The sequence below is a fragment of the Lissotriton helveticus genome, chromosome 3_1, assembly GCF_964261635.1.
Source record: "Lissotriton helveticus chromosome 3_1, aLisHel1.1, whole genome shotgun sequence".
NCBI classification, from domain to species: Eukaryota; Metazoa; Chordata; class Amphibia; order Caudata; family Salamandridae; genus Lissotriton; species Lissotriton helveticus.
In genome coordinates this window covers 85,498,917-85,571,005 of record NC_136061.1, presented here as the reverse complement: position 1 = coordinate 85,571,005, position 72,089 = coordinate 85,498,917, and the positions used below count along the sequence as shown (strand labels likewise).

Sequence of the window (72,089 nt, the reverse complement as noted above, 5' to 3'; positions counted from 1 at the left end):
CATCATCTCCTACGCTGATGACACTCAGCTGATCCTCTCACTCACCAAAGACCCAATCACCGCCAAAACCAACCTACATGAAGCGATGAAAGAAGTAGCCGAGTGGATGAAGCACAGCCGTCTGAAACTGAACTCTGACAAAACGGAAGTCCTCATCTTAGGTGCATCCCCTTCCGCCTGGGACGACTCTTGGTGGCCTACGGCCCTAGGCAAAGCTCCCATACCGACGGACCACGCATGGAACCTGGGCATCATCCTGGACTCCTCACTCTCGATGACCAGACAAGTCAACGCCGTCTCATCATCATGCTTCAACATCCTACGCATGCTCAAAAAAACATTTCGCTGGATCCCCACCGAAACAAGAAAAACGGTCACCCACGCACTGGTTACAAGCCGTCTGGACTACGGAAACAGCCTTTACGCCGGTACCACCGCAAAACTGCAGAAAAAACTCCAACGCATCCAAAATGCTTCAGCCAGACTCATACTAGACATCCCCCGCACAGACCACATCTCCGTTCACCTGAAAGACCTTCACTGGCTCCCCGTCAACAAGAGGATAACGTTCCGCCTCCTCACCCACGCACACAAAGCCCTATACGAACTTCGTTCTGATTGTCTCAACACGCGCCTTTCCTTTTACACCCCCATCCGCCAGCTGCGTTCGTCCAACCAAGCCCTCGCCGCTATCCCGCGCATCCACAAAGCCACCATGGGGGGAAGATCCTTCTCCTACTTAGCGGCCAAAACCTGGAATTCCCTTCCCATCCACCTCCGCCTTACTCATAACCACCTAGCCTTCAGAAAACAGCTTAAAACCTGGATATTCGATAAGTAAACCTCCCTCCCTTCCTCAAGCGCCTTGAGACCCCTGGGTATGTAGTGCGCTATATAAATTCTGACTTGACTTGACTTGACTTGAGGCGTGCCGAGGCATTTTGGATTCTTTGCAGTCTGTTGATGAGAAAGGACAGGTGGTTCCCGACTCAAAGTAAACGTCCTGCACTGCCGTGCTGTCATTGGTGATATAAACAGTTGAGGAGTCTTGCTCCTCCCCCCTCTCAGCGGCATCAAGTGGCGCCACTTTGGGGCACTAGAGCAAATGGGACAGGTGGTCCCCAGCTCAAAGTAAATGTCCCACGCTGTGAGGCAGATGTTAGTGCTATAAGCGCTTGAGGAGACTTGCTCCTTCCCTTCTCAGCTGCGGCTAGTGGCGGTGCCTCCGGGCACAAGGGCAGATGGGACAGGTGGCCCCAGTCTCAAAGTAAACATCCTTTTTCTTTTTTTCACCAATCTCTCTTTTGTTTCATTTTAACTTTTGTTTCTTCTACCAATACTCTCTAAATTTCTCAATATAGCTAAATAATTAATTCAGTGACTTCACTATCACTAAAATTGTACAACCTGTAAGGGTGTACCATAGCAACATCTCAGGTGACTACCTGCCAATGCATTAAATGTACACACCTGCAGCAATAACATGTACTCATTTAAGTACAGGTATCTGAGACTATTCAGCATTGTTATCCCTTCTGAATATTCTTTTTTTCTCATGCAGATATTTGACTATTCCGAACTGTTTTCTTGCTGTCTATACATGTATGAAATTAGTCACTGACTTTGATACCATTTTACTGCCTATAAGGGGTTATCTTATGCAATTATCTAATAAACTCACCCTGGAATGGGTGTCTTAGGCAGGGTAATTACCCCTTCTAGTATTTCCAGAGAAATGCCAAACCCATCTTATATGAAGTCATTCCACGCTTTACATGAGCATTTATCCTTTTCACACTAAAAGAAAATCCAATAGAACTTTTCCTGGAAAATACATGAGGACCATTTATTAAAGCCATCTTTTACTCCATTGTAAGTAGAACAGAGCAATACACATGTATTCAATTACATTCCTAAAAGTTAATTAGGAACCTAGGTACAAGTGCAACGAAAGTCTTGATCAGTGTCACCCTGAAAATCCACATCCGACAGATGTGAGGATGTATTCGACACATAACCAAACCCACAGCCAAGGCCGCAATATTATCGTGGAGTTATAGAGTAGGCACACTCAAAGGGAATGGGACAAGAGATAGAAACAGACACTGGGTATTGTCACATGATTTGTGGCACAGCTGTGCTTAATCTGCACACCACACACAGCTGGTATCAGCATAGAGATACCACTTTCGGGGTGATTGGGGGCTTTATAAAATAAATAAATAAATGAATAAATACTATCCCTAAATCCCCAAATATCACTCCATCTCCGCTAGTATTGAGTTGCTCCATTGGCTTCCGATCCAACAACGTGTTGAATTTAAGGCACTGGATATACAAAAACTATTTGTTTGGTACTTCATGCAACGGAATCTGAGATCAGCCAACACAGGGCTAGCTCAAGTTCCCAAAATCCAAAAAGCCAGATGGGGAGGGAAAAGCCTATCACATCAAGCAGCCAAACTCTGGAATAGGCTGCCGACCCCTATTAGACTTCAGCCGAATAGGCTCCAGGTAAGGAAAATAATAAAGACCTGGCTAGTTTCCGCCAAATAATTTCCGTCACCATGCCTGGACTACACCCTCTCTTTTAGCACCAAGATGCCTCGGCATTCATGCGCTTTATAAAAACTTACTAATAAATAAAAGCTTTGATATCTAAAAAGTGTTGGACAGCATTCACATAACTATAGTTTAAACAGTGATGTCATCAATGATGTCATTTGAGATGTTGTGAGGGATGTCATAAATGATGTCATAGACCATGTCATGAGTGATGTGAGGTCATAAGCAGTGCATGGCAGGGGTGAAAGTTATAGTTAGCACTGCCAATTATAACTGATACATTTCTGTGTTTTTTAGTTCAAACGTTAATGTTCACACTGACAAATTCAACTAACTATACCTTTATTTTAACCTTTGCTTTTTTCCGTGAATTTCTTTTGTTGTGTAAAGTAATTATTTTTGAGAGTGTATGTATTATAGAATGACTTTATATGTTGTGTTCTGACATTATTTTAGTAAAAGAATTTTTTTTTTGCACCAAAACTGGATATGTTTCACGGTTTGTAAAATCTTTGTAAAATGTGTGTGAGTACTAAACACATAAATATTCAATAGAAATTATTTGCTTATTTGTGGTAACACTGATATCAAGACATGTCACCAGCAATTTTTTTTTTCAGGTGTCATTACTCTTGCAATGGCGGGTGTGTATAGTAGGGTGTGTAGAGAGACTATCCTTTCTGCTGAGACCGCTCTCTGTAATGATGGGTGTGTGTAGTAGGGTGCAGGGAGGGACGTCCCTCTCCTTTTAGACATCTCTCTCAGATGACGGGTGTGCATTAGTGTGTGTGGAGGGACTGGCCTCTCGGGGGAGACCTCTCTCTGTAATGATAGGTGTGTGTGTAGTAAGGTGTGGGGAGAGACTGCCCTCCCCTTTTAGACCTCTCTCTCAGATGCCAGATGTGCATAATAGGATGTGGGGCTGGACTGGCCTCTCTGCTGAGACCTCTGTTTTTAATGACAGTGTGCATGGTAATATGTGGGGAGGATCTTGCTATCCTTTCAGACCTGTCTCTCAGATGTCATGTGGGCTCAGTAGGGTGTGTAGAGGGACTAGTCTTGCTGCTGAGACCTCTCTCTGTAATGATATGTGTGTGTGGTAGAGTGTGGAGATGGACTGGCCTCTCCTTTCAGATGACAGGTGTGCATAGTAGGTTGTGGGTGTGGGGAAGGACTGCCCTCTACTTTTAGAACCCTCTCTATTGGTGTGCATAGTAGGTTGTGTGGAGGTACTGGCCTCTCTGCTGAGACATCTCTCTGTAATGATAGGTGTGAATAGTAGGGTGTAGGAAGTAGGCCCTTCTTTCAGACCTGATGACGGGTGTCTGTAATAAGGAGGATGAAGGATCCGACCTCCCTCTCAGATGACAGGTTTGCATAGTAGAGTGTTTGGAGGGGCTGGCCTCTCTGCTGTGACCGCTGTAATGATAGGTATGCATAGTAGGATGTGGGAACGAACTGGGCTCTCCTTTCAGACTTCTATTTCAGAATATGGATGTGCCTACTTGGGTTTTTGGATGAGCCTTAACTCTACTCACAACTCTCCTTAAAGCAATGAGCAAAATAATAGAGTCTAATAAACACCATCTCCAGTTAGACTACCTCATACAGTTAAAAGTGTGCATAGTGGAGTGTATTCAAACATGACCTACTCCCTCCTACGTTTTATGGTCTTGCGAGTCTCGCTAGATTGAAACATTGAAAAAAAGATGTAATCTTCTAATCATCATAGTACTTATCTCTTACACACTTCCTCTTAAAAAAAGGACTACAATATGCTTTCCTACTAATAAAGTGTATTGCGAACTTATCTACTCCTTTTTACTATTCACTATCCCACAAGTGTCCGGTGAGATCGTAAAAATGTGTTAAAAACAATATTCATTTATTATCTTCACAGTAGTGATCCCTTAGACACCTCCTCTCTAAATCTAGAATGCCAGCATGCCATTCTGCTGCCCCCATTTTTCATTATAATTCCACACTACCTCCAATTTTAAACAGTAAACAGTAAATGGACATTTAATTTCTAAATTTCCAACAGCCAGCAAACCAGAGCACTTGAAAAAACTTGCGAGAGCTTCTCCCGCAGAGAACGTGAAGGCTCATGGGGAAAACGGGCCTCTCGACCAATCACAGCTCTCCATTTTTGATTTTGTGGTCTCGCTGGACTCTCTCGAGACCACCTGCCAAAATATACACATATTTTTGACCCTTAATACCTCAAATACTCCCAAATCACAAAAAGCACAATCTGCGGGCCAAGATCTAGCTTAGTTACGAATTCGGCGTAAATCTGTTCAGCATTTTTTGCTAAAACCTCTTAAAGAATCCTTTGGAAAATGCATGGTGATATTACATTTTGGGATACCCCGTTTTTTCAGCACCCAGTAGTCAGATCACATCAGAAAGCAACTACGGTGGATTAAGTTTTTTGTGGCAAAGTTTTGTGAAGATTCATCAAACAAGGCCAAAGTTATTAGCAAACCTAAATATTATCCACATATGGTAAAAAAAAGCATACCCAAAATAGCGACTGTCAGTAGATAATATATTACCTACGGGCCGTCGCTAGTAGGTAGTTATAGTTAGGACCAAAGCTTACATACGAAACAGGTTTTTTGTTTTGCCAATAACTTTGGCACCGCTTGACGTATCTTCAAGAAATTGCCACAAAACTTCCCCTTTTTGCTTCAGCTGCTTTGTTGACAGTTTCAGCATGATCCATCGAATGGGGGCTGAGAAAAACAGGGGTTCATAACCCATTTTCCCCATTTTATGTCTAAGGGGATTTTTCATTTTTTGAACATGACTACAGCCCAAACCGCTGAATGGATTTATTCAATCAATCAATCAAAACATTTATAGAGCGCGCTACTCACCCGTGAGGGTCTCAAGGCGCTGGGAGAAAGGGGCGGGGGGGCGCTACTGCTTGAAAAGCCAGGTCGTGAGGTGCTTCCTGAAGGAGAGATGGTCCTGGGTAAGTCGAAGGTGGGCGGGGAGGGTGTTCCATGTCTTGGCCGCCAGGTAGGTGAAGGATCTTCCTCCGGTGGTGGTTCTGCGGATCCGTGGGATGGTGGCGAGGGCGAGGCTGGCGGAGCGGAGCTGGCGGGTCGGCGTGTAGAACGTGAGGCGGTTGTTGAGGTATTCGGGGCCCAAGTCGTGGAGAGCCTTGTGTGCGTGGGTGAGGAGTCGGAACGTGATCCTTTTGCTGATGGGGAGCCAGTGCAGGTCCCTCAGGTGGGCAGAGATGTGGCTGTGTCTGGGGAAGTCCAGGACGAGTCGTGCTGATGCATTCTGGATGCGCTGGAGTCTTTTCTGTAGTTTGGCAGTGGTCCCAGCGTAGAGGACGTTCCCGTAGTCCAGACGGCTGGTGACGAGGGCCTGGGTGACCGTCTTCCTAGGTTCAGTGGGGATCCAGCGGAAGATCTTATGGAGCATGCGGAGGGTGTTGAAGCAGGAGGAAGTAATGGCGTTGACTTGCCTGGTCATCGTGAGGGAGGAGTCAAGGATGATGCCCAGGTTGCGTGCGTGGTCCGTGGGCTTGGGGGTTGTGCCCAGTGCAGGGGGCCACCAGGAGTCGTCCCAGGCGGAGATGAATGGGCCGAGGATGAGGACTTCCGTCTTGTCTGAGTTCAGTTTCAGACGGCTGAGCCTCATCCAGTCCGCGACGTCTTTCATTCCGTCCTGGAAGCTGGCTTTGGCGGTGACGGGGTCGTTGGTGAGGGAGAGGATCAGCAGGGTATCGTCGGCGTAGGAGATGATGTTGAGGTTGTGCCTGCGTGCGATGGCTGCGAGGGGGCTCATGTAGACATTGAAGAGGGTGGGGCTGAGCTAGGAGCCATGAGGCACGCCGCAGATGATCTTGGTGGCTTCTGCGAGGAAGGGCGGGAGACGGACTCTTTGGGTTCTGTCGGAGAGGAAGGAGGTGATCCATTCCAGGGCCTTTCCGTGGATCCCGGCGTGGTGGAGGCGGGTTGTCAGGGTGCGGTGGCAGACCGTGTCGAAAGCAGCCGAGAGGTCGAGGAGGATGAGGGCGGCAGTTTCTCCGTTGTCAAGCAGGGTCCTGATGTAATCGGTGGCTGCGATGAGGGCGGTCTCGGTGCTGTGGTTCGCTCGGAATCCAGACTGTGAGGGGTTGAGGGAGCCGTTCGTCTCGAGGAAGGCTGTCAGCTGATTGTTGACGGTTTTCTCGATGACTTTTGCGGGGAAGGGGAGGAGCGAGATGGGGCGGAAGTTCTTGAGGTCTGTGGGGTCTGCGGTGGGTTTCTTCAGGAGGGCGCTGATCTCTGCATGCTTCCAGCTCTCCGGGAAGGTGGCGGATATGAAGGGGTTGTTAATGATGTCCCGGAGTTCGGGAGCGATGATGGAGTCGGCTTTGTTGAAGATGTGGTGTGGGCAGGGATCGGCTGGGGAGCCCGAGTGGATGGTGTTCGTCGTGTGGGTGGTGCTGGGCAGCGTAGGTTCGGTGGTAGGGGCTGCGATCTGAGCGCCGAAGCTGTCGTGTATGTCGGCGATCTTGCGATGGAAAAAAGTGGCAAGAGAGTTGCAGAGGTCTTGCGATGGCGTGATGTCATTGTTGCTGGAGTCAGGGTTGGAGAGCTCTTTCACGACGTTGAAGAGGTCCTTGCTGTTGTGGGTGTTGTTGTCCAGTCGTTCTCTGAAGGATGATCTTTTGGCAGTGCAGATCAGCTGGTGGTGTGTGCGGATGGCGTTCTTGGGGGCTGTCATGTTTTACGTTGACTGGTTGTGGCGCCAGGCTTTCTCGAGGGCACGGCAGGATTTCTTGGAGTCTTTGAGATCGTTGGTGAACCATGCTACTTTCTTGCTGTCGGGGTTGCTTGGAGGGTTCTTCAGTGGAGCAAGGGCATCGGCGCAGTCTGTGATCCACTGTGTGAGGTTGCGGGCTGCTTTGTTGGGGTCCGTAGTGTGGGTGGGAGTGTTTTGGCTCAAGGAGGTGGTGAGTTGGTCGGTGGTGATCTTGCTCCAGTATCTTCGGGGGGTCTGTTGCGGACGGTGGTGGGTCATTGTCTTCCTGAAGTTGAAGTGTACGCAGCTGTGGTCGGTCCAGTGAAGCTCGGTGGTGTGGCTGAAGGAGACGTGGATGCTGGCGGAGAAAACGGGGTCGAGCGTGTGGCCGGCGTAGTGGGTGAGGGTGTTGACCAGTTGCTTGAGTCCGAGGTTGGCGAGGTTGTCTAGTAGGGAGGTGGTGTTGCTGTCCTTGTTGTTCTCCACGTGGAAGTTGAGGTCTCCTAGGAGGATGTAGTCGGAGGAAGCGAGGGCGAGCGGGCTGATGAAGTCTGCGATGGCTTCACTGAAGTGTGAGCATGGTCCCGGGGGTCTGTAGATGAGGGTGCCTCTGAGGGTGGTCTTGGGGTTGGTGTGTATCTGGAAGTGAAGGTGCTCTGCGGCGGTGAGGGTGTCGTTGGTGTTGGTCGTGATGCAGATGGTGTTTCTGTGAGCAATGGCGATGCCTCCTCCGGTTTGGTTGACGCGGTCCCTCCGGATGATTTTGTAGCCGTCCGGGATGGCTATGGCAATGTCGGGGGCTGAGGTGGCATTCATCCAGGTTTCCATGAGGAAGGCGACGTCTGGCGCTGTTTTGTCCAGGAGGTCACAGAGTTCAACTGCGTGTTTGTGGACGGAGCGGGTGTTGAGCAGGATGCACTTGAGGTTGTTGTTGTTGGCGGCTGTTCTGGCTGGCGCGGTGCAGGACCGAGTGCAGGTGAAATTGCAGGCGTGGCAGGTGAAGGCTCCTCAGGGTGGCTTGGTAGCAGGCTGGCTGTCGGCCGGTGTGGAGTGCGTGGAGGGTGGCGGCGTTGTATCTCCGTCGGGCATGCTGGCTCCAGCGAGGTCCAGGGGGTCTGGCGCTGGGCACGGTCCAGGCGTGGACTGGCGTAGACGGGCTTGCCTTTGGCGCGCCTTCGGCGCACAATCGGCGCACCCGCTGCGTGTACGCGCGTACCCGCCATATATGGCAAAGTGGGAGGGAGGAGCAGCTGGGAGGCGGGAGCGGGGCGGCGAATGGGGAGCGGGATCAGGAGGGAAGAAGAAGGGGGCGGGCCGCAGGGGAGCAGCGGCGGGGAGCGGGAGGGGACAAGAGCAGGGAAAAGCGGGAAAAACAGCCTGGGGAGAGCGGCGAGGAGGGAAGGCTAGAGAGCAGAGGCACGGGGAGAAGTAGCAGGCAGAAAAACCAAGAGCAGAGGCCCAGGCAGAGAGGGGCACTGAGCAGGGGGAGACACAGGGTCCTACGGCAGCAGTAGTGGCGGCTTAAATCTCAGCAGCAGCAGCGGAGAAATCAGGGCACACGGGGGCCGTGCGGTGAGTGGGGTGACCGGGTCAAGGCAGCAAATTTGGCAGAAAGCTAGATGTTGGTCCAGAAAGTGTGATTTTTGTGATTTGGCGTAAATCCATTCAGTAGTTTCATAGATATTTATCTGGGAGCTGAACGGCCTACTGAAAACCAAGTGAAATTTGGTTGGCAACCAACACTTCAACCAGGTAGTGTTAGCTGCCATTTTGGGATTCAGTTGAACCGCGTCCCACAAAAAAAGAGAAAGAAACCCCCTAGGTCTCTTGAAGGGGTCCCGTTGGGACCCCCAGGGCCAAAAATAGCATTAAAAATATATATATTTGCGGGATATGAAGTTCCAGTCTAAATATTTTTTAAAAATGAAGATCGGGCTCCCGCACTTTAGTTTATTATCGGCCCGATGGTGGCAAGGCTCTCCAACAGGGCGGGGTGTTTTTGTTGTAGGGATTGTCCAGCTCAAATTCGAGGTCAAGGAGGATGTAGTCTGTGGGGCAAGGGTTTGGGGTGCGATAAGTGTGCCGTAGAGGGTGGTGTTCGGGTTCGTCTGGACATGGAAGTGGAGGTGCTCCATGTTAGTCGCGTTGGTCGTCCGTGTGGGTGGTGAGGCGGAGGGTGCTTTTGTGTACGATGGCGATGCCTCCCCCAGGCGTGTTGATGCGGTCCTTGTGGATGATCTTGTAGCCATTCGGGATGGCGGTGGCGGTGGCGATGCCCGAGGCAGATGTGGAGTTCATCCAGGTTTGGCGTGTTTGTGGAGGGAGCCTGTTTAGCAGGATGAAGTTAAGGCGGTCTGGTCCGGTGTTTGTCGATCATGTGGTGGGCGAGACTGATGTGCAGTGGCAGGCGGAGCTGCAGCTGCAGTTCCGGCAGGAAAATTGGCCATGGGGGTTCATTAGCAATGCCTGGCAGCAGGTGGTGTGGCATCCAGTGTTGAGTGCATGGAGGGCGCTGGCGTTGTATTGGTGGATGGTCCAAGAACCTGGGTCCAGGGTGATGGGCACGGACGGGCGCAGAAACGCTTGCTTTTGATGCTCCAGCAGTGAACAAGCGGCGTGCCCGCTGCCCGCATCCGCCATAAGTAGTGTGAGGGGATGGGGCTGGACAGCTGGGAGGCTGGCAAGCAGGAAGTGTGAACCGGCGCAGGCAGGGGGAAGGGCAGCTGGGGACGAGCAGTGGCAGGGACACGGGAAAAGATGCCAAAAGGGGAGAGGAGAAAGTGAAAACAGTGAGAAAAAAGCAAGCAAGAGAAAGGAAGGAAGGAAACAGAAAGGCAGAAGGCAGAGAGTCAGAGGGTAGAGAAGCGGCAGAGCAGTGAAGCTCCCACTGGACCACCAGACATGAGGCGCAGGCAGGTGCCTGCAGGTGGAGGAGGGCTTAGAATCACTGACTAGAGGGTCAGCAGCGCAGCGACGGAAGCAGCTGCTACCAGGCAGAGCTGTGCAAGGAAGAGAGCAGTCCACTGACAAGATCAGTGGATTGCACATTCACCACACAGCGGTCACCATGAGTAGTGTGAGGGGGAGGGCTGGACAGCTGGGGGGCAGGAAGCAAGAATCGGCAATGGCCGGGGGTTAGCAAAACATATTTGCTAATACACTTCCAGCTAATATACTTCCAATACAGTGTGCAACTGTTCTTAACCCGCACAGTTAATTGCTTCTGGAGCATACAGTGCAATTGAGTTTATAATTCTAGGATGACTCTTATGAAACAAACACTGCTGCTTCTGCTTCCCTCGTGTAAACATCATAAATCTACCTGCCTGGTGTTATGTTTATCCACAATTATTTGCATGAGGTAGATCAACTGGAAGGTCAGTGGTGGTGTAGAGTCAGCTATTATATACAGTTCATTGGAAGCCCATGCACCACCTGCATCATCTGCCATTATTCTGTGACTCATCATTCTTACAAGCATTGAGCTGTGAGTTGTGGTGCTTTGCTTCATGTGGTTCCAGGGTGTTATTTCCTTCCAGATGTTTTTGCAAGTGATCCATATTTTCCATTTCCAGTAGTCTTGAAGGATGCTAAATAGTTACAGGACTATGTCAACTTTCTTTGTTATTGTGTTCCAAGCCTTTTGCTGACATTTTAGCAAGCCACTGAGAATGAAGCAGCTAGACCAGTGCTGGCAAACCCCCCACTGAGGATCTGTCTCACAGAATCTGTGGGGTCTTGTTTACTTGTGACCTCTCACATCACTTTCAAAGCCATATGCACTAAAGCTTCTTTGCCCACATGTTGGTCATCCACAAACCTGTGACTCCATCTCTTTTCAGTGTTAAAATATACAAAAAAGTGATGGAAAACAAGCAACGCAAGACCTATTTCACCCTGATTTTGGCTCATAAGTCAGGTGTAGCTTGGTTCCAGTGGCACAGTAATCATGGCACCCACATCTGGATATACTGGTCACACTTAGGAAGTTGTGCTGAAGTATACCAAAGTGAAGGCTAGAATGCTTGAAGTAATCCCAGTGACCGATAATCATTCACAGCCACATCCCAGTCCATTGTTATTTTGCACACGATGACATCTGAGTTTGGACCCAGCCATTTGCAAATCAGTCTTGATCCTGATATAATAGAACCAGCAAAGCCCGACCTGCAAGTTCAGGTCTTTACTGACCTGTGAACACCAGCAATCCAAGACCGCTTTCACCCTGATTGGGTGTAGCTTGGTTCCAGTGGCACAGTGGGCACTGGACCTACATCTGGGGGAAATCTGGGGCACTGAACCAATGAAGAGAAAATGACAAGATAGCACAGCACTGCAACCTTCTGTACAAGTGGCCAGAGATGTCATCTCCCTGGTGATCTTGTACTAGCTGGTAATGCGCCCGAGAACCAACAGAGACAATTCAATAATATAAGTGACTTTGACTATTAATTTCCCTCTCTTGAGATTATGCGACCCACTCTGAAGGTCCAAAATGAAAGAATTGGCCATTAAAAGACAGATTCTTTCTACTGCTGGCATTGGAACTTTACTTACGGTTACTTTTCTTTCTTTTGTGCATTTCGTAATAAATTACCCTCTACCCACCCTGACCGCAGTTCAAGCTTAGTTTGATCCAACTGTTTTTCTTTCTTTCTGGAAAGTGATCGCCGAATTCCCACAGTTTGCCTTGGTGCCTTGACTGGCTTCGTGATTTTATCGCCTACAAAAATCAATGATCAATCAAGTTCAGTTTTATGAGCTAGCAATTTTATAGCCCCTCCAGAAGGCCATGATAAAAACAGGCTTTACATTTGGCATCTGGCAAGTTTTTTCAGCCAAATGATTGGAATCAGAAAGAGCTGAGCTGGCAAAGCTGACCAGTCCCTTAGTAATGGGTGGAGGACACTGAGGCTGCAGTCTTAGCAAAGGCAATGACAAGTCAGTAGTCAACAGTATTATATCCACCAAAGATATATGGCCATGAGAGAGGGCTTTAAGCACCTTAGCCATAGTCAAGGATCCAGGTTCCATACTGCCTGGGTGACAAGTGGTTGCATGTATGTATGTAATATTATAATGCAAAACTAGCCATAATGCAGCTGAGTGCTGTATAGGGTCAAAAGCAAAAAACTGTCAAAAGTGATTAAAGAGGTAGCTGGGTTCTGAGAAGTGGCATGTTACTGCACTGTAATGTAGTGTTCCTAAAAGGGTACAGCTTTAACTAGTTCCTAAACTGGAGCAGTGTAAAGACAGTCCTGATGGACACAAGATCATTGGTGCATCAATAAAGAAGGCCTGTTGCCTGATTTTTGGAACTTGCTTGTTTCCAATTTGATGGTGTCCTGGCTGCAAGTGTGCCAAGAATCACTGCTGGTGTGGAGAAGGTCAGCCAGATTGGAGGAGGTGCAATTCTTGATGGCTTTGTAAATTATATAAATGTCTATAAAGTTGGACCCAGCCAGCAACAGGATCCAATAGAGTTTCATCAGAATGAGGTTTATTAATTATATTTCTACATGCAACTGGATGAGATGTGTTGGCAATGTGCAATGCCCTTAAGGAAGGCCATTGTGGATTCTGGGAGGCCATAAAGTAGGGCAATGGCATTTTCTGCATATGAGAGTAAGAGGGCGTGAACAACAGTTCTGAAGTTGCATTGTGGGAGAAATGGTTTTGATTTATTTACTAGACAATACTAGCACCAATGTGTTGTAAAGGACCATCTTTTGCATGGTGTTCCTCCAGATTTTTGCCTGCACTACCATATTTTTGCTGAATCCGTTTTTGTTGACATTAGGACTCTGCACATTTATTCCTCATAACTAGTAGTAAAGTATGTGGCCTCTCCTTTACACTCCTGGTAAAATGGGTACACCCTTGATTGATACATTTAATTTGCTCATAGGTCCCTAATATATGCTACTACATGTACCCAAAGCCTTTCAATTAAATGCTACTAGTGGGCTGTAGCACCTATTATGCCATCTACTAAAACAGTTATGTAAAACATACCGACAGGCCTGCCCTGCAGACTGTGTGTGCAGTTTTAAACCTACCATTTCGAACTTGCCAAATAAACTTTTTGCCAGGCCTGACCTTCCTTTCAAATACAAATGAGTAACCTATGGTGTAGGTCCCAAAGGCTCTTAGGGCAGCGTGCATGGTATTTACAAAGTAGAACATGTGCACTTAAGTCTTACAGGTTCTGGCAATAAAAAAATACCCAAAGTCATTTTTCTCTGCAACAAGGCAACCTCTCCCGTATTCTAACGTTCGGTTACCTAATAAGTAATAACTTCAGTTTGGGAGCAGGTAGAGAAATACTTCACCCACTTGTTTCAATTATAATTTAAAATCCTTTTTAATAATAAAGTCGGATTTTAGAATATTATTCTGAAAATGTCACTGTTCATCAATTGTTATTTTTGCATTTGTCACCGAGAGTGGGACTGGTATGCCCAGACGTGGATCCCGTGCTCTCCATGCCACTGGAGTCTAGCTGGCCTGGCTGATGATGAGTGAAACCATGAAACTGGTCCTAGGGATCTTGATTCCAGTTCGGGCTGGACATTTCCCATTGGGCGCAGGGTCAAGATTGATTTGCATATGGCTAGGTGCAAACTAGAATGGCATTGGGAGCAAACAAACAATGGATTTAGGCCCAGATCGCTGTACTGGGGTGAATGTATGACATTGCTCTGCATTCTGTACATCAATTGTTCTTTTTACTGTTAGAAAGCTGGAATTTTTCTGCCTAAACCAAATATGCCTTTTTGACAGTGCCCAGGGTCATTTGATTGTTGATGGTTCTTGTAGGTCTGATGTGTATTCCGTCCAGACTGGGGACAAAGGGGCTTGCCTTAACCCCTCCCACGCTCATGACGAGCTGAGCCACGGTTCTCAGCTCGTCATGACCATTAGAACGTTCAGGCGCGGCGCTAATTCCCCTGCTGTGCTGGGCGTTTTAAGAAACGGGCATGGTCATGACGAGCGCAGCTCGTCATGAGCACATTAGAAACGTGGCTCATGACGAGCTGAGCTCGTCATGAGCACCGGGGCGCTGTGCGCGCCCCCCCTCCAAACAGCACAGCGAGGGAATCAGCCCCGCAGCCAAGGGGTTAAACCCAGGATCCCAGAAGTGACTCCAAGGGTCAGTTGGTTGACCTCCTATTTAAACTACTGGGACACAACAGGCTTCCAGGGGACTTTCCTGAAACAGCCCAGCTGACCAGCACCAACTGGAACTGTCTGAACCTGCACGACTCTGGTGCTGGCCTCTGCTGGAGTGAGTCCTTGCCCCTAAGAGGTGCCTTCCCAGGACCTGGACTCTTGGCCAGTGTCAGAGTGAACTCCTCCAACATAAAAACTGCCAGAACTGGACTCCAGGTGAAACACCAGAAGTTCTGGGCTCGTCACAACTATGAGCGGACTCTTCGCGTCAAGCAACAACTGCATGAGTCACCCGCCAAAGCAAAACTCCAACGGTGACCTACTCTAAGCGTGAGCAATGACAGTCCCCATCCCCACAAACTTGAAGCATGGACCACTCGTGCCTCCCACCGATCCAGTGCTCTAACAGTGACTTGCTCTTCACACCAACAATGATCTCCTCATGGTTCACACAAATGTGCAGTTCTGGCTAAGGCTCCTTGCGGGAAATTAGACTGAGTGAGAAGGTAAACTTTCCACCGGGACAAACTAGGTTCCTGTATCCGACTCGCACTCCATTGTGGTCAGGCAGAAATTTTGACTTTGACTCTGTCCAATGTGTGATTAGCACGTTGTGCTTTCAAGCACTATTTTACCTGCAACTTTTAAAATTCATAACTCTGGTTCTACTTATTAGATTTCTGCCATTTGGTGTAATTTGATTTATTAAAATGTATTCTATTTTTCCAAATTCGTTTAGGAATTTTCTTGTGGTGTATTTGCACTTTTTAACTTTTTGAGTGCTGCATAATTACTTTACAAATTGCCTTTAAGTTAACCCTGACTGCTTTTGCGAGAAGCTACCAAAAGGTAAGCATACTATAATTTAGTGACTTTTGTGGTTCACCCCCGACAAGAATTGCGCTTATAGTGGGGCTCACAAACCCCTCCAACTAATAACCCCATTTCTTCCACAAGTTTATCTTTGTTTTGTCGGCAATGTGCGCCTTGAGAATGAGGTTGGTGCCAAGGGTAAATCCAAGGTCACTCCTCTGTCTGACGTTGTGAGGGATCTGTATCATCAGAGACTGGTTTCTGAACCTGTGAGATCTCTCTAAACTGAGCTCACCTGAAACTGTGACACGTGGTTGACCTTTCCTCTTGACCTCCAGCCCTCAGGATAAACCAATCTTGCAGACTCCGTCTGGCCTCAGACACCAGTACTGATGATAATGCCAAAAAATCTATTTCACTATAGATGATGAAAAGCTTCTCTGTGAGTCATGGAATAAAAGCCGTCACATCAGCAGTAAGTGCACCTAATTCAGAATTAACGATCACTCAACTGCAGTAAATACATTATGTAAAGGCAATCATTTTGGCCCTAGATGTCAGAAAGCCATTTTGTTTAAAATCACACATTTTAACCACAAGTACAAGCTTTTCATGTTTGCTAATGAATACGTTTTACCTCACACAGATCTTCCTCTAAATACCAGCTTGCTAATTAGAGCAAATAAACACAATTTAGGCCAAATAAAAAACTAGTTTTCTGGGAAAATTTAGTTTTCTCTTCAAACACCGGCTTTTGCTTTTAGTAAATACATGCGTTTCATCCCCAATGTCAGTTTTGACTTTTTCTTCAAGTGCTCGCATGTACTACTGCCCCACATCGGCAGATTCCACCTTACATGGGCATGTGTCACCATTATATGCCAAGGATGTTCAATGCAAACTAGGGGTAGCCATTAGGTGCCAGGGGTGTTCAATACAAGCTAGGGGTAGCTATTAGAAGCCAGGTATGTTGAATGCAAGCTTGGGGTAGCTCTTAGATCCAGGGATGTTCAATGCAAGTTAGGGGTAGCTATTAGATGCCACAGATATTCAATGCAAGCTTGGGGTAGCTCTTAGATCCAGGGATGTTCAATGCAAGTTAGGGGTAGCTATTAGATGCCAAGGATGTTCAATGCAAACTAGGGGTAGCCATTAGGTGCCAGGGGTGTTCAATACAAGCTTGGGGTAGCTCTTAGATAACAGGGATGTTCAATGCAAGTTAGGGGTAGCTATTAGATGCCACGGATATTCAATGCAAGCTAGGGGTAGCCATTAGATACGAGGGATGTCTACCACAGACTGGTATTGTGATGGGAATATCAAGAATGTCCTGGGATGACCAGCATTAAGCCAAGAAGTGTGCAATTTGCAGGGATGAACACAGAATGCCAAACATCACCCACCACTTACCGACAAGGTGGCAGATACCACTAGTGTCTTGCTAGTGCTTTTCCTAAACATGGTGTTACAGCACACAGATGATGGACGAACTGCCAGGACAGGTCCTCCCTGGACCAGAAACAAGCATCCTGGGACCGGTTTCAGGGTATGGCACCCTTCTACAGCCAGGCTAGCTTGAATCCAGTGGCACCGTGAGCAAGGGACCCATGTCTGGGCATACCCATCCTACTTAGCGTGAAAAGTGTTACAGCAAACAGATGATGGATGGAATGCTGACAATGCAAACATTCTCCCCCAGTCAAAAGATCTGGGTTACATTCATCGTTCTTTTGTCCACTTCGCCACCCCAGTTTGGACCCAGCCATATGCAAATCAGTCTTGAGCTTGTGCCCCATGGGAACAGTCCAGACCGAACTGCCAAGCGAGGTCCTCCCTGGACCGGAAACAAGCATCCTGGGACCGGTTTCAGGTTATGTCACCCTTCTTCAGCCAGGCTAGCATGAATCCACTGGCACAGTGAGCAAGGGGCCCACGTCTGAGCTCACTGTGCCACTGGATTCAAGCTATCCTGGCTAAAGAGGGATGAAACCCTGAAACCGGTCCTAGGATGCTTGTTTCCGGTCCAGGGAGGACCTGGCTTGGCAGTTCGGGCTGGACTGTTCCTATGCGGCACAGGGTCAAGAGTGATTTGCACATGGCCAGGTCTAAACTGGTGTGGCATGGTGAGCAAAACAATGATGGATTTAACCCAGATCTCTTGACTGGGTTTGAATGTTTTGATTTGTTCTGCATTACGTCTATCAATTATGTGTCTTTTTCTTTCTCTCCTGAACATGGAGCATTGTCGCACACCCTATGTTCCTGGCACAAGGCGGGGCAGTCTGTTTGCCCCAGCCAAGTCACATTATGTAGTTCTAGACCTCTCCTCCACTCAGGAGGCTGAGCGTTGTTTACCTCCGGAGCACACAAGAGGCTTGAAGACCAGCCCTCAAGGAGGCAGGGATGGGGGTGGGGTTGGTGGGTGAGAGAGAGCAAGGGCAGAGATAAAACCAGCAAATCCGAAGTACTTATCCTGTGCTCCGCCCCCTCTGCTTTGGACGACTGGTGGCCAGCAGCACTTGGAACACCCCCACAACCACCGATCACGGACACAACCTCGGCATCATCCTTGACTCCTTGCGCTCTATGAACTGTGAAATTAATGGGGTATCGTCCTCCTGCTTCCACACGCTCTGCTTGCTCAGAAAGATCTTCAAATGGATCCCCGCTGAGTCCAGGAGAATGGTTTCCTGATCAACAAAAAATCACCATCAATCTCCTCATGCATGCCTACAAAGCCCTCCACAACATAGGACCCCTGTACCTCAACCACCGCCTTTCCTTCTACACATCTACACACCGACCAGACAGCTCCGCTCCGCCCATCTGTCCCTGGCCACTATCCCATGGATCCGCAAGACCTCGGCTGGAGGAAGATCTTTCTCCTACTTCACTGCGAAGACCTGACACTCCCTACCTCTGCACCTTAGGTAATCAATGTCTGTGCCTCAATTCAGGAAGGACCTCAAGACCTAGCTATTTGATTGAACTGCAGAAACCCTTCTTCCCCAGCGCCTTGAGACCCTTTTGGGTGATCAGTTGTGCTTTATAAGAACCCGGATTGATTGAATTGCAGTTAGGCTGCGGCAGCAGATGTTGCCACATTGCTCATTGCCCATCCTTACCTTCATCTCATTTGAGGCACCCTGAATGACAGGTCTGGTGTTCTGCTGTACTCTTGCTAGAGCTCAAGGTGAGAATTCTGTCACAATGCCACTCTGTTCATGCTCCTCCTCCCCTAACCTGCTAACCTACCCAAACACCATGTGCAGCAACTTCCGGTGGTCTGCGGACGGAGTTCTCAGCAATGTAATATGATCAAAACAGTAGTTGGGAAGTCTTCTGAGAACTGATGGTGGTCCTTTGTGTAGTGTTCTCCAATAGTATGTTGAAGACTGGCCAGAATACATCTCAATCAAGTGATCTTTGTTAAGCTTTAAAATAAAAACCCTCTATGCACAGTGCACATGTGTGATATAAGTGTAGGTAGTTATAGTTAGGACCGAGTTTCCATAGGAAAAGCATTTTTTTGTTTTGACAATAACTTTGGCACCCCTTGACGAATCTTCACAAAATATTCAAGATCAATATGACCCTCACTTCCGCTGCTATCTTGTACATTTTGGGCTAATCAGTCAAGCAGGGACCGAGAACAAGGGGGTGCTTAAAAGCAAGTTTTCCCCATTTAAGTCCCATGGGACCTTTAGACACGGCTACAACCCGAACTGCTGAACGAAAATACACCAAGTTTGGCAGGAAAGTAGATGTTGGTCCAGGGATGTGCCCTTGTTATTTGGTGTAAATCCGTTCAGTCATTTTGGAGAAATCCAAATAAACCTCCAGTTGTATATATAGGGACGCGGTGGATACGCGAACCTTCCCCGATCTCATGCTGAGATCGGATTGGCTTCCAATATTTCAAACTAAGAAGAAGAAAGATTTAAAGAGGGCAGGGTAGAAACACCCTGACCCCCTAGGCCCTTGGGGGCTCCCAGGGCCAACAAATCGGCGCAAAGTTATATAATAATATCTGGGGGGACTGCAGCCGCCCCAGGAACTGCCACCTCCCCGGGGCACTTGTTTTTGTTTTATGAAAATGCTGGGGAGGCCCTCCCCGCTGCCCCGGGGACCGTCACCTCCCCGGGGCTCAAATATAATAATTAAGGTGGTCCGTTGCGGAGCCCCCACCCCAGGGACCCTCACTTCCCCGGGGCTTAATTCACAAAGGAGGGGGCACACGGCCCCCCTCCAGAAGCCCTACATGGCCCTGGGGACTGCCACCCCCCAGGGCTGGCTCCAGCAATGTCCTGGGGTGCCCACCCCTGGGACATTGCAATTTGTTATTGCTTGGCAGGAGCACGGCTCCCGCAAGCCATAGCAATCTCTCTGCTTTCAGCAAGTGAGAGCAAACTTACTCTCGCTTGCCCAAAGCAGAGCAGTGTCTGTTAACCGAGCAGGGAAGCAGACACATTGCTTTGACACCCAGGATGTTGCATGTTGGCCGCTCCCTGGGTGTCAAAGCAATGCCAGCTCCCACAGGAGGCGGGGACCAGGCAGGGACTGCTGGGGCCCTGAGGCTCCCACACCCGATTCCCAACGTCAAAAATGTGGGTGCCCTGGGTGGGACCAGGGTACCCACACTACAGGCTGAATCCCAGAGGAAGGCTTACACCAGGCCGAAACCAGGCCAAGAGGGGGGTGCCACATGGCCCCATCCCATGTTTGCTTATAAATAAAATTGTTTTAAATGGGGCGGGCCCGGGGATGGGGTCCCCGTGGCTAAAATGGCCAGAGAGGGGGTGCCACTCCCCACTGTAAATAAATATTTACAAAGAAAAGGTTGAGCCCCGTGGGATAGGGCCCCCGGGCAAAAAATGGCCTAGGGAAGGGGGGGGCACACAGCTCCCATTCCTAATACAAAAAAAGGAAAATAATATAAAAATGAAAGGCTGGGCCCCGGGGAATGGGGTCTCCGGGTATGAAATCAGCCTGGGAGGGGGCAACGCGGCCCCCTCCCTATCTCTTAAGATAACACATTTTAAAAAAGGACAAAAAAAAAGTCGCGGGTGCCCTGCCCCCTTTCTCCACCACTCTGCAAACGCACCTTCTGGCATCCTGATGGTTGGGGAATGAAGTCCCCTTTGCTGCTTAGGGTCCTAAGGGGACAACAAGGCCTCTTTTTACCTCCAGTATGCCCCACAGTGGGATGCGGACAGGTGATCAGAGGCCATGCCCCCTTTCTCCACCACTATGCAAATGTGCCTTTCGGCGCACTGCTGGTGGGAGGATGAGATCCCTTTGCCTCCTGAGGGCCTCTGGCCTAAAGTGGACTTCTTCCCTAACCAGCAGTGTGCCAGAAGGTGCGTTTCCAGAGTCATGGAGAAAGAGGGCGTGGTCTCTGATGACCTCTTGCAGTCCAGCTGTGTGGGTTTTACTGATGGTAAAAGGAGGGCTAGTTGGCTCCCAAGGACCCTCAAGAGCAAAGGGGGCCTCACCCACCAACTAGTAGTGTGCCAGGAGGCATGTTTGCAGAGTGGTGGAGAAAGGGGGCGTGGCCACTGAAAACCTCACAGCAAACCCACTGTGTGGGACTTGCTGGAGGTAACAGGAGGGGTAGTTGGGCCCTAAGGACCCTCAATATCCGAGGGGACTTCATCCACCTACTAGTTGTGCATCAGGAGGCGCATTTGCAGAGTGGTGGGAAAAGGGGGCGTGGCCTCCTAGTAGGTCTCAGCAATCCTGCTGTGTGGGGCTTATTGGAGGTAACAGGATTGGTAGTTATCTCCTGTTATCTCCAATAACTCCCACACAGTGGGATTGCTAAAACGTGTTTGGAGGCCATGATCCCTTTCTCCACCATTCTGCAAATGCAGTGCATCGTGCACTACTGGTTGGGACATGAAGTCCACTTTACTCCTGAAGGTCCCTGTGGGCCAAGAAACCCTCTTGTAAGTCCTACACAGCAGGATTCCTGAAAGCTGATCGGAGGCCCAGCCCCCTTTCTCCACCACACTGCAAACACGACAACTAGTTAAAAAACCATAGAAATTCACTGAAATACCCAAAGGTTACAGGGACGTTATAATTAGGAATTAGTAAAAGCCTAAGACACTCACTGAAAAAAACAAAGGTTACAGGGACATTATGGTTAGGGAATTTAATTTAAAAACCTTAGTAATTCACTGAAAAAACAAAGGTTACATGGATGTTATAGTTAGGGTTAGATTTCACTAATGCAAAACCAGATTAATTCTGCAGTTATAGTTACCTGAGCTAACTATGACTCACACCCCCGCAATGCACTACTTATTTGCTCACATATTACATCACTCATGACATCACTCTTAACACAATCCACAGAGCCACAGACACACCTACTTACACCCCCATACAACCTCTCCTACGACCATTCACACCCGTACAACCACTGACATACCCATTCACCGACCTCTAGCAGTACTCAAACACCTACTCACTCCTCCATAGAGCCACTCACATAACCATTCATACAGCCACTCACAGAACCCTTCCCCCACCCATACAGCCACTCATACAACCAGTTATTCACCAACACAGCCTGTCACATCACCACATACTCACCCATAAAGCTACTCACACACCCACTTATTTGCCTACAGTCACACACCCACTCACTCACACAATCAGCCTGTTAACACAGCTCCTCACTCACCCATAATAGCCTTCATATAGTCACTCACACAACCACTTACATACCTGTTCACACATCCATACAAGCACTCACACATACCTGTACTTACCCATACAGCCATTCACAAAGGCACTCACCGTCCAATACAGTCACTCATACACAAAGCCACTTAACAAAACACCTACTAAAACAGCCCCTCACTCACCCAAACAGCCACTTATACACCCAGTCACTCACTCATATAGCCATTCAGGCACCCACTCACTCACCCATATAGCCACTACACACCCACTTACCTAGTAATAGAGCCACTTATACCGTCACTCACCCACCCATACAGCCACGGACTCACCCACTCACTCACCAATACAGCCACTCACACAGGTTCTCTCACCCACACAGCTATTCACACAAATACTTATACACCCATACAGCCACTCACACACCCATAGACAAAAGGATACATACAATCACACAGCCACTCACATGATATATAGTAAAGGTAGTATCACTCATTAGTAGTACACCTAGTATACTGCGTTAACTTATGTAGTACCTTAGTATATATGCGTAACAATCATAAACTCTTACAAAATACTTACATCCACTGGATGGTGTCATTAGTGATGTCATCAGTGATGTCATTTGAGATGCCATCAGTGATATCATCAGTGATGTCACTGACCATATCATGAGTAATGTGAGGTCATAAGCAGTGCATTGCGGGGGAGTAAGTTATAGTTAACTCAGGTAACTATAACTGCAGAATTTCTCGTTTTGTGCAAGTGAAATCTGATCCTAACTATAACTCCCTATAATCCTGTAACTTTTGTTTTTTTCAGTATATATATATATATAGTGCCCTCTTGCTACCGACTACTATGCAATAAAAGAACCTGTGAAGCGCATCTGTTGGTCCGTCTCCTCTGTTCCCTCGCCGACCTGACCTCTGGGCTGACTCGGAAGTGGTGTGTGGAGTTTTCGCGTATATATACATATATATATATATATATATCTATACATACACACATTACCTACTGGCTGTAGCCAGTATGTAGTTAGTTATAGTTAGTTAGGACCTATTTTTCCATAGGAAATCCGCAACATTCTATTTCCAATAACTTTGGCCCCGATTGACAAATGTTCGCGAAGGTTTTAAAACTCATGTAGCGCTCCGGTCCGCTCCTATCCTGAATGTCTCGGGGTGATTCGTCAAGCAGGGGCCGAGAAAAGAGGGGGTCCCAAAACGTGTTTTCCCATGCAATTTTCCATAGGAACCTTTAGTCTCAGCTACAGCCCGAACTGCTGAACGGAATTACACCAAATTTGGCAAAGAGGTAGCCCTTGGTTCATAGCCGTGCCTTTTGGTTAAATGGTGTAAATCTGTTCAGTAGTTCCTGAGAAAATCAAAAGTAAAATCACATATATATCTATGGGCGCGGTAGATCCGCGCACCCTAAGCGCACCCTGCCGAGCATGAGCTGTATGCTAATTGTCTGTCACTACTCCAAACCAGGAAGTGTTGGCAGCCATCTTGTGCCTTGGTAGAACCGAGGCACAAGAAAACAGAAGGAAAAACGCGCAAAACGCAAAAAGGGGGTAGGGTAGAAACACCCTGACCCCCTGGGACGAATATGCATCATGACTGTAAAACACTCTTTGGAGTTTCCTGACCACTCTTCTAACATTTCTGGGTCCAAAAAGACAATGTGAGATTCATTACCACTTTTTCTAACAGTGCTTTCAAGATTAGAAAGTTGTTTATTTAAAATTGGCACGTCCTACAGCGTGATTATATTCTGCAGAAATATTTGAATGATACACCGCAAATCTCATTTCGGAGAAGTAGATCACTCAAAGATGAATCGTGTAAAAATGCCATATCAACTTCAGACAGTAGCAGATCTAATTGCAATGTAGGCTTTAGAACCTGCAAACATTGCAAAGCTTGTGCCAACAGTACTGATTGTAAGATATTGAGAATATCCAATACCAAACGAGAATTTGTTATTAGGGGGAATTTTACATGCGAAACAGACTACTGTATTTATTGCCTAATCTGCCCTTGTGGTAAATTTTATACAGGTCCATCGAGCTAAAAAAAGAGTTCTGGAACATTTACGTACCATCAGACATAATGATGTACAGTATCCAGTCGCCCGCCACTTTTTTAAGATGCATTAGCAAAATGAAAAACTGTTATCTTATGTGGTGATATATGCAATCGCACAGCAGGAGAGGGGAGGTGACAGAGAACGCCAGTTGAGGCGTATGGAGTCAAGGTTTACCATTGACTTCGACACCCTGATACCTGTAGGTTTGAACTCTAGTGAGGAGATGGCTGTACATTTGTAATTGAATATATTTGTTCTATTCTGGAAGTTTCAGAGATATAAGGATTGGATTATAGAGAAGATTTTTTCTTAGGACCATTGTGTTTATGATGGTAATTTCAATTTTGATATGAGAAGCAAGAAGTAAACAAGAAGTTTCTTTTTCTCTTTTTAATGTTCACACAATTAGGAAAGGAGAGCGCCAGGACAGCAATTAGGAGCATCACTGAGAAGGCTTTCAGTGAATTAGAACTACATGATGTAATATGCTGGTTTACGGTGCTGTGTTTTCCTTTTTTTATACTGCATGTATGATACTAATACATAGAATAGTCGGAAGAATAGTCCACTTTAGCATGACTCCCTTAGCAGTGTTTAACTACCATATATTAAATACAAATGTGTATTTTTAGCCGAAATAAAGAGCAAATTTAGTAGTTGGCATCATGAAGAAGTGCCGGACACGGTAAACTGCATCTGCCCACTAGGGCGTAATTGAACTGGCTGTACAATGCATTGAATCTAATGTAATATAATTTATGAGTACAATATGGATTTAATACCTGAATTGTATTTTCAGATAAATGTATGCAACTAAAACATTTTATCCACATATTAAAAATGTGCTGACTATGAAATCTGCTCATGCAAGCTACTTCAAAATGGCGTCAGTGTTAGACTTTGAACATACTGGTCTAATATAGTCCTTCCTTTGTGTTATTAACAACATTGTATGTAAAGAGGGTGCAATAGAGTTTTCGCCATACCACGAACAAGCTACAAGGGAAACGCGTTGGTGAGGCGTCACCTTGCCTTAATAAATCTTGAAGAAGCACTCCTAGGAGTCCTTGATTTCTTTCTCTAAAAACTGAGACTTTGTTTTTTGATATATATATATGATATATATGGCCAACATGATGAGAGACCTAAAAACCTTCGAGAGAAGATGCAGACTCACAGAATACTTTTACAATAATTCTAATGTTGGTCTGCCAAGCTACCTTCCAGATCCATTTAAGAAGTTCCGCCATCCCAAATCATGGACTCCTCAATGTGGTAGAAATCCTGTTCTTGATACATACATTTTATCCATCAACAAACACATCAAGGAATCAACACCTAAAAGGATTTTTGATAACATTAGCAAAGAAGAAAGAAAAGCTCTTCATCTCCTTCAACAGAGAATGGAAGTCATTATAAAACCGGCAGACAGAGGTGGTGCAGTGGTTGCCATGAAAGTAAGTGATTATATTGAGGAAGGAATGAGACAACTAATGGATACCAACACTTACAAACCTTTAGAAACTGATCCCACTGAAGATTTGAACAAAGAAATTAAAAACATGCTTGTAAGGTACAGGTGCTTAAACCTCATTGATGAAAGAACAGCAGTTATACTTGTTCATCCCCTACCAAGACCTGGGAGATTTTATATGCTTCTCAAAATTCACAAAATGAACAATCCTGGCCGGCCCATCATCTCTGGCAATGACACCGCCACTGAGAGACTATCTTTATTTGTTGACCTGCACCTCCAGCCCATTGTACAGGAACTTCCATCATTTGTTAAAGATACCAGTCACTTCCTTCAGATTATTGAAAAATTAAACCAAACCTACACATTTGATGATGATACTTTTCTGGCTACATTTGATGTTACTGTGTGAACAAAAACCCTAGGCAGTCAACACAAATGGCAAACAAGTAATATACAATGACGCAAAAACTTAAAGTAAGAAAAAATTGATTTAAAAATGATCATATTTTTAATGGAAACGGTTAAAAATCATACATGTAGATGGCATAACCATCACCGCACGATGTAAACAAAGGGCTTAAAAAACATGCATATCATACATTATTATTCAAAATACACAAATACAAATTCATATCACTAATTTTTATAAAAATGCACACTGTGGCGAGTGAAACTCAAAGGAGTGAGACTCAACGCGCGTTTCGGCGTAAAAACGCCTTCTTCAGGAGTCACAAGGAGTAGTGATGTCTGAAACACACATATAGAAAAAGGAAAGACAGTCTGTTATACTTCATGTTACACTATTTATACATTTCATAAAAAAGACACTAAAACGTGTATTCATAAACAAGAATAAACCAAGGCCTAAGTAATCACTGTCAAAATATCAAATCCAATATCTTGTTGCCAAAACCAATTTAATAAAAACATAAACATGGAGATTGTGCCATGCACAAAAACTAAGGGAGGGGATGATGAATTCAAGGTTACATGAATTAATTGAAAAAATAAACAGACATGTTTAAACACAAATTAGTAAAATAGGCCAATGCTGATACACAATATAATAAAAAAATATAATTTGTGGCGTTGAAATAATTAAACTCGATATTCACAAATATAATATTGATGACTGTAGTAAGTTGACATTCATAATGGTTGTGAGAACTCTTTCCTTTTTACATAAATGCTTATTAGAGCTACACATATATAATGCCGGTCAAATTACTCACTATTATTAGAGGTTTGACCGAAACTGTATGCAGGATGCAAACGATCAGTTCTTGGGCATTTCGAAAAATACCTAAATCGCCACAACAGTTGTTTTCCTAGGATATATAAAATAGTAAAGAACAGAAACTCAGATCCTGTAGTGTGCAAATTCTGGGATATATGAGCAGAGAACTAATGTTATAGAAAGGTAGACATTCCATTGATAAACACAGACATCCGGAACGTAAAACCGGACAGCATAACAAAGGGGGGGCTACATTTGATGTTACATCATTATACACCAATATACCACATGAGGATGGGCTTATGGTGTTATCTGAAGCTCTTAGTAAAAGAACTGTGAAAAAACCATCAACAAATGTGTTTACCAACTTTGCTAGAGTTATCCTTAAATCCAACAATTTTACATTCAATGGTAAACACTATCTGCAGATACAAGGTACTTCCATGGGTACTCGGATGGCTCCATCCTATGCAAATATCTTCATGGGCAAACTAGAGAACAGTATACTTGCTACTTCTAACATCAAACCACTGGTATGGGTACGATACATTGATGACATATTTATAATATGGAATGCAGGAAGTAGAACATTGGAACAATTTACAGCTAATATCAACAATATCCATCCTACCATCAAATTTACCAGCAGCAATACCAAACAGAAGCATCATCTCCCTTTTCTGGATGTGCTAGTCACCATTCATGAACACAAAATTACAACTGATCTGTACCACAAGCCTACAGATGCTCATTTGTATCTAAACTGGACTTCATGTCACCCTCATCACACTAAACTGAACATCATCTACAGCCAAGCACTCAGAATAAGACGCATCTGCAGCAATGAGGAAACCTGTAAAGACCATTTACAGGAGCTTGATACATTATTTAGAACGCGAGGCTATCCTCTGCATATCATACAGCAACAAATTGACAAGTCTTTGCAGTTACCCAGAGAAGTACTTATTTGGAATACCAACGCCAGAAACAAAAGTGACAGAACTCCATTTGCAGTTGACTATCATCCATCAGCTCCCAACTGCATATATATATAATGCAAAAAACATTTCCCTTACTTGTGAAAAATTGCAAAAGGTTTTTCCAAAACCGCCAGTCATTGCTTACCGCAGAGCTCCAAATTTACGATCTCTTATTGTGAGAGCTGAACTCAAGCAAGCTATAACAAATGCAGGGGTTCATTGCTGTGACTCTAAAAGGTGCATCACGTGTGAATACCTTTTACAAACATCATCAGTTACTAGTTATGTTACCAGAAGGACCTATGCAATAAGGCAGCATCTTACATGTCGCTCAACATGCATTATTTATGTGATTCAGTGCCAACGGCAAAGCTGTAAAAAACAATATGTAGGCCAAACAGTGAATGACCTCCGCACACGATCCAGGAACCACAAATCAGCAATAATTAATAAGAAAATTGACCAGCCTGTAGCCAATCATTTTAAACTTGTGGATCATTCACTATCAGATTTGAAGATTTTCCCCCGTGGAACATGTCTCAAAGGAAGAACTACTGGACTACAGGGAAAACTTCTGGATGTACTGTTTAAAACCATTGCATCCAGATGGACTGAATATTACTGACAATACAACCTGATTACTGCATATCTCAAGAACTTTCAGGACTGCATTGATTCCACATTCTAAATGGAATCTTTACTCATGATGCTTTTTGAAAATTCAGCTGTGTCATCTGTGCAGCCACTGAGCTTACCATCTTGAAACTACCTGAGGAAGGCGGAAGCTGAAACGTTGTAGTGGAAATATATTTTTGTTCTTTGGTGAATCTATCTGTTTGAGTCACTTCTTTCTTGGATATATATATATATATATATATGTATATATCTTTATATAGAGAGTGTCCCTACCGTGCTGCTGTAACAGTGTTGATGCAGCGCCAAGTAATGCCTATTGTTGCAATGTTCTTTCAAGTGTATTAGCGTGCCGTCCTATTTGCACGTTATTTTGCACATGGTGTGAAAAAATAAAAAGGAACTTTTGAAAACTTACCTGCTGCTGTGCTGTGACTTCTGCCAGAAGGGAACCAAAGGGCTAGAAGATTCGAAGGAATATATATATATGTATATATCTTTATATAGAGAATGTCCCTACCGTGCTGCTGTAACAGTGTTTTTTTAAAAAAATCTGTTTATTGAATTCAAAGAACAAGAAAACAGAGAAACAAAACAAAAACAAGGCATTACGATACAAATGTGTCACCACGTTGCCCGGGGGGGGGGGGGGTACAGACATAAATCAAACATCAGAGCATACAGTGAGATTGGGGGGGGGGGAAGGAGACCAGAAGTAAACAAAATATCTAAATTCCTGCGGAGGAAACATCAGGTTGGGAGGAAGACAGGTCGGTATTAAATTCCGGAAAAGGGGGAGTACATATATCGCCACGGTATGTGTTCCATTGAGTCCAGATTTTCCCCCATTTGCGGGGCTTGCCACGGGAAACATAAACAGTCTTTTCTCTAAACATGCACCAGTCCATGTTTTGTTGCCACACCAGAATTGTCGGTGGCCTCTGAGCGCCCCACAGCTGAGCAATATCCCTCTTGGCAATCATGTTACCCAAGGTCACCCATCGAAGCTGCGCCTGATTATAGTCATTCGGCTCCCAGACATTCAGCAAACATCTCCGCGCTTCAGGCATTAACTGCACACCCGTGACCTCACTCATAACATCATGCACGCAAGTCCAGTAGCGTAGCACAGCAGGACATTCCCAAATAATATGGAGAAACGTGCCCACCATACCACAGCCACGCCTGCACAATCCATCCGCCGAGAACCCCATGCGTACCAGACGTGGACCAGTCACATACACCCTATGTAGAATTTTGAGCTGGACAAACCGGAGGCGCGCCGGGATAGCCACCTCCTTCGGAGAAGAGATCGCAGCCTGCCAGTCTTCGTCATCGAGTTCTAGACCATCACTCTAGTCCATAACTCTCGAAGGTTATCCAGCAGGTCAATCCTGGTATTAATTAATTTTTTATATATGAGCGAGATCGTGCTATCAGGGACATGCCCATCCAGTATCCGATCTTCAAGCGGGGACGCCTCCGGAATGTCCGAACCCAGGGGAAAAACAGACAGGACCGCATGCCGGATTTGCGCATACCGAAAGGATTCCCTATCATTCAGGTCGTACTCAACCTTCAGTTCCTCAAACGTCTTGACTCTACCCTTGATCCACACATCATCGACCCTGCTGATTCCAATCATGTCCCACCTATCAAAACCCTTCGACTGCCAGAGGGAGCCAAGCTTATCCGAAGCATAAAGCGTAGTAGCACGGGTAGGCTTGTCGGCCCATCCCGTGGCCGCTGTAGCACGATACCACACCTGTACCGCTGTTTTGGTGGGTCCTGTAAGAGATCCGCCGGCAGACTTCGCGTATAGAGCCCTGTTGTAATCTCCACCAGGTAGCAGCCATTTATCCATCGCAAAGGCCGGGTTCGGCGAAGGAGCGTAAGTGCCGTGGTTTATGGCCCCCAGCTGAGAGGCCCAATAGTAGCGACGGATGTCCGGGAGCGCGATGCCCCCATCGTACCAAGGGAGCGTCAGCTTCGAAAGGGCGATACGAGAACGGCCCTCCCATATCAATCGTCGCTGTAGACTGTCAATCTCCCGAAAGTAACCGGCTGGTACAATGTCAAGCGTGTTTTGAAGCGCATAAAGAAATCGGAGGAGCGACATCATCTTAAACAACGCCGATCGTCCCAGAGGAGAGAGAGGGAGCCTACCCCACGCTACAACATCAGCACGGAGACGCTGGAGAGGGGGCAGCAAATTGCACTCATATCGAAGCACAGGGTCCAAGGTGATAAAGATTCCCAGGTACTTGAATCCTTCCAGCGCCACCGAGATAGGACAGCCACGTGGCAGGAGAGGAGCCTCGCCGGAGAGGACATTAATGCAAGACTTCGACCAGTTGATGACAAGACCGGAGTTTTTACGGAAAGAAGTCAAAACGTCGAAAAGGACGATCAACGACTTCCGAGGCGACGTAAGGTACAAGAGTATATCGTCTGCGTACAGAGATACGCGATCCTCAAACTCCGGAGTCCATCTAATGCCCCTCAAAGATGGCTCCCATCTCAACCAAGCCGCCAGCGGCTCCAAAGCGAGGGCAAACAAGAGTGGGGACAAAGGGCAGCACTGACGCGTTCCCCTACCGAGAGCAAAGGAGGTCGAAACACGCCCATTCACCACTACTTGGGCTAAAGGGTCAGTGTAGAGCAATTTCACCCAGCTAATAAAAGCGGGTCCGAAACTGAATTTAGAGAGAACCGCCCAAAGATAAGGCCACTCAAGCGTATCAAACGCCATGGTGGCGTCCAAAGACGCCAAGATGGCCGGTTCACGCAAAGTTTCCGCTCGTGCAAGGACTCCATGCAGGCGCCGAAGGTTAAGTGCCGTATTGCAATGTGGTATAAATCCGGACTCGTCCGGGTGAACCAGATCGCTTATAACAGATACCAAACGATTGGCGAGCACTTTGGCCAGGATCTTCGGTTCAGCATTTATCAGAGAAATAGGCCTGAAGGAGTCGCAACGGTCACGTGGCTTACCTTCCTTATGGATAACCACTATGGAGGCCAATCTCTGATCAGGAGGAAGAGAGCCCGTCTCCAGTGATTCTAAAAACATCGACCGTAGATACGGCGCCAGCCCCTCCGGACGGAGCTTGTAAAGCTCAATGGGGAGCCCATCAGGGCCCGAGGCCTTCCCCGAGCGAATCGAGCGGATGGCGACCGCGATTTCGGCGGATTTGGCGGAGCCTCCAGCAGATCCCTCTCAGGGTCGGACAAGCATGGCAGCGAGATATCGCGTAGAAGCAAGTGGGAGTCCTGCTCAGGTCTATCGGACACAGGGGAGTACACTACCCGAAAATAATCCGCGAAACACGCAACAATTTCAGCAGGGTCAGTGATACTCACATCATTCACATCAACAATAACAGGGACCACCCGACTCGCACATTCCCTCCTATCCAACCAAGCAAGCAATTTACCAGCCTTATCTCCCACATCATACAAACGTCCCTGCTGTTCCCGACCCATCTCTTTCGCAGCGTCAGTCACCAGCGCTCTATAGTCAAGTTGTTTCAGACCCAAAAGGTGCAGCCTCTCCGGGGAGACCTCAGATTCCAACTCCCCCTCAAGAACGGAGATTTCATTTTCAAGACGGACAACCTCCTCCCGCTTACATCTCTTAACGTTGCCTATCGATGAGAGGGCCTGGCCCCGAATTACAGTTTTGTATGCTTCCCGCAATGAGACAGAAGAGGACACAGAACCCACATTTTCAGCAAAGTAGTGATCAATCGCTTTAATTAGTTCCGTTCTGACCTTGGGATCACGGAGGTACCATGGGTTGATCGGGGCCACCCTACCCTCCGATCCCAGGTGTGGGTCCACAACCATCCACAGTGGGGAATGATCCGAAATACCCCTAGCAAGATGTTTCACCTCCCTTATGAGGGATGCCTGGGAGGAGGGCATCAACACGTAGTCCAGTCTCGAAAGACTGCCATGGGCCCCAGAGTGAAAAGTATATTGCATTTGCCCAGGGTGATGCAGGCGCCAGCAATCGGCTAATCCCAACGCCTCCAGGAAGTCCCCCAACCAGAATGGAGACTTCGCGAGGTCACGGGGAGGGTAACGATCAAACATCCCAGACACTACAGAGTTGAAATCCCCACCCACTACAAGCAGACCCTCGGGGACTCCCAAGATCACTCTTCCCAGGTCGGCATAGGTAGTAGTCTGGAGGCCTGGCGGTATATAGACCGAGAGCAGAGTGATCACTCTCCCCTCCCAGCGCCCCACAATGGCGGCGTATTGTCCCTTATCATCCAGTATAATGTCGTCAACGACTAGAGGGAGGGAGTTCCGAACCAGAATGCCCACCCCCCTGGAGCCAGAAGTGAAACCTGAGTGCGCAATAAGACGATAGCCACGCCTATTCATTGCAAGGCACGTATTACCAAGCAAGTGCGTCTCCTGAAGCAAAACCACATCAGGGGACAGACGTCGCAGCAGCTGCAAAACTACCCCCCGCTTAATTCTGTCTCCCAACCCATTAACGTTCCAACACAGTATTCGTAGTCCCCTACCCCCCATCCCAGAGGCCACCCCAAGTCCCCCCCCATATCAGACGCGACACTGTAAAACAGAAGATCATCGATACTATGCCTTGATTAAAACAAAGAAACGCAAACCGTAACCCCTCAACCCCCCAAAACATCATACCCCCCACCCCGCACCCCTGCGTATGACTCAAAAGCCACCCCAACTTGCAGTGTGCCTGTCGCCCTGACATACAACTATTCTACGAAAAGAACCCCAGAGGAGGAAGACTCACCCAACCCCCACCCACACCCCATTCAGACAACACAGTAGCGAGCAATAGTAGCATAGCATCAAACCACTGCCGAAAGTCAATACGTAGGTCCGGGAGCCGATTTCGCTCCCTATTCCTGCCCCATCGGGCCGCCCTCTGCTCCACCGGAGTGTTCAGAATGATCAGATTGCTCCCGTCCCGGGGGCAGTGTGTCCAACCAGTCACTAGCTACTCCAGGATGCTCAAAGAAAAATGTTCTGTCATTGTGGACCACACGTAGTCGGGCCGGGAAAAGCATGGCATATTTCATGTCTCTGTCCCTCAGTCTCTTTTTCACCCCCTGGAATCCAAGTCGCTGCTTCTGAACCTGCTGGGTGAAGTCCGGGTAGAAGCTGACTGTGGTGTTCTCATACGCTGTAGGGCCCGACATACGTGAAGCTTGCAGGATCGCATCCCTGTCCCGAAAGTTAAAGATCCGAGCAATGATGGGACGCGGAGGAGCTCCCAGCTTAGGCGGGCCACCCGGGATCCTGTGTGCACGTTCTACTGCAAAAAACTTGCTGAGGCCCTTGGGCGCTAAATGATTCAGGACCAGGTCCTCCACCAGCAGGTCCACCGATGATGGTTCCATCGTCTCCGGAACACCGACCAGACGGACGTTGTTCCGCCGAGCACGGCCCTCCAAATCGTCTAGGCGTCGAGAGAGGTAGTCACGGGCAGACCGCAGGTTACCGACCTCTGCCTGTAAATCGGAGACGTCGGTAACAAGAGTAGACGTCTTCAGGTTGAGGGATTTGACCTTCTCATTAGTCTTCGCAAGATCTGCCCTGATCAGGGTAACATCTATTGCGACCGCGTCCAACTTGTGGGTCAGGGCTTCATACTGTTGTCCCAGTGTGGCCTTCATCCCGGCAATGGCGTTCATGACGTCCTTCAACGACAGATCTTCACCCATCGGGGATTCGTCTCCAAAATTGGCCGGGGGTTTACTCAGGACGCCCGGAGAGCCCTTAGCGAGGGTATATCTGTCCATAACGTTAGACTGCACGGGACCTCCTCGAGTTGCCGGTCTGGTCTTGCGTTTTTCTCCCTCGGGCTTGGTGGCCAGTTTGGGTCGTGCGCCCCGGAGGGTATTCTGAGACCTAGTAAGAATGGCTACACTCGATGCGCCCGCAGCAACTTGGAGAATAGGTTGAGGGTCAGCCACCAGGCAAGGAGCAATGAAAGTCCGGATCGCCAAGCAATGATGCGTGGTTAGAAAGAAAGCAATAAACCAGGGCGACCAAGGCAAAGTCAAAGAGGTCGAAGCACGAGAATCAAAACTGAAAGTAGAAGACCGGGCAAGGGAGACTCGCATGAGCCGTTGTTATTCAATTACTACCCGGCTGGCAGAGAAATCAAGCCCGGGGCAGTACCATGGAGCAGGCCGAAAATGTTCAAAAGTCCATATCTTCGGCTCCCGGAGTCCAAATCGAAATCCGAAAACGGATAAATGATCAGCAGGGTCGCGCCAATAAGAACCCGTCATCTAAATCAGGATAGGGTACAGGATAATCGGTGGAGGTGGCGAAGGTCCGGGAGCTCTAAGCTCAGGCGACCATCTTGGGTGCGCGCTAAGCTCCTAATAATAATAATAATAATAAGAGATTTATAAAGCGCCTGGCTGCACAGCTGTGTATCCCCGCGCTAATTGCCTACAAGACTCACCGAGGAAAAATACGGGATGGTCAGAAGAGAACGTTATTGGGGAAAGAGATATGTTTTAAGTTTAGCTCTAAAAAGAGTTTCTGAGGGTTCCATTCTTAGATGGATAGGCAGATCATTCCAATGTTTTACTCCAAGATAGCGAAAAGAGCGACCACCTATTTTCGCTTTATGGACACGGGGGATTTTAAATTGTGACATTCCTGAGGACCTAAGGTCTCTGATTGGGCGATGAATAGTCAATAGATCTCTTAAATAAGTAGGACCTTTGTTATGGGCTATCTTATGGGCATAGCAAAGGCCCTTAAATTTAATTCTTTCCTTAATAGGGAGCCAGTGTAATTTGGACAGAGCTGCCTTGGCGGATGTTCTTTTGGGTAAGCCCAGTACCATGCGTGCAGCCGAATTTTGTAAGCATTGAAGCTGGTGAAGATGTTTTTGGTTCAGTCCTAGTAGGAGAACGTTCCCATAATCCAAATGGGGTGTAATTAGCGCATGTACGATGGTTTTTCTGGCTTCAATGGGAATGAGATCAATGATTTTTTTTAAAATTTTTAACGTGCCAATGCATTTGCCTATTGTTTTGTGGACTTGAGATTTTCCTGACAGATCAGAGTCGATCATAATTCCGAGGTTTTTCACTTTTTCGACAGGGTGAGGGCAGTCGCCCAGAGTGGTAGGCCACCACATCTGGGACCATAGAGAAACTTTATTTCCTACTACCATCACCTCTGTTTTATCTCCATTCAGCCGAAGGCAGTTGTCATCCATCCACATGGCGACCGCCGCCATACAATTCGAAAAATTGGAAGCGAATTTCTCGGTGTCAGGAGTGAGCTTAAACATGAGCTGGGTGTCATCGGCGTAACTGACAATGCCCACCCCGAAATTCTCTACGACCCGAGCCAAGGGCTCCATATAGATATTGAACAGGGTAGGGCTCAAACTGGAGCCCTGTGGAACCCCATGGCTCGCGTTGCGAGAAGATGATTTAAAGGGTGGGCAGTGTATCTGAAAAGATCTTTTCGTAAGAAAAGATTTGATCCACGCCAGAGCATGGTCTTTTACTCCGATGTCTGAGAGTCGGGACAGCAGCGTGGCATGTAGCACAGTATCAAAAGCTGCGCTTAAGTCTAACATGACCAACGCTGCTGTCTCCCCCTCGTCCACCATCCTGCGGATATATTCTGTGGAATACAAGACAGCTGATTCCGTGGAATAGTTGGCTCTAAATCCGGATTGAGTAGGGTGGAGTATGTTTTCTGATTCTAAAAAAGCCATCAGTTGTTTGTTTACTACTTTTTCAATTATCTTGGCACATTGTGGCAAGAGAGAAATTGGCCTAAGATTTTGGAATTGAGTAACCAGAATATTGGGTTTTTTTTTTAGAGGAATAACTTGAGCCTGTTTCCAAGCTTCCGGGACAAAGCATTCTTTGAAAGAAAGGGTTAACATCTGACTTATTTGATCCATAAGTAGGTGGTCCATGATGTCCCTACTTTTTTCTAGAGGACACACATCGTTGGGAGAGCCAGAGTGGATACTGTTGATTATGCCAGACAAATAAAGTTTGTCAGGAGTATTAAATTTGGTAAGGAAGGCTTTTTGAGGGCGGGGCGATGACTTTCCCAAAGTAGAGGGAGTGGGGAAGGTTGCGTGAATTTTCTCAACTTTATTGACAAAGAAATCCGCTATTTGCTCGCATAACTCGTTAGAGTAAGTGTCCTGAGTATCTAATCTAGAGGTGTCAGCCAATTCCTTATAGATCCGGAATAGTTCTTTTGTTGGATTAGTGGCTTCTTCAATTCTGCTCTGATAAAAAAGACTTTTTTCCTCTCTTATTAGTTTCTGATAGGATTTTAATTCCAATTTGTAGGTTTCCTTAAGTTCCAAAGAATAATTTTTTCGCCATTTCCTTTCAATCGTTTTGCAGCGGGCTTTAGCTGTTTTTAATTTTTCTGAAAACCAAGGTTCAGATTTTGATTTCCTGACTGGGGGCTTAGAAGTCCAAGGTGCAATTTTATTTAGTGCCCTATTCAGCCAAAGTTCATAGTTGTTCCAGGTGTCTAAAAGAGATTGTCCTGGTGGGAGCGGGTTAGTTTTTAATTCAGTGATAAAGCGTTCAGGGGTATAAATTTTTCCAGTTACGACGCTTCTTGTGCAGAGGTCTGTTCACATTATTCGTAGTTTTTTTTATAGGTATATTGAAAGTAATCATGTAGTGATCCGACCAAATTATTGGGACGGGGGGGTGCATTTCGATACCTTCCCAAGTAGCAAAAACAGGGTCAAGAAGGTGACCATGTTGATGAGTGGGCAGGGTAGAGAGCAATGTAATTCCCAATGCGTGGAGAGCTGTTTTAAGTAATTGGGCTTCTCTGGCATTCATATCTTCAAAATGAAGATTTAAATCACCCAGAATCATAAGATTGTTATATTGTATATATATGTATATCCTTGCTGTAACAGTGTTGATGCAGCGCCAAGTAATGCCTAGTGTTGCAATGTTCTTTCAAGTGTATTAGCGTGCCACCGAAACCATATCAGATGCATTTCGGCTGTCCTGCTGCCTTACTAACTGATGGTGAGGGGCCATCTTCCATTGCTATTTACAAAGGGAACTTCTTGACCTAAAAAGGCTATTGGTCGATCCGGGCAAAGAAAATAATAACTTCATGCTTGTAACATGTTAAAATTACTGGCAAATATTAAATGTATGTTTCAATCAAAGTTTACAGTTAATCAAAACAATTCCCTCAATCTAAAAATTTGAAATTCAAAATGTGTTGAAGCAAGTGTGAGCGCAAACATACAATTAATCATGCTGCTTTTTTAAGAATACATGTAATACATTCTGTCAATGTGGGCAAACAATAGGGGAACGTTGAAAAATATAAATAAATGTCATTGCTACATCAACAAGCATTTGCAATGCAATAGGTCTCGCATTTGCGAGAGTTTAAGATACTGGCATTATAAATGACAATGCCTTTTATTTATGTTTTAAAAACCAATACATAAATAAAAGGCACTGGCATTTAAAATGCCAATAGCTCAAACTCTCACAACTGCGAGACCTATTGCATTGCAAATGCTTGTTACTCAAGCACTCGTTCGCATACGTGTCCTGAGTAGGGCGTGGGTAGTGCTTGTGTCAACAGGGGTTTTCATTGTTTCCACCTGGAAAGGCCAGTTCTGCATACATTGCAAGTGGTTCACGTTCACAGCGACTTGCAACACTAAACCCTAATGTCAGAAAGTTGATTGACTGCCATTTGCACTTCTTTGCATTGCAAAGTACCCCTTCACGTGGCCTGAGTGCCAGTGCTAGCCCATAGGACATTTTCGCCTGGCTTTGAAAAGATAATCCAATAAGTTAGAAACCCAGGTCTTGGATCACAACGCATTCTAAACAAAGCAGCCATAGTGCCACCCAGAGCCGGCTGGTATCCTTTGAAAGTGGTGAGTCGAGTGAACGGGTAGTGTACAACAGCAGTCTAGGTGCAGCAATGTCCGTGAACTCAGGCCTGTCACATTAAAGTTGTCCTTACCTGCTACTTAGGCACTCATGCTCACCTGGGCCATTCTCCCCATGGAGTGTTGTACCCATCAAAGGCCAATGACAGTGTAAAGCGTTCTGTTCACTGGCACTGCTCGGTTGATTGTCCTCGTCCTGGCTTTTCTGATTCCCAGGTCTAACAAGAAACGAAACTTACACACATATAAGAAAAAAAAAGCAGGAGGCAGATAAAACAAATCCCCGCCGGGCCGCCGCGCTGCCTGCGACGACCCGAAAGCGGTTGGGAAGCCGGCCAATCACAGCGCAGCCCCAACCGGAAGTCCCGCCCCATCGCGGCGAGAGGGAGAGAGAGCTGCCCGAGGAGCCACGAAGGCTCCGCATTGAGTCCCGGTCCCGAGATGGGGGACCGGGTGAAGAGCGGGCGGGCGCATGGGGAAAGCGGGGCTCTCATGTGGTGAGAGACCCCCGCAAAGCGCTACCGCCGCCCGAGATGCAGATCCGCCGCCGAGCACCGCCAGAACAGGTGAGTGTGTTGAGTGAGAGGAGGGGTGAGTGGGGGTGGGGTGTACGCGTGTGTGTGTCTCTGTTTGAGTGTGTTTGTGCGTGCGTCTGTCTGTCTGTGTGCGCGTGTGTATGTTTAAGGGGGGGTGCGTGTGTGTATATGCAGTGTGTGTATGGCTTTCTTTGTGCGCATGCGTGAGTGACGAAGTGCGCGCTCACGAGGTCGAATCTCGGCCTGCAAATGCGCGTGGCACTTTGCTGTCCTCATTCCCCGAAAAGTAACTACATTAGTTGTCTCGCATAGACAGCAAAAGCTCTGCTTTTGCTTACGTCTAGCGAGACCTAAAAATGAGGATCAACATTGCATGCAATACATCAATTCTTGTAAGTGAAGAAACATTTTATCACGCCCTTGGTGGCCCCTACACCATTGGAATTGTAGTCCATGAGTCTCTGTAGGTCATCAGTGTCACACCCTTAGTGGGCGCTATCATGAATAATACTACAAGGTGTAGGAACCTACACTTATAATGAATAATCAGTATGCTAAAAGGAGAAGACACATAGTGGCAATTAATACTTTGTTGCACCCCAGTGAGTTTTGCCTCTTGGCCCTCAGTACCTTATGGTTCCCACTCCCCATCGTTCCAACGGTTCTAATAAATCATATTCAAAGTACCCACATTCATGGGGGTCAGGCCCATCGAGATTAAATGGTATGTCCCTACAAATAACCTTTGATGCATGCTACATTCCCAACTCAATGCCACCTGCGATGACGTAACAGTATCATCTATAAAACATTTCTCATTCTAGTTTAACAGATCATAGTTTCTATACTGCTTCAGACTGCGAGTACTGGGATAGGGCTTCCCCAATCTCACAAATATTACCAGTATAGTGTGAATACCTATTAGTTCACCTATGGATGCCTCCTGATCCATCTGAGATGTACCTACCCACACCTGTAAATGTAGAAATTCCTTAGAATAGTAGATTGACAGTCTTTTGATCTGTGCCTTGTGTTCGCTTAGAGAGGTATATATTTACAAGTGAGTGTGGAGGTCCGCCTCCATATTAGGGCCACTTGGAGTTTTTGAGTTCAATTCAATTATGTACCGGGATTCCAGGTGAAATAGTCCCCCACCTTCTGTTAACTGGAATGGTTACAAAATATTGTAATGCATTTATGTCACTGTTGTGGTGTTCCTCAAAGTACCGGCCAGCGGGTTTGTCTTGTCCTCGTGTTTTATTGCCCATAGGTGTTGTAAAATCCTTTTGTGGATAAGAAGTGTGGTGTTTCCCACATACTTAAAATGGCAAGTGCATGATAAAATGGAAACTGCATGGTCTGTTTTGCAGTGATAACTGCCATGTATACACTTGCTAGATTTTGGGAAGGGTGGCTTATGTGTTCTGGTGTTGACACTGTGTTGTCATGTTTTGCACTTCCCGCAATGCCTAAAACCTGTGTTACAGCCAACAATGTAGTTTGCGTGGAGGAGACAATCTCTGGACTACTCTTGACTTGGTCCTGACTCATAGACTTGTTTTTCCTGATATCACCCCATGTCTTCAAGTGGCCATCTTCCCCAATACAAGATCATTCTTGATCAGATGCCAGTGCTCTTGTAAAATGGATCTAATGGTACTTCCTGTCCTATTTGTTTTAGGTCATGATCAATTTAAAATGTAAATCTGTTTTAGATTTCTTATGTGATCTTTTCTCAATCTCTGTGTTGTGGAATAGCAAGTGATTTCTGGATTGGGATCTAGATTTCCACTTAGCCTGTTCAACATTTGCTCCCAAATACCATCTACCTTGTGACCTACATGACAAATCTTCCAACGTTTTCTCCTCCTTAATCTCTTCCATGCAATTTCATTTGGAGAAGTGTGGCTCAATGGTTGGAGCGGCAGACCCTGATGCAGAGGTCTAGCCCGGGACCAGGGTTCAATTCCCCGCCTCGGCGGGTCTTGGGCTAAAAAAAAGAAATTCCAAGGACCTGATCATTCTCACCTCGGTGCCTATTCCAATCATGGAGTCCCACTCTGCAACTCTGGGCAATAGCTTGCTTAATCTCCACAACGGCCCCCACAACGCTAAGGATGCCTGGCCTCCACCTTGGTTGTGCCCAGGAGTGGACACCTCACAGGGAAAGCCAGGATGGGTTCCACAGCGGTATTCGTACAAGCGCCTTGAGACCCTTGCGGGTGAGTAGTGCGCTATACAAGTATCAATTTACATTTACAATTTACATTTACATTTGGCTTGTAGACTTTCCCCATAGGGGATGCTATTGTCTAAATTGCGCGGATGGAAGCTGAAAGCATGTAGCAGTGTGTTGCTGAATGTCGGTTTACGGAATAGTTTTGTTTCCAACCTGTTATTCTTAAGATAGACTGTCAGGTCCAAGAAGTTTACTACCGAATTGCTAATAGTTTGTGTAACCGGTAAATTGAGATGATTGGTCTCAGTTTTCTTCAGGAATTCTCTGGCACTGCTCTGAGTGCCCTTCCACACCAGGAATAGATCATTAATGTACCTTCTCCAATGTATCAGATGTTCTGACCACTCCTGATGGTCCTCAGTATGGATCACTTGCTTCTCCCAGCAGCCCATATGCAAATTAGCATAGCTGGGGGCAAAGTAGGTGCCCATCGTAGTTCCAGAGATCTGATGGAAAAGCTCTTTGTTAAAGAAGTTACCTTCTAAACATCTTTGGACCATTGTGATTAACATTTTAGTGTGTTTCCATAGTATGATAGGTCTTGCATCTAATAAGTGTTTAACTGCCATAAGACCGTCAGTATGCTGCATACTAGTGTATAGCATGGTCACATCTATGGTGATTAGATTATACTCAGATTCCCATGGTAAATCATATATTTTCTGAAAGAATCACTTGTGTCCTGGGTAAACAAAGTCAAGCTCTTGACAAAATCATATAGCAAAAGGTCCACATAATTTGAAGTGTTCTGAAAAGCACTTCCCAGTGCTAAGATGATTGGTCAACTTGGGGGGTTCTCCATGTCTTTGTGGACCTTGGGAATTAAATACAGCACCAGTGTTTTAGAGTGGTCTGCTGTGAGAAATTGGTATTCGTCATGGCTGATAAGTCCTTGGTCATGCCAATCTAAAAATTCCTGATAATAATCCCTTTGTGTTTGTTTCATAGATGTCAATGGGACACGCATATAACAGTGTTTGTTGTTCAAATGCTTGAAGGCTTCAGGCATATATTTGTCCCTTGGCCATAGTAACAGGTTTCTGCCCTTATCAGAATTTCTGATGATGTAGTCAGTTCTCGCTGTCAGTTTCTTTATAAGGGAGCTGTAGTTCCTCTGGTTATCGCTCTTATCTAGCCTCTCATTCATGTTGGTGTACAGGCCTTTCTGTTCCTGAAATACCAAGTCGCTGAATATATCTAGAGTGTCTTTGGGGGTCATTGGTATAAACCTGTGGGTGCTTCACCTTAAATCTCCATATCAGGGTAGATGTTGTCATTCAAGCCTAAGTTTTCATTATCCAATTCTTATAGTGTCAGATCAAATCCATGTCTGCCACCTGCAGTGAATTTTTCATGCTGCCTACCGGTTGGATAGTCTTAGTTTTCTTTTTTGGTTAGAGTAGAAAGAATTTCTTAAGTCTCATGGCCCTAACAAATGTAAAAAGATTTTTATACTTTTTTGAGTATATTGCATATTTTGCAGGGGGCAGAATGACAGTCCTAGTTTGAGGATGTCTACTTCCTTGGGTGACAACTGAATGTACGTTAAGTTGATTATTGTGTTGCTGTCTTCATTGAACGCACAAGGTATCAGTCCTTGCCCCATTTCCCCGACTTCCCTTTTTTTATTGACTTGTTTTCTCTGGCGCTGTTGCGCCTTTTCCTCCTCTGCCTCTTCCTATTTGCGTTCTTTGACTTGGTTGTTCTCTGTGCCTCAGGCAGACGCTGCGGTCTATCCGTAAAATATCAAGCTCTTCAATGACAGAGGAAATATTTGAGCCACCTGCTGCACTTTCTTCAAGATCAGTTTCAACTTCTGAACTGGGGACACTATCCTGTTTCTGGACAACTTCTTCTCCTGTTGGATTCTTTTAAGCGAGGCACTGCCTCCTGAGGTTATTGAACTTGTTATCAAAGGTAAAGATCTGGCCATAGTTGTAGTCAATTGTGTTGCGCTTGAAATTTTGCGCTTTCCTGACCTTAATGGAATCCTCCAATTTGCTGAGTCTTTCTTTGACTTGAATGCGGAAATGTTTCTCAGTTTCCTGGCCAACCTCTTTACTGATATCTGTATATACACACAGAATTTCTCCTCGGATCTTCTTTCTATCGATCTCAGCATACCTTACTAATATGACCAACATCCGTCATGTTGATTCACTGCTGTTACCAGCCCACTCCCTTAGCATATTGAGGTTAGTGTTCTCATAGCTTGGTGCTACTAAAATGCAAAGTACTCTGGGAATATGCCCTACCTCCAAGCTAGGCGTAACGCAGGTTTTAAGTTTTGCAGGAAGTGCAAAGCATGCCAACACAGTGTCAACACCAAAGAATATAAGTCACCCTTGTCAAAACAATCAAGCATCTACATGGCAGTTATCACTGCAAAACAGACCATGCAGTTTACATTCTATTATGCTCCTGCCACACTTCCAGTACACAAAATAATTTTACAACATCTATGGGCAATAAAACACGGGAATAAGACATACCCTGTTGTCCGGCATTTTGAGGAACATCACAACAGCAACATAAATGCATTACAATATTTTGTATTAGATGTCATTCCACTCAACAGGAGGGGGGCGACCAGGTCACTACACTAACCACCTGGAATCCCAGCACATAATGGAATTTAACTGAAAAACTCCAAGTGTCCTTAATATGGATGAGGATCGTGACACTCATTTGTAAATATAAACCTCACTAAGCGAACACGAGGCATCAGAGACTCATGCTCCACAAGTCCAATGGTATAGTGGCCCAACAGGAGCACGATGAAATGTTTGATCACTTTCAAGTACTGATGTATTACATGCACTGTTGATCCTCGTTTTTGATGTTGCAGTGAAATTTCTTTCAGTTTTTTAACTTTCCCATATTGTCTGCCCACTTGGGCTGAATTTATTCCATGCATTCTTAAAAATGCAGCATGATTAATGGTATGCTTGCGTTCATACATGCTCCAGCAAATTTCAAATTTACATTTTTAAATTTTGATAATTGCTTTAATTAATTGTAAGCTTTGATTGAAAAATCGGTTTCATATTTACAAGTGATTTAACAAGCTACCAGCATGAAGTTCATTTTTTTTCCTTCCCAGATCCTCGATCAGTGTATTGCTGACTAGGTTGATAGTCTTTGTACGCTGACTATTGTGAGGTCACTAACTAGCCTTTATAAATAGCATTGGAAAACAATGCCTCACTATGAGTGGGCAAAACTGCAGTGTTGCAAGGATTCTGCTCCTACACAGAACTGAGCACAGAGACCCAGGACATCAGTGAATTGTGGTGTACCAAAAACTCACCTCAGTACCTAGAAAAACCCCAACTAGCTAGCATCGGTGTCTCATTAGCTCTTCGTCCTATAGCAAAGCAACCAATGATTAGACAACCTAGAACATGCAACTTAGGACCATCTCTGGAATGGTGGGAAGTGAGAACACTCTTTTGTTATACTCTCATACCAGTCCACAACAGGAGTAAAGAAGAGACACGATAAGGTTAAAATTTTTATTTTAACAACGTGATTTCATATGCAGTATCTTAGCCAACATAAGCAGACATATGATTAAAAATAATATGGTCAGCATGGTTACAACTCCATAAAATACAAAAGGAGAAAGCATATTAAATGATGGTGAAAACAGGTCCTATAGCGTCTAGTTTTAACACTCTCCCTATATAGGAACTGTATATTATAAACTAAAGAAGGTCTCTTGGACTTGTCTAGGGGGGCCCCATTACCTTTCCACTCAGTAAGTGGGATTCAGTGATTTGTACAGGATCACAAGATGTTGAGCCGGTGCTAGACTCAAACCCTGTTCCCCAATTCCAAGGTCGGCATTATGCCTTCGACATGCATTAGTTGTGTTAACCCAACATTCCCTGCATACTCTAAAAAGATGGTAATTTAGTAATATTTACATTGACAAAGATAATAGGCAAAACCTATTAGCTTTACCAATGCTTGTAATAATATGGTGACATCACACAGTGGACACATGTAGACTTGTATGTCAAGCCTCCCCGCTCTCCTGGACATGTGGACCAAGGGTCCCACAACATAACATTCAGCCACTGTGAAGACCCGCGGCTCTACTCGCATCATTAGTCCTGGCAATGTTAACGGGAAGGATCCGCGAGCTGTCCGCGGGAGTGTGGCTGTAGCTGTAGGATCCGTTGGCACGCTGCAGGGAGCTCTGGCGGCGTCTGGAAAGGGCAAACAGACTCTCCCCGAGATTTTCCGGCATCAGTGCCTCAGGACGCTGGCGGTGAAAAGTCGAACTCTGCAGATTCAGTGAAATTGGCAAAACATTCTGCAGTAAGGGCGGGAGAGGGAGTGCTCGCTCACTCATCATGCATCTCCGTTTCCAGTCGTGAGGAGGTCAGTAACACAGCTATCATTTCCTGTGATCAAAGAACTGACTCTGCTCTACCAGCAATTGCCTAAAGTATTTTCCTGAGCCTCCCAAATAATGCAGTTCTGACGGGGGGGATGAGGAGTCTTTGGGTACGGCAAGGAATAAGGAAAGCTGTTCTGGTGCTCACACTCCAGAACAATGTATGCTGGGACTGGTAGTCCAATCAAATACTCAAGTTTCTAACCACTTGGTATTGGGAAGTGCTTCTCTGGATTCTGCCTCTGGAATTATTGGTGATTCAAAGGAATCTGAGGGGACTGAAGCAACTGAAAGAAATGACAAGTTCTATTCTATGTCAGACCACTCTGTGTCATCCGTGGAGGAGGGTGAAGAGGAGGGTGAAGAAACAGAATGGTCTGATTATGATAGTGAATCTGGGGACTGGCACTTGAGCGAGGCGTCGAAAGACGAGAATGCATTGGGGGGTGCCAGCACAGTTCACAAAGCTACGAAGCTTAAAGCTCATGCACTGGCAATGCTGAGTAGTGGCCCGGGCTCGGGCTCTTCTCCATCAGTGCTGCAGGATTATCCTTTGTCAGCACAGCTTGGCTCAGCTAATACAGGTGACTTTATTACGCCCGTAGGGGGCAAGAAGGGTGCCTCGTTCTCACCAAAGCCCCCGAAGGATATGACCCTATCCATTATCTATCAGACTATTATGGCTCACCGTGAGGAGACAAGACAGGAGAGTGGTCAAACGCAGGGGGCCTGTCGCAAGATGCAAAATTCAATTCGCAGAGTGGCAAAAACTTGCTCTGACTTCGCTGCTAGGATTGTCGAGGCTGAGGAGCGTATCTTTACTCTGGAAGACGCGATGGCTGTTCAGAAGGGGCTTGCGGATGTGATTAAAGACCAATATTCTTTGGAAACTGACCGACCTAGATAATAGGGCTAGAAGGAACAATCTCAGGAGTTTAGGAATTGATGAAGGCAAGGAAGGTCAAGATGTTCGCCAGTTTGTTGTGGACTTATTTACTGAAGCCTTCCCGGAGGTCACGCAATGGGACTGGCAGTTGAAAGGTCAGCGGGCGCACCACTTTCCGTTTAAGAAGAAGAAGCAGTCCTCTGGAGATAAGCCACGAGCAATCCTTGTTTGTTTGAACAATTTTTTGGCCCGGGAGAAAATTTACGATCTTGCTAGACCAGATAGGAGAAGGTCGGGGAAGGGCTGCGAATTTTTTGTCAGACCAGATTTTTGTCCAGTCACTGTTGAGCGGAGGTGGCAGCTCCGCCAGCTTATTTCCCCATTTCAAGCTAAGTGGGCGCAGGTTTTTTTGCTCTTCCCCTCAAAGCTGAAAGTAATTTTTTAGGGCCAAACCAAGTATTTTCTCTCCGAGATTCAGGCGAAGGAGTTTTTGGACTCTATCTAATTAACACTTCGTTTTTTTTGTGTATTAAGGTCAGGGCTAACCATTGACAATAATACAGTATACTGAGGGCTGGTCTGGTCTCTCTCTGCCGATTATGTATTTGGTACTTTCTCTGTTATGTGATCAGCTCATGCCCTCAGATGATGTTTTAGATCCGGGGGTAGGGTCCAGGGGAGGGGGGGTACCAACCTAAAACATCGCAAGGACTTCGGTCCTGTTGCCACACGAGGGGGGTGAAGGGGATGGGGAGAGGGTGGTGGGGGGGCTTGGGGTGGGTCTAGGGGGTGGTGGTGGGGGTGAGGGTTTGTTGGGTGTGTTGGGTGAGTCTTTTTCTGTTTTTTCCAGTCGTTGAAGCACTATTTGCTTTGGTGGCAACAGATTTCGTTTCGCCATTTTCTGGATGATATCAGTGGAAAGCAGACTTCAACTTTTTAATGAATGGGGCAGAACAGATTACGACTTAGCTCTTGGAATATCTGTGGGCTGAATGATGGGAAAAAGCGTGGGCTGCTCTCTAAGATTATTCAAACAATGCAGGTAGATATACTGTGCCTGCAAGAGACCCACATACCCTGGGGGAGGCGTGAATCTTTAAAATTGCCTGGTTATGATCTTATTACCTGCTCCCGCCAGACTTCCATGATTCGGGGGGTGGCTATTCTGTTGAAGAAAGGAGTAGGTTGCTGTAAGAAAGTCGAAGAGGATAAGGTAGGTAGGTGGGTGATCGCTGAAATTGTTATAAACAGTAGGTTCTTATCGGTTTGTTCAATTTATGGGCCTAACGTAGATGATCCGGAAGTCTTTAGACACTTAAATATTGAATTAGCAACATGGCCACACCCAATGCTTTTTTGTGGGGACTTCAATATTAATTTGGCAAGCCAATTCAATTTAGCAACAGATTGTTACTATTCTGGCAGGAAATCTCGGGTTTTTAGGGCCCATCAGATTCTAATATCAGAGCACGGACTGACTGATGCCTGGCACTGTCATAATCAGGATAAAGATGGGTATACGTATTACTCGGCCCCTCACAATAAAATGGTTCGCTCAGATTATGTTTTTGTTACCGATCAGTATGTAGGGGCAGTTACCATAGCTATTTTGCCAATGACTCTGTCAGATCATAACGCATTAGTGTTGGAATGTCCTTGGGAGCGTACTATTAAACATCCTAGATCCTGGACATTCGAGAGAAAGCTCCTTTTAGATCAGTTATATCGGGATCATATGGAACGTTGGATTACTGGGTTCATGAATATTAATAGGGGAACTGCTTCAGACTGTATCATCTGGGACACATTCAAATCTGCATTACGGGGGGAGACAAAAAGTTGTTCAGCCTATCGCTGGAAGTGGATGCAGGCGCAGATCAAAAGACGTTTTGCGTAACTACGGGTGGCAGAACTGGAGTTAGTAACCAATATTCATCTCAGTCGGGACACTGATAAGAGTCAGAAGGTGGTCGCTGTATTGAAATCTAAAATTCTGAAGTCTTTTGGCCAGGATCTAGCTGCTAAATACGTGCAGTATCGCACAATGATGTATGAATATGGTGAAAATTCCGGTAGGATCCTTGCTAAAAGGCTTCAACAGAAAAGTGTTGCAAATCGTATACTTTGCATCCTGGACCAGCAGGGCTGTATTCAGGATACTCAAGAGGGTGTAATGGATGTCTTTAAGAATTTCTATGCCTTGCTGTATTCTGAGGAATCTGCTGTTTCTCAAAGCGAGAACTTTTCGGATGACTTTCTTCTGACCTTAGATACTCTGGTGGTCACGTCAGAGCAGAATATATTACTTTCCGCCCCAATTACTTGGGAGGAGGCTGAAGTGGCAATCAAAACTCTGGCTAATTGGAAGGCTGCTGGCCCCAATTCTATTCCTTTAGAATTTTATAAGCGGTTCTCTTCTTTGGTTAGTCAGGATATGTTGTCAGTATTTAGGGCTGTACAGGGTGGTGTTATTCCTGATTCTTGGCGTCAAACTACGGTGGTATTGTTCAAAAAGAAAGGCAAACCAGAGTTAAACCCTTCTTCTTATCGGCCAATATCACTTATCAATACTGACAGTAAAATATATTCTAGGATTCTATCCATTAGACTTGCTCAGGTTATTGTCCCTCTGGTTTCACTCCATCAGCATGGGTTTGTCCCAGGTAGGGACACAGCGGACCATGGACCATGTACGACGAGGCATTGCACTTTTGGACTGGGCTCACACCACGGGGTCCTCCCTAGGTGTGATCCTCTTGGACACCGAAAAGGCGTTCTACAGGGTCTCCTGGGGGTTCTTGTGGTCTGTCCTCCGTTGGAAGGGGTTCAGCCCTGAGTTTATCCAGGCCCTCCAGTCGCTTTATATTTCTCCATTCGCCACAATCCGCATTTCAGGGCAGGAGTCAGGGTGCTTTAACATCAGCAGGGGAACCAGACAAGGATGCCCCTGCTCTTTGCCCTGTACATTGAGCCGTTTCTAAGCATAATAGAGGCAAGCGAAGATATTCATCCCGTCAGGGTTCAGGGGGTAGAGTACAAGGCACTGGCTTATGCCGATGACATTGTGGTTATAACTAAAAATGTTGGAACTGCCTTTCCTGCTTTAGAGGCGCTGGCTGCGCAATTCGGTGCTCTTTCCGGATATAAGCTAAACATTACAAAAACCCAGGTCATTCAGTCGAAAAGTATGACCCTTTCTGATGTCTCTGTTGTAACAGAAGGAACGTATCTTGGGGTACAAATCTTTTCTGCAGTCACTGACATTCCGGACTTAAATTTTCTCCCGGCTATCGACTCTGTTAACACTAAGCTGGAGAGGCTTGATCACTTGCACCTGTCATTGTTCGGTCGCTGCAACGTCTTGAAAATGCTAATCCTTCCAAAGTTTTTATACTCTTTTAGGACAATCCCTCTGGTGATTCCCCTTAAAACGTTGGCCAGGGCTGAGAGGATCTGTCTTAGGTTTCTCTGGAGCTATCGACGGGTACAAAGGGCGGCGAAGTGGACCTGTCTTCCCAGGGCACGGGAGGGTGGGCGGTCCCTAATCTGGTATATTACTATTGGTCTGCTATGCTACAACACTTTGGCTCGCCTTTGTTTGGGGCTAGAGCTGATGTTCCATTATGTACTTGGCCACCTATATATGAGATAGCCTTGGGCGATGCTGCCACGGGTGCTTGAGCCAAGCTGTTTTAAAAAGATAAGGTTTAAGGTTAGCTGGGCCATGTTCTCAGTCTGGCAGAAAATTCGCCATAAACTTAGTATCTCGAAGATCAATTATTATACTCCCTTTAACGCTACAAGTGTGCTTCCATCTATCTTTCAGGATAGTGTTACTTTTAAATGGCAGTCTATGGGTTTAAAAGCTATTGGCGACCTGGGTTCCAATGGGCAGCTGGCCTCTTTTTCCTCTCTAATGGAAAGGTTTCATTTGCACTCCAATGATTTTTTTAAATATCTTCAGGTCAGGAGCTTCTTAGACAGACACTATTATAACATCTCCACTCTTTATGATAAGATCGCTCTAATTGAACTTGTTAAAACGAGGGCTAGAATAGGAGCTATTTACCAATGTCTTTTATCAGATCCTACCGACAACTTGGATGCTCAGAATAGTAAGTGGTCAGGGAAACTTGGTATCTCTGGAGTGGATTTGAGACCTGCTTTGGAGCTTGCTAGCTATGTCTTAGTATCAGGCAGCTTCGCCACGCAAAGCTACATGGCTATGTTTGATCTTTACCATACCCCAGCTAAGATCGCTAAATGGGGGGGAGAAAGGGAGACTCCTGCTCTAGGTGTAGACTACAAGCTGCAGGCACAATTCATATGTTTTATGTGTGTCCAAACTTGAGTGGTTTTCTTGGAGATATTGAGGTCTTTATTACGCAGGCTGGGCTGTCTCCTCCTCTCTCACTGCAGCGCGTGGGCACGCCAAGATGGCGTAACCATGCGCTTTATAAAATCCTTTATTATTATTATTATTATTAACGAGGTGCTTAATATTCCGGTGGAGATCTCTCCGGGGCTAGTTATATTGGGGTGCGAATATCCTGGCGCTTCGAGAGATCAAGATATACTAGAGCATTCTGTTTATAGCTATGGCAATGATACGGCTCTGTATAACGTCACAGTGGCTAAGTATGGAGGCTCCTACTTTTAACTGGAGACCTAGGATGCTAGCTTGGTACAATTTGGAGTCCTCTGTATATCTGTTAAGGGGGAGAAGACGGCGTCAGCTGGCCTCCAAGATCTGGGCCCCTTTAGAGCACTGGGCTAAGTCTTGAAATAACTCAGTTCTTTTTTTTCAATTAAGTTTTTTATGTTTTAAAATCGGTATTGATTTAATTTTGGGTATCTTTTCTACGGTTTTCAATTTCCTTTTTTTTTCTTTTTCTGTCCTGTTTAAGACAAATGTTATTGTTGCCTGATGTAGATCTGTGTGTTATGAACATTGTATCCACAACTTGGTATATTCTTGTGTTATGCATTTTTTTGAAAAACAATAAATAAAGTATTAAAAAAAGAAAAAGCTAAATGCCCAGAGCACAGAACTGAACAAGATGAGACAGTGAAGAGCATGGAATAAATTAACTAGACCAAGGGCTGTTTCTACCATTAGGCAAAACTAGGGCGGCCAAAGTAAAGGGGAAACCATTTTTTAATTTGAAATCATACAGCAACATACGGGTGTACACCTACTTAATAAGTGTTTACTTTGGCTAATGTAAACATTGCCTCTACGTACCTACTTCAAAAGTAAGAAAGTAAAGCTGCTACTGAGTATTGGGTAGCGACGCTCCTTCGACAATTCGACGTGACGTTATATTTGGCGCCGTGGGCATCATACTACGCTTGCTGAATCACCACCTTCCACCGGATCATCACACGGGAAGAGCGGATCCTCTAGGACGAAGAATCGATGGGCCGAGAGCCGCCGCAAGAGACAGCAACAGAAGACAGTCCCGGGATTGAGCCGCACATGAACGCCCGTGCCTGAGGTCACAAGGTTGTTGTGCGAGAGCTAGGTTTTGTACTTCTCTTTCAACATATCTAAAAGGTAAGTTCTATTTAATATATAAAATATATAATACCTTAATTATTTAATATTAAATATACAGTATGTTCAAAAAAACTGGACACATCACACCGTTTGTTTCATAAATCACAACAGATGCGCATTCTCGTTAAAAAATGAAATTAATTTTTTAAAAATTGCTTTTTTTTCAACCACGGATGTCATGCGAACTCAAATGTCGAATATGAAAAAAGCAAGATTATGTTATGTATCGCTCACTTGGCAGGGTTGTCATATGTCAAACACTTTCAGTGTTGCAATGTATCACGTAGTGTGTTTTATAATCATCAAAAATGAGAATCAATATTTCATAAAACTAAAAAACACATTCATATAAATTATCAATGACATTTTAAAGAAAATACAAAACTTCGTAGCAGCGGAGCACTACAAATTTCCGTACTCCGGGTAAAAATCCGTTGCTCCACTGCTCCGTGCTCCAGCTCCAAGCACCGCTTCAACGCTCTGATATTTAGTAGCTTAGACCGCAAATATGTTGGATAGCAGTGTATATTTCCCGCAATTATTCGTACTACTTCAGAAAATGGAGTAGGAATTTGGATGAAATAAATCTTTGTTTAGCGAGAAAAAAACTACTGTCTTTTCTCAAACAAATTAGCTGCTGTTTTCTTAAAACTTGACGTATACGCAAAAATACCATCTTACTATTCGATATAATATATCAAGTGAGTTGAAATCATTCAATTGATCTTTAAAAAGATTTACGAAAATCGTTTCCATTAATGTTACTGGCTTCTTGAATTTTTCGGTAATAATGTTGTTACAATTTTCTAATGCAAATATACAAAATTAATTATAATATACAAGATTCAGAATTATTATTGCCTTATATTTTTACAGGGCGAATTAGAAAGGATCAAAAATGGCAGGGAAAAACTCTCAGGTGCTCAGCACAGAAATGGATAAGAGGATAGAGAAACAGAACTATCCAAATTGAACGGGTCTATTGAAAAATGTCTCCATCCTCCAAAGAGGTCTCTTGAAATTGTTTGGGCATCAACTGCGACAACCTCAGAAAAAGATGACGATATAGACCAACCAGACAAGGACATAGAAGTAAACAGCTGAGAGCAAGAAGAACACGTTGTAGTGGATAGTGAACGAAGTAAACGCCCCAAAATAACTGAAGAGAGCGTACAAATAGATTATTCAGATCCTGCTTCCTGTGAAGACTTACCAATAAGTGGAGACAAATTAAGAATTCTTTTGGTTGAAAATGGGCAAAAACAAGTGAGCAAAAAATGTCCATTAGATGAGAAAAAAGGAAGTTTTCAGCTGTACATTATAAAAGGAAACTTCCAAATGGAGAAGAAGTTTACCATGAATACCTTCAGCATTCTGTATCAACCGATAAAGTTTTCTGTTTTTGCTGCAACGTATTTGGCGGAAATTCAAGTTCAAATTCAAGTCTTACTCAGAATGAATGCAACGATTGGCATAATATATCAGCGATTCTGTCTTCACACGAAAAGAGTGTTTAACATATTACCAACTTACATAACTGGAAGGGCCTGTATGCAAGTCTAAAGCAAGATGCAACTATAGATAGTGTTAATACAAAAAATCTTAAAGAAGAAGAAAAGTACTGGCATAAGATCTTAGAGTGCGTAATATCTCTTGTAAGAGTTCTAGGTGCACAAAATGTGGCCTTCCGTGGCAGCAGTGATAAAGTTCATGCTCATGACAATGGCAATTTATTTAAATTTGTGGAATTTCTCGCCATGTTTGATCCTATTATGAATGAACATCTCAGGAGAATACAAAATAAGGGTAAAAGACATGCTCACTATTTAGGCAACATTATTTCAAACAAACTGATCCAAGTGCTATCAAACAGTATCAAAGAGAAATCATTTAATTGGTTAAAAAGGCAAAGTATTTTTCAATCATTCTTGATTGCACCCCAGATATCAGACGCATGGAACAAATGACCATAATCATAAGATTTGTAGACATTGTGCAATCTTCAGGAACAGAACACTTTTTGGGATTTGTACACTAACCGCAACCACAGGTGAATCTATGAGTCATGTTCTGAGAAATCAGCTCAAAAGCTTGTTATTGTCAATTGAAGACCTACAAGGTCAGGGTTATGATAACAGGAGCAATATGAATAGCAAAGAAATAGGTCTGCAGAAGAAAATTCTGGATATTAACCCGTGTGCCTTCTATGTCCCCTGCAGTTCCCACACCCTAAACCTTGTGGTAAATGGCGCTACTTCGTGTTGCACTGAAGCAGCAGCCTTTTTTGATGTTATACAACGATTTATTGTATTCTTTGCTGCGTCTCCAAGTCGATGGGCTATACTGAAACTTCATATACCTTCTTTGACTATAAAATCTATGAGTGATACTTGGTGGTGAAGCAGGATCGATGCCTTAACTCCCATCAGGTACCAGTAACCGCTTGTGTATGATGCGTTGTTTTATATTACTGAAGATTCAACTCTCAAAGGCTCTTATGGTACTATGACTAAGGTTGAAGCTGAAGGTCTTCTAAACAGCATATCTTCATTTAAGTTTGTTGTGGCAGTTGTAACATGGCACTGTAAATTATTTCAAAAAAATTTGACCAGTAACCTGCTGCAAAAGAAGCACTTTACACTTGAGAAAGCAGTAAATGAGCTTAAAAATACAGAGGAGTATTTAAAAACATGAGGAGTGACATGGAATTTGAGAGAGTTTTAGTTGATGCTCGAGAGCTAGATGAAGAAATCAATATTGAGCCAATTTTTCAGCCAGAGATAAGAAGGAGGAAAAGGAAATAGTTTGCTTATGAATCAGAAGATGAACCCATCGCTGACCCCAATGAGAAGTTCAGAGTAAATTACTATTTTGCAATATTGGACACAGCAATTAGTTCTGTAAAAGAACAATTCACACAGTTAAATGAAATTGCAAGATTATTTGGTTTTCTATACAATATAACTGACCTCAAGTTGAAAACTTCCAAAGAGCTCATGGATTTGTGTATCAAATTGGAAACAGCTCTAACCTGGCGTAGAACTGGAGAAACCTCATCTTTTCTAAAGGATATTGACGCGGCAGCTCTCTGCTCTGAACTTTCAGGAATAAGTAATTGAATACAAAAAAATTTTAAACCCGAATTTGTGATGAACTATCTGTGCCAAAACAGGTTAGAAAATGGTTTTCCTAATTTGTTCGTAGCTCTTCGTATCCTTTTAAGTTTATCAATATCAGTGGCAAGTGCGGAGAGGAGTTTCTCAATACTCAGATTAATAAAAACCTATCTGCGCAGTTCAATGAGCCAAGAGAGACTCATGGGACTAGTCACAATTTCAGTAGAAAAAGGCATGGCTTACCAGCTTGACATTAGAGATCTTCTTAAAGACTTTGCTAAAATAAAGGCAAGGAAGGTACCATTGGATAAAGAGAAAGAACCCAAAACACCATTGAAGTTAGAAGAGAAAAATTTAAAAACAAAATAAAGTATCATGAACAGTGCTTATTTAATGTTTAATGTGTTTTATTGTTTAATGTTGAATGCAAGTCCTTTCATAATCAATGCATTAATTCTTCTAACCTGGATGATAAGGGGAGAGAGGGATGATACCAAAGGAAAGGGGCAGCATTTTTCAATTCTCGCCTAGGGTGGCAAAACACCAATAAACAGCCCTGACTAGACCGACGACAGGAATACTGTTCGATTTAGATACAACTTTTGGCTATATTAGAACAATAGAAGACAACTATGAAGCCATGGTGAATAATATTGGCAGAACACTAGATAGAGAAATTCCCTTGATCAACTGGAAAGACCGCGAAGACCATCAGCCTCATGGTGTAAGATTGCATTAAAAACTTCTAAACAAGTTTGCATAAATTGGAAAGACAATGGCGTAGATCCTACTCAGAGGAGGAAGAAAATTGGCACCAACATTTATAAGAAGGATGTCGGTATAGCAAAAGCCAACTATTATGTGAATGCAATTCTTGAAGCCCCCAACTGTGCTAGAAAGGTCTTTGAGATTATGCATAAACTGACTGCTGGAAGTGGGGGTCCTTATCCCTCACTGCCACCACCAAATGCTAGAGGCAGGAGTACCTGTCCCGCACCGCTGTCGCCAAGTGCGAGATCCAGACCCCTCATTTTAACGTTAGGCTAAGTAAGGACACCGTCTGAGATAGCCCTGCTCACCCCCTTAGTAACTTGGCACGAACAGCCAGGCTTATCTCCAAGGCACGAGTGTACAGTATGTGCAACCACACTCACAGCAACCCAATGATGTTACCACAAATAGACTCCACACAGGTTTTTGTAAAACGAGTATAATCTTTATATAAGAAGATATACGATATGACCACAAGATACAAAACCAACATATAATGATGGGTAGTATTTCTTCCGGTGGATTGGTAGTTTCTAATCCAAACCACCGCTTCTAACCAACAGTTAAGCTTACTTCTGACCATTTCCAAAAGGTTAGGCAAGTTGTATTGCTAGAATCACACACGTTGCAAATGAAAAGAAATACTGCAATGCGTAACGATATACTCCTGTACTGTGCAATAGAGAAACAATGTCATACGTAGCACCACAGTCATGTACTTTGCAATAGAAGGAATAATACATTGCGTATCACTACCAGCAAGCCCTGTGCAAGGAAGAAACAAAGCAATGCGTCACGCTACAATCATGTACTGTGCAATGAAGAAATAAGGCACTGTCTCACGTTATAATCAGGTACTGTGCGATCAATAAATAATGCAATGCGCCAGGTTACAATCAGGTACTCGGCAAGGGAAAAATAACGCAGTGCGTAGCACACAAAGCATGTAGCACAGATAAGATCAGGCGTCATACGACGGTTCGATAGTTGTTTAGCAGCAATAATGCAAAGTGTAATACAACAGTTTCGGTGTTCCGTTAACAGTTGCCCCCAATATTGATCAATGATGACACAAAAGTACAGCTTCTCACTCCTGCTCCAGTACTGCCTCTCCCTGGGCCAGCACAGGCCTAGACCCGAGCGGAAGCAACAGGCTTGCGCAGCTGACAAAAGCGAGAAGCTAAGAGAGTGTCCCTCCGGGCCCGCACCCCACCCCAGATGGTGATCCACGTTACCAGGGGGGGCGCGACCCCACTCTCCTCTCCTCCTTTAGCGACATGTGCCTTGATCCAGAACTAAGTCAATGGGCACGGCGGCGGCGGCTCGGCTTCTCCCGGGGATGCCGGTCCGGGCCTCTGCTGTTTCACTAAGAGGGCCCGATGACCTGGCCCTCCTTCCAGCGGTCTCAGTGGATACCGAGACCCGCCCTCAGCACTGTGGAGACCTTCTTCGAATTCGGTGCACTCACTACCCAGGCACTCCTCACTAGCGCCTCTGGTTGCACCTCGACACACACTCTGCGCGTCCGAGTCTCGCCTCTTCTCTGGTGCACACGATGACAAGGAACTCTTCACCAACGCCTCGCCTAGCACCTCAACACCTGCATGTCCGAGTCTCACCTCTTCTCCCAGTGCACACAACGACCAGGCGCTCTTCACCAATGCCTTGGCTGCACCACGACACGCACCCTTCACGTCCGAGTCTCACCTCTTCTCCCGGTGCACATGATGACCTTCACCAATGTCCCGGGCTTGCACCACGGCACCCACCCTGCGTGTCAGAGACTCACTTCTTCATTCGGTGCACACAACGACCAAGCGCTCCTCACCAACGCCATGGCTTGCACCACGACACGCACCCTGCACGTCCGAGTCTCACCTCTTCTCTCGGTGCACACAACGACCAGGCGCTCCTCACCAACGCCTTGGCTTGCACCCCGACACGCACCCTGGACGTCCGAGCCTCAGCCTACTCCTGCATGCCCATGATCACAAAGCACAACTTCTGGGGCTCTCAAGCTGCAAAAGCATGCGCACACCACATTGCTTGGGACTTCTCCTGAAACTTTTATGTTCCTGTGTTTCCAAACAGGGAGCCAGCTCACCTCGGGCCCTTGGGGTTCAAGACACATTACAAGCACAGTCTTATTCAAGCAGGGAGACCCAATGCTTCCAAGCACAGTCCCAACAGCCTCCCCCTTGGTTAGAACAGCAAACTGCAGACCAGCCCCAGTTCACGAAGCAAGAGTTGGTCTTTTCCCAGCAGTCTCTACAGTTGCTGCTTCCTTAGCAGAGGTTCCATTTGACCACAAAATGGGTTCAAGCCTTTTCAGTCTCAATCCATTTCTGTTTCATTCCAACATTCAGGGGTTTCAGCTCTCATAGATATACCCCTTAATGTCTTTGAAGTTCTCTAAATCAGTTCTGGGTGTCTTCCGCCCAGTGTCACCTTTCTCCCTTTGATACTGGGGGTCTGGATCCCTAATCACTCAGCAGGAGATGGGTCAATTGGTTTATAGCACCAGCCCAGGCCTTTTCACCTCCCGGGCTTCTCCTCCCCCTACTCTCCAGATGGAGGGCAGCCTGGTGCCATCTCCACCCATTACTGGGTCAAGACCCCTCCCAGCTCCTCTCACCTCTCAGATCCAGACAGTCAACCCACACTCAACAGAGACACACAGAAATGCTTAAAGCACAAGGCTCAGCCACTTTCTAAAAGAGTGGTTTCTGAACGCACAGTAACATAACCACTTTCACAGAAAGATGTGTTATGACACTGTGAGTTCATACATACTAAACTTCACTTCTCCTTTTTTATCTTATAGGAAACTAGGCTAACAAACACAACACCCAGCCTCCCCCATTCTGTCCTATGGGCAGGATGGCCTTTCAGCAGTGAAAAACAAAATGGAGTGTTTTTCACTGTCAGGACATAACACACACCTTAGTATATGTCCTGCCTTTTACCTACACTGCACCCTGCACAGGGTTTACACGAGACCTACTACAGGGGAGCCCTATGTGTATGCAGAAGGGAAAGTAAGGCCTACAAGTGGGTGCACTTTTCTGGACAATATGCTAACTTAGCAAACTGCAATGCAGGCCTGAGTTCCCATCTCCGCGTGCCTTTGCATTACTAGCCCTGGCACACACAGTGCCCATCACTAGGGACTTTACTGGTGAGGCAAACATACCAATCATGGCCAACCAATTACCATTACACTTTACATAGGGAACAATTGTACTTTGACACTGATCAGCAGTGGCAAAGTACCCAAAGCATCTAAATTGGCAACTCTATGTCAGGAAAACGGTCTAGGGGGAAAGCAAAAAGTTCAGGGAACTTTAGCCACAAGGCCATGTCCTTCACTGGCTAATTACAAAAAGAGGGTACGTAGTTCCTTATTATGGGCCTAAAAAGAGGTGCGAGAGCTCAGGGAAACTGCCACTACGGTGGAAGTTGGCCCTACAAATGTTAGAATAGGAAGGGAGGGGAATTCCTCCCTTCGGAACTAGGGCCCTCACACACCCAGCCAGCTAGGTGTCCTGCTTCATCATTGGGCCTGCTCCTCGTCTGGTCGGCGCTACAATACCGGACGGGCACCCAATCAGGGGCTCTTTAGCGGAGATCTTTTGTTACTCGCCGTATGGTGTAGTGGGGGTGAGGGACCTAATAGGTGTAGATGTGATGTGCTAGTGAGTGCTAAGAATAAAACAGATAAGGGAGTCCAATAAGGGACCTTTATTCTGGTAGGCTCCCAATCCGATTAAAAATAGAAAATGAGTGGCGACTATCTGACCATAATGAATCAGGACATTGCGCTCTACTCTTATTTTTCGGGTCAACATGTTTCTTGCCTGGTTGTCGGGGGGATCAATGGCAATTCTTCAGGACCTATTAAATACACCATGATGAGTGGAAAAACCTACCGACAATATAGTAAGACTGCGGGATAAGGTACCCACAGGTGTGGAGGACGACCTGGAAAAAAATGGGGGAGACAAATCATGCTTAACCACAGGTTAACAAAACAATTATATAAACGATGTGACAGTAAAAAACTCTCTCAACTTATTTATAAATTATAACATTGATAATAATGACCCATTATATAAGTAAAAAATTCCTAGTATCATCACACAACATTAATGCTGAAATGCGGTAAAAAGACTTACAGCAAGCTCATTGTAAAGTGTTTCAATAGGGACTCAAAGTGACCTCGAAGCTAGTGAGGAACAGGCGGTGGGACTCACCTAATGTCATAAAAGGCATGCCTCGACAGTTGTCGGCAGGATATGGACACCTATGATGTAGTGTCCTATAAGGGCAGAATAGGGAAGACAGATTACTGAGGTTCGGCATATAGAGTCATAAAAAGCCATATAGAGGAGGACATAAAGCTAGCTAGTAGCAGGGGGAAAAAAGAGGGTGTATAAGATGAAGCACCGGCTCTTCCTAATGTGTAACAACACAAGCTCTCATAGTGCTGATGGCTAGCTTTCTGGAAAAGTGTGAGCCCTCCAGGGGGTCAAAAAGCCTCACTGTCCGTAGGTACACCTCCAGTATCGTGAATTTCGCCCGGAGTTCCCTTCATACCTGATTTCCGCAAATGCAAGTGGGTAAACCTGCCCCATGGCCGCCGGAACTGGATGGTAGTTGTACGCTTAGTGAAAGCGCTGATAAACCCACAGGTTGCAGGTTGTGGGGGCGGGGCTGGCATCCCATAGGTTGGAAAGGAACATGCAGTAGAAAGCTCTGGACGTCGGGGAGCCTACAAAAAAGGTATTGTGTCAGCCATCTTAGAACGTGCAAAGAGGCCCGTACTTACTGTGTAAATTGCTTAAAGTTAAGAAATCTAAGCTGTATAATGTAAGGTATGTACCTAATCTAGATAGGTTTATAAAAACTCGTAGAGTGAATCATTGGGACAAAAACCGGCAATGATATATGCTATCTCCGAAATGGCGCGGGCTGTTTACGGTCTCGTCTATAACGGACCATCTGTATCGGCCATATTGTCTGCAACAACAACTCATAGAGGTGTATATCAACAGATATCACATATGAATCGCAGTGGCCTGGTGTACAATTAAATGAATAATATACCAATTCTATCCACTGTTTACCACTCAAGTATCGTGATAACTGTGCATTCACCCTGTGGGCTTAGGATGAAGAGCACTCATTCCTAGCTAACTCAGATTCTACTGGAATGAGTGCACTGTAGTACTTCAAACTAATGAAAAGAGACTACCCCAATATGTCCAAAGTGGTGTCTCCTCAACCAAACAGCGATTAGTCACCGAATGTGAGTTCCTTATGAGTATAAGTTGAGAAATAATAGAATAGTCCTGCGGTGGTTACCCGTGCATTCAATATATATCAACAAAGGAGAGGACATCAGGCATGAAAGGTCCAAGCTAGGTTTTTCCACCTCATCATGGTGTGTAGATAGTTTGTAATAGGTCCTGAAGAATTGCCATTGATCCCCCTGACAACCAGGCAACAAACATTTTGACCCAAAAAGTAAGAGTAGAGCGCAATGTCCTGATTCATTATGGTCAGATAGCCGCCACACCTTTTCTATTTTTAATCGGATTGGGAGCCTACCAGAATAAATGCTCCTTATTGGACTCCCTTATGTGTTTTATTCTTAGCACTCAATAGCACATCACATCTACACCTATTAGGCCCCTCACCCCCACTACACCATGCGGCGAGGAACAAAAGATCTTCGTTAAAGAGCCCCTCATTGGGTGCCTGTCGGGTACTGCAGCGCCGACCCGACGAGGAGCAGGCCCAATGATGACGCATGATACCTAGCTAGCTGGGTGTGTGAGGGCCATAGTTCCGAAGGGAGGAATTCCCCTCCCTTCCTATTCTAACATTTGTAGAGCCACCTTCCACCGTAGTGGCAGTTTCCCTGAGCTCTCGCACCTCTTTTTAGGCCCATAATAAGGAACTACGTACCCTCTTTTTCTAATTTGTCTAGGGCATGTACGTTGGACCTTTCAAGCCCATTGTCCTCTCCTTTGTTGATATGCTACATTGACTAATCCAAGTAAGTTATAGTACCCTCTCAGGCTCTATGTGACAACCTTGCAGAGTTTTTTGACAGCAATATCAAAAACATTATTGAAAACATAGGGACTACCCCATAACATCAAGCTATGATCCTGTTGAGACCCATGCCAGCCATTAGTAAGCTGAAAGTTCTCAAAGCATTGATTAATGAGAGTCTACTACATCTGGGTCAGCCTTACACCAAATACCACATAGAATCTGGAAGGACATGGCAGAGGAAATATTTCCTCCAATTCTGAAAGTTTTCAATCAATCTCTGGAATATGGTATGGCTCCTTGAGCCTGGAAAAAGGCTATAGTGACTCCCTTGCTGAAGAAACCGTCAGCTGACCCTCTGGTCGTCAGTATTTATAGACCGTTATCACTTTTGCCTTTTCAGGTAAAAATCTTGAAATGTTTTGTGAGCAAAAAACGTTCTTGCCATCTTAAAGAACAAAACCTCCTAGAGGAGTAGCAGGGTTCCCACCAGGTCATGGTACGGAATCTGCTCTGCTCCTAGCCATGGATGAGCTGCAGATGAGGGTGGACAGTGGCCAGTCAGCGGTGCTGATAATGCTTGATTTATTAGCTACTTTTGATACGGTGAACCACAAGCCTTTACTGGCAGGACTGGCCAGGACTGAGGTCATTCTTGATGCCTCCCTACAGCTCCGACTTTAAAATCAGCACTTAGTCTGATACTATTTAACATCTGTAGGAGCCCCTTGTTAACTCTTATCAAGTCACATAACATTGGGCTGGTTAATTGCGCTAACGATACCCAACTGATCGTGTCCATTGACCCACAACAAGGATGACTGAGTGCAGCAGAGAGCACAGCCCAGCAGAGTGCCCAGCAGCGAGCAGTGAGTGACAGCGGCAGGTGTGACCCTCGTTGATTGGTTGGTGAGCCGTAAAGCCGCGGTACCGCAGAGCCACAGCCACAGACACAGGAATTTGTAAAAAAGCTTGCAAAAGGAGCAGGTGTCCAGAGACGCCAGCCTTCTCGGTCTCACAACGGGATACCCTTGCACACAACAATTATAAATAATGCAATGTGTCTGTGTGGACACTTGTTCATTTAAGAACAAAACCTGTGGATAAACAAGAAATTCATCAAATTGTTCGTGAAAATTGTAGTGTTTTAATTTTCTTTAGAGCGTAGATGTGGTATGACAAGGAGTGTGATTGTGAAGGATGTAAGGTTGAGTGAAACAAGGGGGGAGACGGAAAGGGGGTAAAAGTGAAAGGATCGAGGGTCCACTGACTCACAGTACGTCTAGGTTGCGATGGAGCAGTGTCAGTATTGCATATCTTAAGAAGGACTGGGGGTGGCGGTGTTCGGTTTTAAAGCATGCAGGTGCTTGAAGTAGGACAAAAATATACACGGTCGATCATATCTATGATTCAAAGAAAAGTCTCTAGGGAAGTCTAAAAAGCGAGAGGGAATATAAGAATTGGAATGGGTTAGAAGGGAAAGCCTGAATTGGCAGGTGTGAAAGAAGAGAAGATGGGCATGTAACTCAGCGCTCGGCCGGTGATAATTCCGACCCGGCAGGGCCCAGGACTCATAAGGCGATGTAAACGTGCTGTGGGAGTAGGATCTGAGGGAGTAGAATATTGGACAGAAAAGGAAGAATAAGACACCTAGATGACCCATATTGGTATCAAGGGATGGGCAGAATGCACTAGCCTTACTAAGAGACTACCTCTTGGGGAGTATTGAAAGTTACACTCACCAGATCCACGGTTGATTTAAGTAGTTTTCCTAGGTCATAGAAGACTCGTGTGTTTGTCAATGCAAACAAGCCTGTGAAACTGAGTTGTTCACCGTCGGACGTAGTCCTATCTGCAGTTAGACAAAAATGGGAAACCAAAGAAGGGGAGTCCATACTGGCTGGTGCCTAAGAGATACATACGTAAATGTGAGAACGAAGGCGGCAAGTATGCGGTATTTACCAACCTCTGTCCAATAGAATTTCAAGATAGTATGCCAAACGTCTGTGAGGTTGGCATTTAACGGGAGTGGATAACTCCTCATGTTAGATGCGCTGTCTGAAATACATGAAAGGAGGCTAGACTAAGCTCCAAAGACGAACGTACATCGCCCACAAATTGAGACCACTCGCTTTCTTATAGCAGAAAAGGCCACTTTATTCAGGATATGTAATTCATAAATTTCCCAACAGATCATCAAACATGTAAATTTGGCATTTGAACCGAAACCATTTCTTTATTTATTTATTTCCTTTCATCATAAATTTATACTTTAAACCGAAACCATCAAACCATCTCTTTTCTTGGATTGAACTCATCATAACTTCCCCAACATTTTCTTTCATTTTTTCCCCTCCATTTTTGTGTATAATTCCCCCTATCTAACTAATAACTGGAGGAGCCCGCACTAGCCTCCTCCTCCCTGGGGATTTTACGCCACCCAGGAAAACCAAAGAGTTTTCCTGGCCCCACCCCCAAGAAAAACACAGACCTACGTTATAATTTGGAACTGCACCAAAGATTTACTTGTCTCTGACTTCAACTAAATAGTATGCCATGCCTAACTGAGACAAGTGGACTCCGTCATCTCGAAAAAGATGACTCTCACTACTCGAGATGTTGTCATGTTGTAAAACCCCAATCTTCATCACTTTACAAAATACCCTCATAGCTTTATTGAGTTTCCGCCTGGCCTTTTCCACTGCTGCATGTGACCTGGCCTGTCGCCAAGATTGTCTGTATATGAACTCAGTCCAAAACAAGCGAGTGGTCGACCAATTCATCCTTAGCACTGTCAAATCAAGTTGCATGCGTTTGATGAGCGCTAATCCTGACATTTTAACCAAATCATTCTCACCTACATGTATGATAAGTTGGTCCGGACAACCTCGCATGTGAAACATTTGCGTTAATGTAGGAATTAAATCGTCCCACTGCATGCCTCCTTTACCCTTCCAGACTACTTCGTGCTGCGCACCAGGAATACCTAGTGAACGTCCATAAATCTGCTCTTCTGCGAAGAGGGCTGCCCACTTTACGAACGAATGGCCTACTATCCAGGTCTGCCGTTTAAACTTCGAATTTGCACCCCGCACAGTACCTGAAATGAAAGAAAAATTAGCCACACACCCTTAACCAAATACTCAACAATAAGTTTATTTGTAACTGTTAGATTTCCATCTACCAACGCGTTTTAGCACGTCCACACCCAAACCCAATCGTCCCGCCTCTGTAGCCGCCCCTATACGAAAAGAGTGTGTGGCAAATGATTTTGGATTTTCCCCCAAGTATGTCAGAGCCCTTCTCAATACTGCTAAAAATTGGGAACTTGTAATTTTCTCACCGGTTTTATGAATGAAAATGTGGCCTGTTGTCACTTGTTCTCTCGCCACAAAACTAACCCACTCCTGCACCGGGCAACACTCTGCCATCCCACTACCATTTAGAAAAACCCACACGCCTCGGCCTAGTTGATCTGTTTTCGACTTCCTCACCCATATCCCCAGCCTATTTTCTCGTAATGCAATCTCTGCACTGGACAGACCTCTCTCACTGCCAACTCCCAAAACCTCCGAGACCCGAAAAGCCCCGAAAAACATCCAAATCATAGCTAACCTAAAACGCCCTATCTCCCACATATCATAACAAAACAAACCTAATTGTCCTAACAACTTCTGCAACAATTCAAACGTAATGGGAGCTCTTGGTTGCAGTAAACCCACTGACCCCCTTTGTAAACCCCTCAACATTTTTCTTACCAGCTGATCATCCACCGGGTCAAAACCCCACAACAATTGACCGTAAAAGGATAAACCAGACAATTTTCCTGCAATTGTAGTGTGCGACAAACCTTTGTCTATTAAAGTCAGCACAAAATCGCAAATACCACCTGTAACTTCCCCCACTGACACCGCTCCTCCCAATATCTGTTTGTACTGTAAAAACTCCTGCCATGCTTGCACATAACTTCTTCTAGTTGAAGGGGCAATGGACTGCTCGACTAGCTGAACGATCCTCACTCCCCTAGGACCCAAAGGTTGTGTGGCACTTCTGTTTTGTAGATATCCGCCCCCGGCGCCAATTCGCGGAACTTCTGCCACTGAAATCGGGAAAGAGCATCGGCAATGCAGTTATTAACCCCTGGGACATGTCGAGCTTTGAACATCATGTTAAATCGTAAACTTAAAAGCATGAACATTCTCAATAACTGTAACACTCTAACATCTTTCGCTTTCTGGTTGTTAATCAGGTTCACAACAGTCATGTTATCAACATGAAATAACACCGACCTGTTCTGAAATTCTTGGCCCCACACTAGTAATGCTACAATCAGTGGAAAAAGCTCTAAAAAGGCGATGCTTCGTCCATGGTTCTTCCAATGATCTGGCCAACCCTCTGCACACCACCGCCCGTCCCAGAAAATACCGAATCCACTGGACCCCGCCGCGTCAGAATAGATTTGAACTTGCCATAAATAATTGTCATGCACAAATTGTAAAGGAATGCCATTAAAATTGTCCAGAAAACACAACCACACTCGCAAATCTTCTTTGATGTTTCTTGTCACTCGAACTCTGTGGTGTGGGAGATATGCACCAGATAAAGCCATGCCTAAACGTCTACAAAACGTCCTTCCCGCCCTCACCACTCGACAAGCGAAGTTTAAATAACCCAGCAAGCGCTGCACCTGTCTCACCTCAATCTTAGTTGTGGTTAAAACTGTGAGGATAAAAGCCTTAATCTCGTGAATCTTGTTTTGAGGAAGGCGTGCTGTCATATGGATAGTGTTCAGTTCAATGCCCAAAAAAGTTATTACTGTGACCGGGCCTTCGGTCTTGTCTGGTGCTAAAGGGACTCCCAGAGCTTCAGCAAGTGTCTGGAAACTCAACAGCGCTTCTTTACAGTGTCCCGTGTTTGCCTTTTCTATGAAAAGGAAATCATCCAAATAATGACAGCAGACACCCTTAGTATATGTCTGAGAGAAAATCCATTGTATGAAAGTGCTGAACAGTTCAAAAAGCGCACAAGAGGCCGCACAGCCCATTGGCAATACCCTGTCTACAAAATAGTGTCCTTGGAAAAACATCCCCAATAATTCAAAGTCAGAAGGGTGAATTGGCATTAACCTAAAAGCGGACTGAATATCACATTTCGCCATTTCAGCTCCTTGGCCCATCTTCGTCACTAGTTCCATTGCCTCATCCACCGTTGTGTAAGATACTGCAGTGTCCATTTCGGATATAAAATCATTGACAGATCCCCCTTCTGGCCAAGATAGATGCTGAATCATACGATATTCGCCAGCAGTTTTCTTGGGAATGACCCCAATAGGGGACACAATCAAATTCGGCAAAGGGCAATCTTTGAAAGGGCCCGCTATCCTCCCTGCTCCAACTTCCGTGTTCAGTTTTTTACACACTACCTCCGGCATCTCTTTAGCCGAACGCAGATTGTCCGCCCACCTCTGTTGTCTAGGCCCTTGATACTGTAGTGTAGTTCCTATCTTCCCAATAGGCTCTGCGCATTGGAATAATACCTACAGCAGTAAAGGCCTAGGCCAGACGTTAACTAGGTCTACTACTGTCGATACTAGACTTAAGTTTTGGGTTTGCCAGCGTAGCTCAGAGTTCGCTAGAAACTTTCTCGAATGTTCAAGGAGGAATTAACTTCCCTGATTAGACAAGAAGGGATTTAGTTTCTGACAACCATAGAACATGACAACTTTGCTCTCCCCTAATCAAGAGTCAATCTCGAGAGTCGTGTGAACAAAAGGCAAATTATTTTACTCAGTCAGTACGTGCATTCTTAGTCTCATCAGAATGTAGAGAAAAGGAAAGACGGGCGTGTTCAATAAAAAGGTGTTATTTATTGATCAGTCTCTTTTCTCATACAAGAGAAATGGATCGATATTATTGCAATACTTATAGTTAAGTAAAGTGCATACATTAAAAGCAATAGTATAAAGTAATACTGTAAAAACATTGATATGGTTTCTAAGCCATATGATGTTTAAAATGAATAAAATATATTTTACATACACATATACATTTGACTAAACGTACTCAACTGGTGTTTCTAAATACGCCTACCCCGTGTACCTGACCTAAGTCTAATGCGTGGGCGGGAATAGAAAGTTACAGTTTAAGTTAAGTTTGTTTTTGCCAAGTGAATAACTAAAGAATTCTCTGTGAGGGGTTATTCAGTTCTGTACCTGGAAGTTAGGATGAATGAGGAATGGTATCTCTCTCTCTGGTCTCGATATTCCAGGCGGCCTGCGAGGGCTGCCCAGAAACGCCGGTGCTGGATTCTCGGCAGGAGAAAGCAGCGCGTCTCTCAGCGCGTCAGAAAGGCGGGGCTGCTGCCAGCGGGGTCTGCTCTGCTCTCGGCTTCGGCAAGTGTGGCTGCTCCGTCTCGTCACCACGCGTGTGTTTGCATATGGCAAGATCGGTAATATTTATACCTTTAAGGTGCCGAGATTGACGTAAGGATGGACATAGATACGTCAATAAAGATGTCATACGATTTGCTCGTTAGCACATTCTTTACTAAAGTTCTCGGTGAAATCAAAACAATGGCCGCAGGGTTTTGCCCAGGTTGTCATAGGTTTGATTTGTTATGAGAACTCCGTATGCCTTATCAGGGGCTGGAGAAATATCGCTTGTCTAATTAGATCGCAAGCGTTATGACCTAATCAGATAACACGTTCCTGTGCCGTAGTGTGACTGCGTCAGATAACGGTATCTGCATCATGGGGAATTTCTGCCTCATGGGCTGACTGCTAGTTAACTTGTTGGTTTGTTTAACTAGAATAGGGTCAGGAATAGGGGGATCGATTCAGAACCGATAGGAATACATGACACCCACTCCACGCTAACTATGGACATATTTACTAATCTAGGCATAGTATAACATAGTACAACATACTATAGAGTAGTGTGTATACCTTACCACCCCAAAATACATAAATGCATTTTGAAACTTTCAAATATACTGAAAAATTGCAGACATATATATATAGTATGCACTCAAGCTGTAGAAAAATGCCAAAGTAATCGCATTTGTATACATTATTGCTTATTTGGTATATGAGAATTACACATGAAATGATTTCTTACAGAAAAAAGTTTCGAGACCATTCCATCACAGAATAAAATATCTTTATGAACATGCCAGCGGGCAGCTAATGTCTATAAGCTATCTAAAATTTAGAAACCTTAGTTCTCTAAGAATAGTTCTTACTTTAAGCAGAAGATAGTGTCCCGAAAAATATGCAAAAATATTTGGGGCTGCAGAAAAATCTGCTGTCCGTGAACTGGAGCGAAAATGTTCATGTGACTTTATTTTTAAAGTTGAAGGCCGAATTCAGGGAACGCCGTGTGCGAGCTTGCTCAAAAGTCTCTATTTCTGTTCTGGTGAGAACATCATATCATTCAGGCTTTCGAAAAAACTGTCAACAGCTTCCTGGGAAAGTTCCACTAACTCGGAAATAGGTGTAATCATGCATTCTTGCGCATGATTGTCTCCATTGACATTCTGATTTGCATTACTGACAGAAGGTCGTACCTGTTCGATGCTGCTTTCATCTTGAACTTCACTACCCATCAATCGTAGTGGTGAAGCTTCCACGAATGCCGTCATCAGGATTGGTAGCCTTTGAGGGCAGCACAAAGCATGAACCTTGATCGGGCTCAACAATGTTTCTGCATCCATCGGCGCATCCGATTGTAGCGTCAGACAGGTGTCTAACACCCATTCTTCTCCGCATAGCAGACACCTCAATACAGGTAAAACACATCTTTGCCACATTGGTCGAAATGATAGAAACCAAGTCATGTTCAGGTCTCTAAGCCGGGAGAGTCCCAGGATTTTTGATATCCGGTCCCGGTATCCAATGGCTAGGATTGTTTCTTCCCTTGTCGCAAGAGTTTTGTCTGTGACATGGGTTGCCATAACGAAAAATAAGGACTAAGAATAGGATTCCTGCAATTAGTCCCAGGATCAGGGGAAGTCCGCCAAAAATCGAATGGACGAAATCTGGAAAAATACCCAGTATGGCTTTGAATGGTGTTAATGCCATCGAAAATACTGTCTTAAATACATTTGAGACCCCATTGGTATCAGAAATATTTAAGATTTCACTCAGGATTTCCGCGAAATGTACGGGGGAATTAGTTGATAATAATGTATGTATCTCTGCAGTCGTCCTTGCGACTTGTAGATCATACGTTTCTTTTGATGACGAGAGCCTGGTAGGCGTCTGAAGAAGGACTGTTTTCATTTTGCTTAAAGTATCTATTCGAATAGAAGTAATTTTCAAATCGGGCCATGCCCTTGCCTCCCTGTCTGGGAAGGAGCTGGGGAACAATGAGCGTCCACAGCACTTGACCTTCGCAGTCGTAGTTACTAGATAAGGAGTCCCGGGCATAAGACTACAACATCTGCGGTCTACAATAAGAATGTAACTCCCATTATAGAGTCTTTGAAAGAATGGTTCTATTTCAGTTGCAGGTGCGCCTTGCTGGTGACATGAAAGGTTGTATGAATTCCCTTCACAGGCTCCATGCAAACTAATTCCGTTACACAGAAGCGTGCCGCTTAGTGACATCGCACAATTGTTGCCACTAAGAAACACTTTCTGTCCTTTATTACTGATACATGCATGTGAATAGGGCAGGTTCCATGTTGTTTTAAGGTACCCCTTTCCCAATTTCTCGTACATGCCAGCCTGTATATATTTTTGGCAGTATTGAAACCTGAAGGTTGAGATTGGAATATTTATGATTCCGTGTATTATCCATTCACTGACAGGTCGTTCTGACATTGTCATTGGTAATCTTTCTAGTTTTTCAATGCTCAAGATTGTATAATCAGCACCCTTTTGCGCCATACCGATTTGTCTATCAGTAAGGTTAAAGATTTGGAATAGTGACGTTGTGTTGATTAAACGCCAAGGCACATAGCCTGAACGCAGATTTTGTAACGTCCAGCCAAGCTGTACAATAGAACGCAATTGTGACTGACCATGTTGTAATAACAGTAAGTCTTGCGATAATATGTCGATTGCTGAAGACACAATGCTGTCCAATGAAAAAATTCTGGAGGACAGAGTCATTAACCCATTGTCCACTACAGAAAGTGATTTTTCCAAATTGATACGGTCAATTTCCCGTATTCTTTCTGCTGTTTCAATTTGATTAACCTTCCAGGCCTCATTGTATGCTGCATATACAGAGGCTGTTATGAAACGCTTTTGACGCTGTTTGCGTGGTCCCAAAGTGAAATCACGCAAATCAGCACCATCAGTAAGTAAAGTTAGGTGTTGCTTAATTTCTGCCAGTGTGGAAGTTTGTAGCCATTGAAGGCATAATTTGCCCACACTGTAGGTGGTCATTATCCCTGGGTGATGTCTTTGAGGATATCTAGGGTCTGGCCTGTTCATTTTGAAACCTTGTGTTTTGTTCAGGAATCTGTCTTGACAGTTATTAGTATCTGTGGGCCAGATCAACCACTGTTTCCAATCAGGATGTGTTCTGTTTTGGTTTAATATATGGTTTACGTCTATCTCTTCATCTGTATCAGAGTTATTGCTAAACATTGTTGGCTTTGGAATAGACGGTTTAATTAAATCTTTGATTTTGGCTAAGCCAAGACAGGTGGTTTGTTGAACAGTGTCATTTAAAAATATCATTTGTTCTGGGATCATGCAGGCTCTAAACAAAGCTTCTATACCCTGTACTTGCCATTCTTTTGTACCCCAAACACTTTTCAATTCAACATTTTTGTCCCAATAATCAAATCCAAAAGTATTCATTTGTTCAAAAAATGAGTCTGAATATAACAATTTTGTGTTGGTTATCATGGTTTTGGTTCCTGTCTTGTTTGACAATTTAAAATAAAATGTTTCAGCATTACTTGTGTTAAAACCTGAAAAATATGAATATTTGTCGTAAACGGTTCTTGAGCTCCCTTTTGGAGGTGTTGCACAATGTTCCCATTGATTATAATTTAAAACATTTCTAGGTTGTGCAGATCTATGTAAAAAGTGATTACCATAGTGGTTATAGCAATACATACTGTCATAATTTGTAGAAACCTTCATATAATCATGTTTGGTAAATTTAGCAGACATTACTAAGTCAGACATCATATTATTAAT

At 45.1% G+C, this 72,089-nt stretch overlaps 1 long non-coding RNA gene across 1 annotated transcript; it reads right to left on the bottom strand.

The window, feature by feature from the left end:
- Positions 1-26,140: 26,140 nt before the first annotated feature.
- Positions 26,141-60,512, bottom strand: LOC144824419 (uncharacterized). The gene is made up of 3 exons (XR_013608940.1): positions 60,470-60,512; positions 26,794-26,889; positions 26,141-26,308 (listed from the first exon to the last, which is right to left on the bottom strand). It is a non-coding gene; the product is annotated as an uncharacterized LOC144824419 (long non-coding RNA).
- Positions 60,513-72,089: the final 11,577 nt, after the last annotated feature.